Here is a 50,665-nt window from a genome sequence, read left to right on the forward strand (position 1 = left end):
TTACTAATTTAGTGATTATTTTTGTGTATATATAATATAATTGAATATTCAATTATTCAAAAAAATATATAAAACTAGATATCCGTAGAAAAATATATGATGAAAGACATAAATTTATTCATAAAAAATAACAATAGATAGGATAGGATAGTTTATCCTCTATATATCCTAATCGCAAGTTTAAACTCTTCAACTAAAAATTCTATTAAATTTTAAATCTTTTAATTCGACTCTATCCAACCTAACTCGCAAAATAAATTTATTTTTATTCAAACTAAATATTTAGTTATTTTATATTTTATAATATTAAATATTATTTATGTATAACTAGTAAATTAAATTACTGGTAGCACGAAATATCTATGTAGAAGACAAAAATTTGTGCTCAAATTGAATAGAATTTGCTCGACACTTGAATTCGACCTTATCTGCTCTGCAGGTCGAATTGCATTATTGAAACGTATTGGATACCGTAAATACAAATTCTGCCGCCAACCCTACGTATCCCCCGGCTCCTTCTGACCCCATTTGGCATTCTTGCTACCAATAGTTAGATTATGAGGAAAAGAATAAAGAAATGAGAAAATATTTGGTAACAAAAAAAATTCAGTTAAAATCAGTTAGAATTTGTTTTATTTAGTATTTATTAATTATTGCAGTATTTAATGATACATAAAACAAAGTTCTGATTTTTTTTGTTTAGTATTATAAAAAAAAATGGTATATTTCATGTTATGCTGATGCATGCTTGCATATGTGAAAATTAATGACATTCGGTTGTCAATATGTAAGATCGAACGTAGTGGTGTGTACATTGTTAGCAATTATTATACATAGTTTTCAAACCGTATTTGGCTCCGCCGTTTATATATTGTGCCAACTTTCTTGTTTGTGTCACTACTCACTACGTACCAGCATGAACTCATTTTCCTATTAACTAGTATTTTTCGTGTATATATACATGCATATTACTTCGCCCACTTTAATTTCTTCTTTTTTGACCACGTACATATACTTGGAAACATTTAATTTGTTCACAAAACAATATGAAGAACAATCAGACAAGAGACAACAATATTAATATATATCAGAAGCCTTCAATTTAGATGTTTGGAGTTAGCTCATCGTATGCATGCATATATACGGTGGAATTTGTAAGTCACAAATTAATAGGGCTATAAAAAGGTGAAGCACAGGAGGCATTGACTCCTTTGACTTTGGTTCTCAACCTGGCTATATATATATATAACCACTTAACACTACATATATAGTGAGGCTTATACTGTTATACACTTGTGAACATTCTGGAAGAAAATTATTGGTTTGAGGTCTAGGCTTCACTTGCTGCATATTTTATCTTTGGATTTTTGTTATTTTGGATCAATTTTTCATTATTCTGTGCTGTTAATCATCATCATCATCTTCATCATTTATTATTATTAGGAAAGAAATATGCAAAGTGTCAATACTATGTTATTGTTATATGGAATATTTGGGAAATGAAGGAACAAATTAGCTTAGTATTTGATTACTATAAGTCTGTTGTGACAAATGCTAGAACACTTCTAAAGGCTAAAGCTATCATTATTAGCTTAGTATTGGATAAGGCATGGCGTCTGGATTTTCCCTTCTCACCCTAACAAGTTCTTGTGGATTTAAAGGATAGCATGGCTAAGAAGTTGGAAAAAGAAATAACAAGATAGATGAGTGTAAATGCTCTTGAGTTGTGGTTGTATCTTTAGGGAGACCAAGAGAGAGAGATTGAAATTAAATATTGTGTTTGATGATCAAATATTGGAATTAAAATTTTAGTTCCAATACACAATTTCAGTCTATTCATTATATTTAGAAAGTAAGGATACAATACATGGAAGTAAAATTTTTAAGATAGAAACTTTTATATTTTGTATTTTAAAAATATTTTTATTTAATTTTTTAAATTCTAAATCTACTCCTTAATTTTTATATTTATCTTAAACTAAACATGATATTAAGACATAATTCAATTCAATAAATTTTACACCAAAATCAATATAAAAACTTAATTCAATCTCTATTTTTCTGTCTATTATTTTTCGTATTTATCTCTCGGTCTTGTTAAGATAAGTATGTGGATGACCATGTTGGTTTATCTTCTCCATATTGAAGGAACCTCTCTCCAAGACAATTAAAATAAATGAAGGTTGAAATCAAAACCTTCTCATGTGTATAAATAGTAGAAGCAACGTTTGAAATAACACAAGCAAGTAATAAGAAATCAATTCTCTCTTTATGTTGTAATCAAATACTCTTCTCTTTATATTTTTATTACAATTCTTTCTCTTCTTTTATTTTATAAGTATTTTAAATACTCTTTTCTATTACTCTTTACATATAATATTAATATCAATATTAATCATCTTTATTATATTGAGATAGTAATTGTAATACTAAAGTCTTCTATTTATACTTCTTTATTTGATATTTATTTTACAACAGGTCTTAGTTTTTCCTTTCAAATGAAGCCTTAATATCAATGTTAAAGGAGTTAGTTTAATACAAAAATAGTTGAATCTTAAAAGGTAGAAAATGCTCTCTTTTGTTATTTTGAGGATTGATAGTGTAGTTGACTCTATACTCTATAGTATAGGTGTTTTTATTTGTTAGATTTGTGCTAGTTTTTTGACACAAATCGTGGGATAGTTTATAATCTATAACAAGTATAATTAGCCGTCATAAGCATATGATAAAATTGAAATTATAATTTTAAATTATTTTTTTAAAATTAATTTAAATTATAATAATTTGATTAATAAAAAGTAACATGTTATGTATTATTTTTTTTTAATTTAGTGTTAATTGGATTAATTCTAAAATAGTTATTAATTGGTTTTAATAATCTATTTTTTTCAATAAATCAGACATATATACTAAATGTGATCATAAATAATATAGTAATAGTTAAATCCACCAATAAGTATATTAGTTATTATCACATTATAAAACAAATTAAATATAAAAGCTATTGGAACTTATAAATCTATAAAATCGCATTGTCTTTGTTCATGTGCAAGGGTTTACTTATCAAATATGAAATTTATAAATTGGACCTAGCATCACTTGAAAGAATAATGGAAAATAATCAACTTACCTCATCATCCATGAGAACCATTTCTATGTAAGTCGTATTGTTTTTGTCAAATTTAAATGAGACTTTCCATAACCTTATATATTAATTTTGTTATATATATATATATATATATATATATATATATATATATATATATATATATATATATTACGGTAGTTTTTCTTAATATATATATACATATACATAAACAATTCTATACATATACATGAATAAAAAAATATATGAATTATATTTTATTAAACTCTATGTTACCGATTATTAAAAATATTAAAATATATAAACCAAAAATATTTATAAAATGGACCTAACATCACTTGAAAGAATCATGGAAAATAATCAACTTACCTTACTATCTATGAGAACCATTTCTATGTAAGTCGTTTTGTTCTTGTCAAATTTGGATACAACTTTCCATAACCTTAAATAATTCTTGTTAATTATTTTTTTGTTATAATTATTTTGTTTTATATATATGATTATTTTTTATTCTACAATCGTGCAATAATTTTTTATTTTTATATCTATATATATTCTTCAATTCCGACTCCATTCATACGCATATTAACAGTTTTTTTCTAATAGTAATGTTTTAATTTTTCGTTTTCTTTTTTTTCATATATATTTTTTTTAAATAGTGATGTTTTAATATTTCTTTTTCTTTTTTTTTAAATATAATTTTCTTAGTAATTACATTACTAATATAAAATATAAAATGAGAAAGAAAATAAACTTAAAAATTAGAAAAAAAATTTATATTAAAAAAATAAAAATAATATATTAAAAAAATAGTCATAATATATAAATTGAGTCAACAATTTAAATTTCTCTAAAACTAATTTAATCAAATACCAATATTAGAAATAAATTACTTAAATAATATTTGAGTAAAGTATTATTTTCAAGGTTGCGAGAACCGGACCGATCAATGAACCGGTGAGGCAATTGGTTCACTGGTTCAGTGGTTCGACTGGGGTTCAACCGGTTTAATTAAATATAAATAAAATTATTAAAAATAATATATAATTTTCAATATTTAAATTTAATAATTTCTAAATCTAAAAATTTTAATATGGAAATACCAACCCTGAATACATTAAGATGCTCAGTAAAAACACTAATAGAGATAATACATTCATAATAATTAAGACAGGATCTCCATTATTTAGAAACAAATGGTACCAATAAAAATAAAAAACCTTCTAAACTATATTCTCAATAATTACCTAATTCTAGAAATTTCTACCATACCAAAAATGATTTTATGTAGCCAAGGAGAACACAACATATAAAGAGATTAACAAAAAAAAATACTTCAATGCATACCAAGAACACATACCAACAATATATTAAACAAAATTAAGAAGCAATATATTAGAGATGGAAGAACTAGGAATCCCAAATGGGACCAAAGGCTGCAATTCCATTAGCTTTGCATGCATTGACAACATCTCAGATTCCTTGAGGATTGCTTGTGACACTGACGACTTGAGCACTAAAGTTGTTGGCAGCATTGACACTCATCTCAGACACGTTCGGCCTGCCAAGCACAGCAGTGTCATGAACTATAACCTTCTCTTTCGAGTGCCCACTCATCATTTCCTTAATCTCCTTTCCAAAGTTCTGTTCAACACCCTTTGTGACCCAGAGCACGCACACCTCTGCCTTACATAGATTAACAAAAAAAAAATACTTCAATGCAGGAACATGTCCGTGAATGCCATGATTGATTGAATTGGGCGAGGAATTTGTGAATGACATGATTGATTGAATTGGACGAGGAATTTGTCATGACTTCAGAAGCGAATCCAAATCCAAAATCTAGAAATCCAAATTACAAATTATATCCAACAATTATAGCAAAACTCAAAATGATAACAATTCAGAACCCAGAAGATTATATCAATTCATACAGCATTCAAAATAAAAAATTATATTCAGCAAACATATTCATCATGAAGCAGCAAAACATATTCAAGCACAGAACTCATAATCAGAAGGCAGCAAGTTCAGAGGGAAGCGAGATCAGAAAATCAAAATCAAGAAGCATAGAACTCATAAATCATCATCAAAATTCATAAGGAAGCAAGTTCAACCATAGAGCAGGCGAGCTCATAAATCATAATCAGAACCCAGAAGCCCAAAAGGCAGCAAATAAATCAAGAAGACAAGAAGTCAAGAACAGAGTCTTACCGGCGGCGAGTGAAGACGCGGTGTCGGCGACTTTCGGCGACGAGGAGGGGGGCTCCGTGAGCTCGGCAACAACGAGGCGAGCTCAGCTAGAAGCAGAACGCGGTGGTGGTCGCGGCTGCTGTGGATGGCTGTGGGTGGCTCGGTGGTTTCTCGAATCTAGAGATTGGTGGCAATGGTGGGTGCAGAACGCGGTGGTGGTCGCAGCTACTGTGGATGGCTGTGGGTGGCTCGGTGGTTTCTCGAATCTGGAGCTTCGTGTCAATGGTGGGTGCAGAACGCGGTGGTGGTCACGGCTGCTGTGGATTGCTGTGGGTGGCTCGGTGGTTTCTCGAATCTGGAGCTTGGTGGCAATGGGGGGTGAATGGCTGCTGAATGCACTTGGAAAGGGGAAAGGGGAAACTGATTAGGGTTAGTGGGTGCACTGGGTGTTACGCCTTTCTCCTTTTTTTTTAAAAAAAAAAAAATTTCAAAACGACGTCGTTTGGCCTCTCAGGGTGCAAACCATAAAACCGTCAAAAAACCGGACGGTTCTTCCGGTTCACCGGTTAACTGCCGGTTTGACCGGTTTTTTCACCGGTTCTCTGCCAATCGGTTTTTGACGTTACCCGGACCGGCTAGGTGACCGGTTTCCGGTTATTCCAGTTGAACCGGCCGGTCTGGTTCGGTTTTCAGAACCATGATTATTTTTGTCTCCAACGTTTGGGGTAAATTCTATTTGTGTCCCTAACGTTTAAATCGTCCTATTTGTATCCTTAACGTTTGTAAAAGTGATTTAATGTTATCCTGCTGTCAATTACACATCATAAACGCTTTAGTTTGAGTTTTAAAAATCTCTTCTTGAAGTTAGAATACAAATGTCTGGGATAGAATCGATGATCTACTCCAAAAAATAGCTCATCAAATGTTGAAACTAATTCCTACAACATTTACATAATTCACTTTTCTTGGGACATAATTGAATCTAAACACAAATAGTGGGTATAATATTAAAATCGAGCACATCCAAGTGAGACCTAATTGATAATGAATACATCTAAGTAAGAATAATTGAAAAATATAATCTGATTTGTTAGTATAATTGATAGTAGGATAACATTGAATCACTTTTATAAACGTTACGGATACAAATAGGACGATTTAAACGTTAGGGACACAAATAGGACTTACCCCAAACGTTGGGGACAAAAACGATACTTTACTCATAATATTTAATCTATTCTAATCCTTAGACACGTATAGATTAGAGTCATTCTCGTAACGACAACGAATTGAAACAACGTCGTAAGTTCGAACATTTAGAATTCGTGCAAATTCAGACCATTCCTTTGTTCTTTGAAAACCTTCTGTATCCCTGATAGAGTTGAATCGAAATTTCTTTTATGAAAAAAGAGTTACGGAGATGGCTTTGATGTGTTAGAGACCAAAATCTGGAAGTCACTATTTATATTTGAGTGTCAGACCCATTAAACCTGAAAGACCAAATAAAATAGTATCTCTAGTTTTATTCTCATTTAATTCTAAATAAAATGTAATAATGACTTATTTAATTCAGCATTTATGATAATAAATGAGATGACCATTATATAAGTCATTTAATATAAAATAGCTTAATTTACGATTATAATTAATATATGTATTACCCATAAATAGATTAGAAAATAATAATTTCATAACAAAATAATCATTCAATTTGAATTACAATTAATTAATTGATAGAAATTATAATAAATTGTATGATATTTAAAAAATTAAACAAATCAATTAGTTGATATAATTAATTTATTATAATAAAATGAATTTAATGAGTTAAAAGAAATAAATCGAAAAACACCATCAGAAACATGTTACGACAATTTTATCATTAAGTGCAGAAATTTAATTTTTACATAATAGAATAGATATTTACAGATTATTATATTAAACACAGACTAAAAAAATACACTAAACAAAATAAAAGCATCAATGGTAAAATATAACCTAAAAAATCACTTAAATTCAAAAAGAACCTGTGATGAATTATTATAAATCTATATATGAGAAGTAAAAGTAAAATAAACAATTAAAATAAAATAAAGTAAAAAGAGCAATTAAAAAAAGTAAAAGAAGATAGAAAAGATAATGTGTAGAGTTGATAAAAAATATATTGCAATAGAAGATTAATATAATTAATTAATACAAAAGATGAAAGAGAAAAATCAAAATACTATCTTATTAAAAAAATTTCAAAAAAAAATATTTTAAAAAAGAACTTATTAATCAACTTTTATAAAAAATATTACAAAAAAATTAAATTATCTTTAAATAAAATAATAATATCCTTAAGAATTATTAATCAAAATAATATTAATACAATAGAATTAATTCAATAGAATTAAATTTAAACGAATAAATTGATTCAATCAATTATACAAATAATAGCATATTTATAAATATTAATATTAAAAATAGTCTCACTAATGTAAATTATCAATACAATAATTATATGAAAAAATAACTAATTACATAATTGCATAATTTTCAAGATCCTATATAGTTAAATCTAACGGACAAATAAAAAAAATATTTATATGATAATGTCCTAATATTTTTTTGCATACTATAAATCATATTATAAATTTATATACCATATTATAATTTTAAGTCAATTTCTTAAACACATTATAACATAAACCGTTTAAAAAGATACACCAAATTAACGAATATCACATGAGTCACAACATACACTCTAAATTGTCACAATATTTCAAATAAAAAGAACATCAATACAGAAAAATCAATGAATATATATAACTAAAATAAAGAGCAACAAAGAGACACAAAAAAAATAAAATAAAATAAAGAGAATCAATAAAAACATTGACATATAAACCACATATACGAACAATGTATAAATTAATTGTGAATCACAAAAAAAGACAATATACATACATACATATACATATACATATACATATACATATATATATATATATGAATTGAAGTACACGTAATAAAATAGAATATTACAAAACAAAATTATAGTAAGATTATTTAAAAACAACATAAAAATCACACATTTTTTTTTGTTAATCAGAAGGTAAAATAAAAAAAAAGTGTGTGCCTAATAATAAGCAATTAAAATAAAAAAAATATTAAAAAATATAAAAAAATAAAATATATAAATAAAGATAAAAAAAATAAAAATTCAATAAATTACAAAAATTACAAAAATTGTATCTAAACACGAGAGATAGGGGCGAGGGAGGGAGAGAGAGAAAGAGAGAGACAGGAGGGAGGAAGGGAAGGAGAGAGAGAAAAAAAAGCGAATGAGTAAAGAACATTTGATTTTGTATAAATAGAGGGTATTGAAAAAAATAAACTAATTAAATTAATTCATATATTTCGTTATCATATTTATTATTTATTAAATAATTCGATATTTACTCCAATCAAATCAAATAATTAATATAATTAACTAAATTAATTAATTGATATAACTAATTATAATAAATAGTAAAATTTGAATGTCTAATTAAGTTAATTAATTAATATAATTAATTAATTAATTATAATTAATTTGCTTTAACGAATTAAATGAAATAAATCAGAAAATACCTTAAGAGTATGTCGCATCAGTTCTACTATTAAAGGCAAAATTCTGATTTTTATATAATAGAATAAATAGACAATAAAGATATTTTTTTAAATTAGTATAATTGTGTATTATTCATTAAATATTAATTATTTTTTGAGTATTTCTATATATTTTTTTTATAACTGATTTGATATATGAAAAGAATTGCTAAAAAAGTTTAGATTAATTATTTACGAAGTTAAATCTTAAATAATAATTATTGATTAAAGCACGCAATTGAATAAAAAAAATAATAATTAAAATAAATGCATATTTCTTACGAATAACTATAAATATATGATAAATGGTGATTGCTACGGTACAATGATAAATTCATACGTACCGATACGTTTAAAATGTGGACAAATAACAATAATACAAGTGGAATTTATTTTCCACGTCAGCATTTAATTTTTTCTTTTTTAAATATATAATATATCACCACTTTTACTAAAACACCCTTTTAATTAAATAAAAATAAAAAATAAATTTTATTTAATTTTAATGAAAAGACTTAAATATCCTTCATTTATTTAATTAGACAAAAATACCCTTTGAATACCCCTATAACAGCTTCTCCCCTAAACCCTAGCTTCTCCACCACCGCCGCAAGGACTGCCGCCGTCCGTCGCTCTCAGGCACTACCATCGTCGTCTGGTCGTCCGTGCTTCTTCCTCCTTCAAGAATTGCAGCTTCTTCTTCCTCGACCTCGGCGCGTCAGTTCCTGGTATTCATTTGCTCCATCGCGATCCTGCCGCCGTCCGTCGGGCGCTCAGTCACCATCGTCTTCGTCTGGTCGTCGCAGATTCTTCCAACCCACCACCGTCTTCAGAGTTGTGTTCGTTGCCTGGCCTCTGTCTCCATCACAATTCTGCCCCCCTCTTCTCAGACTGCTCAGTAGAAAAACCCATCTCCATTCCAGTTTTCTTCCTTCGAGTTCAGAGAGCAGAAGCTCAACCAAGAACAAAACCTTAGACTTCGACGGTCAGTATGTACTCGAAGCCATGCATCATGTCCCTCCAACTCCTTCCATGGCTGCTGCAAGAGAAGAATCTGAGAATGTTATGTTTGGTGCTTTGGATAATCTCTTTGCTAATACAAAGATTAAGCCTAAGGATATTGGTGTTCTTGTTGTGAATTGCAGTTTGTTTAACCCAACTCCTTCACTTTCTGCAATGATTGTGAACAAGTACAAGCTTAGGGGTAACATTAGAAGCTTCAAGTTCATAGGAACACTTTCTTGCCAAGGACATGCTTCAAGTTCATAGGAACACTTATGCTGTTGTTGTTAACACTGAGAACATTACTCAGAATTGGTACTTTGGGAACAAGAAATCTATGCTGATCCCAAATTGTTTTTTCCGTGTTGGTGGTTCTGCTGTTTTGTTGTCCAACAAAGGCTCTGTTAAGAGAAGAGCAAAGTACAAGCTTGTTCATGTTGTGAGGACTCATAAGGGTGCTGATGATAAAGCTTTCAGGTGTGTGTATCAAGAACAAGATGATGATGGCAAAACTGGTGTTTCTCTCTCAAAGGATCTTATGGCTATTGCTGGTGGGGCTTTGAAGACTAACATCACAACTTTGGGGTCTCTTGTTCTTCCAATAAGTGAACAGCTTCTGTTCTTTGCTACTTTGGTTGAAGCTTCTGAATGCAAAAGTGAAGCCTTATATACCTGATTTCAAGCTTGCATTTGATCATTTCTGCATTCATGCTGATGGGAGAGCTGTGATTAATGAGCTTGAGAAGAATCTTCAGCTTCTGCCTATGCATGTTGAGGAAGAATGAGGAAGGGGAATAGGGTGTGGCAGATTGCATTTGGAAGTGGATTTAAGTGTAACAGGGCAGTGTGGCAGGCACTTAGGCATGTCAAGGCTTCACCCAAGTCTCCTTGGGAAGATTGCATTCATAGGTATCCAGTGCAGGTTGTTACATAGCTTTAATTTCTGCTACTCTCTCTGGTACACATAGCATAAGCCAATAATCAATCCTATTCAAGGAGATAATAGATAATGTCTCAGCTGTTCAATCATCACTTTAGAAGCCTATTTTTGTTGTTATTTTTAATTATTCTAATGCTTCTGTTTTAGTTACTTAATCCTTAAATTAATATTTATGTATTTGTCACTGAATCCTTTATTTCACTTGGTTGCATAAAGACTAATGCTAGATTTATATCAGCAATATAATGACTTTTGCTTTGCCTTGCTATCATGTATGAGATGCTACTAAGTTTGGTTAATCACTGTAGTCATCAAACATTTTGCTAAGTTAGGCATCGTTTTCCCTTCTGGTAATTTTTTGTGTTGTGCCAACTGGAAGAAAACCTGTCTCTGTTCCTGAGGTAACAAGTTCTGGGATATCTTCTTGTGCTAAAATTATTCTTGTTTCCTTCTGGACTATGCTTATGCTTAGAAACAAACTTTGTTCTGCCCTTCCAGTTTTTTTATGTTTTGTTTGTGTTTTTTTTTTTAAAGAAAAAGAGCAGCAGCTTTGTTTTTGGTATGCTTGGAAACCAAAATTTATAGTGTGCCAGTAACTTTGTTTTTGTAAGAAATTGCATCTTCCCAGAATCCTATAAGCTGTTGAAAATGGTTGGACTATTTTAATTATAGTACAGGAATTTTTTGTTATAACTAGTGATGTAAGTTTATCCCATTTTTGCTTTGTTAATTGCCTGTAGCTTCTGGAGAGTAAGATACAGGAGGCGAGATCAAAGGAGGATACTCTGAAAGCAAGAGCTCAATCTGCAAAGTTTGTCCAAACCATTTTCTGATTGACTCGCATTTTATTACAGTCTATTCCTAATCCCTTTTAATCCTGGTTTTTTATTTATGTAATAAATGTAACTCTCTGATTTTGTTCTAGAACAATTCATTTTTCCATTGAATTTCTTGTCATTTGTTGAAAGAAAGTGAAAGAAGTTTTGTGGTCAAATATTAACTGTAAGAATAGTTAGATCTCTTACGAAGAATTCTGGTGTTGGAAAGTTATGGCATTAGCATTTTTTTATTCTTCAGCTATGTTTTGTTACTATTATTTTCATATAAAACACTGAATATTTAGCATCAATGGCCTTGTTACAACGTTTCTACTCATTGATAAAGCTTACATAGACTTCACTTATGCAATTTATAAATTTCATTGTGGATATTAATGTACAAGGAATCAAATCAAGGAATGTTACAAGCAATTGTTAAGTTGTAATCATGATTGCATCCTCTGAAAATGAACAAAGTATATACATGAAAGAAGAAAGAAAACAACAATTGAGTGGTGCAACATGCACATTTCAAAGTATATCAAGAGCATGTACCTCGAAGCAGTGTTGAGTTTTAATTCTTTATATATACAAGTAAGACAGTGAATGATAGATTACAGGTTTCATTTTGTTAGCATATCAACCGTTGAACAGAAAAATTATGATCTTATTGCAATTACTTGCAAGTGAAATTACTATATTAATCTGACTCACAACAATGACACCATTTTGCTTTCCATATAGTCATCAATTTTGTTAGCATATCAACCGTTGACTCCCTAACATTAACTCTAGTGTTGGATAACAAATGAATTTATATTCTAAGATAGGAACAGAGACAATGGGTTAAACAAATCAAAAATCAATTACAAGTGGGAGGGGAAAAATGGTGGCTTGTTTCTATCCAAAACAAGCAACAAAAAATATGCATTATCTACCATGGCATTCATCCTCCTTTTGGCTCTCCATATCTCTCTATCTGTCTACCAAATTACTCTGATAACCACTGAAAATGAAAAACAACCCAATCCCCTTTGAAAAGTGACAAAGTTCAAGGGATATGAATGCAACTTTGACATTAGAAATATACAATATGCACCTTCCAAGAATGATCACCCACCGTTACAACTTTAAAAGGGGTTTCTAATGGCTCTCCATACATCTCATTGAATAATGATCACCCACCGTTCATTGACATGATCAATCCAAGAACAGCCACAACATACTATTAAAAAAAAGGGACTGACTAGGTAGTAAAATGAAGAAATAAATACAATCATTGGATTCCTCCCAATTTAAAACACATATATGCTACTAGTTCACAATCATTGAACCACATAGTTTTAGCACTATGTAACAGATATTATTAACTAAAAGATGTTCTGCCCCTTAAACTTTAATAATAAAGAATAATATATTAGATAATTGTGTTCCTGAACTAGTTCTCACGTAAAGAATAATCACCTAAAAGATAGAAAAAAAAGGAAATGTCATAACATGCTTCCACTCTAGATAGATATGCCTAAAGGCCTTAAAAAATAGCAATGGTATCCTTCCAGCCCTGTTCAAGCAAACAAAAAATAAGACTGATCTTATTGGTTCTCATATCTGATTGGTTCTCATGAGACTGATCTTGCTTGACTATGGTATCCTTCCAGCCCTGTTCAAGCAAACAAAAAATAAGCAGGCTTCCTGGATCTATTACTCTATGAGATCTGTTTATATATAATTGCAAAGGAGATGGTAATTGAGATCTAGTAAAAGCAAATGGAACGATAAATTCGTAGTTAATGGACTATAATTATTCCTGAGTCCAGTGACAAACCTTCCATGCTTTTGCAGCAGAGATCGACGAACGGACTGAGTGGGATGAGCAGTTATGACCAAATCTACAGTTTGCTTCTTCAAAGCATCAAACACTTCCTGTGGGGACTTTTTCAGTTCAGTCACAAGCCTCTTGAAGGTTTCTTCAATGTCAGGTTCAGTGATGGCAGAGTTCTCATCAGCAAAATCGCCCTTCTTTAATAGCTTAATCCTTCTTCGGTAGGCAATTTGAACTTCTTCTGCCAAGTTAGCCAAATTAAGCATGTGGGAAAATGATTTGGCAATGACAATAGAATCCCCAGCATCAAGACCAGTTAGCATATTCCCAAGTTCCTCCAACTTCTCAGTCTTATGCTTCCTTTCATACTCAGCTGAAAGCTCATAACAATCTTGATCCTATTAAGCATCAAATTGTTTAAACTATAGGGCACAACAGGAAAATAACAAAGAAAGAAAAAATTACAGAACAAAGCGGAATATTGGGTTCCTCTTTTTGAGTCAGTGCCAATCCTTAGTATGTAACATGTTTGAGAGTACTTGTGCATATTAAACTTCTCCCCTCTTTTCTAGAGTCAATAGATCAAAATATTACCAGGAAAGAAAAAAAGCCATACAGATTTTGTGCATCATATCAAAGTGGACCTGAATTTATTTACTTAAGAGTTTGCATTTACTTATGGCTCTAAAACAAAATCAAAAAGAGTGAAGCCCCCTGGTTCTAGATTAACGTTTCTGTTGCATTCCAATTGCTACAATTGAAGAAAAACCACTGACATGCAACACACTAAGGCCAAAAGAGTATAAAAGAGTATAAAAGAACTAAATTTCAATCTCCAAAAGAGTATAAATTCATACATAGTCAAATGGAGACATTAAATTATCCGGCAAACAAATACTAACACAATCGTAAACAAAATATAATGTCGTATACTCGTATGTCACTAGACGGCTCATATGCCCACAAGAAAATAATAAAAACAAAAATAATAATAAACCACAGCAATATCACAACAATATCACAACAATACAATCCAATTACAAAATCACAGTAAACCACAGCAACTCACTCCAACCCAGTAATCTCAAGTCTCCAACAGTCAAAATTATTCAACAATTATTCAATTCAGTAACAAGTCCACAGATTAACTAACAACAATTATTCAGCAATTATTCAACCAGTAACAACAGCAAGGTTCACAGATTAACTAACAAGTAACAAGAATTATTCAACAATTATAGTTTAAAAAAATTAATACCTAGAACTAAATGCCAGAACAGAGCAGAGCAGATCAGTAGCAAGAAAGGAACAGGGCACGACCGAAGGGCTGACGCGATGGAACAGAACTGGCACCGTCGAGACAGTGGCTGCGCGACGGAGGCAGAAGGCGAGGCCGGCGACGGTGGCTGGACGTTGAGGAACGGCGACGAGAGATGGCTGCTTCGGTGCTTCCTCCAAGCTGCGTTCGAGTTCTGTTCTGTCTTCTCTGCGTTCTTCAGTGTGTTCGTTCAGAGAACAGAAAAGGCAATAATCAGAAAAGCATATAGTTCCCTTATGTTCGCGAGAGAACAGAAAAGCAATAATCAGAACTACGTTGGTCTAACATTTCAATTATCACATTATGCCAAGTTAGAACCAAAGTAGATGGCATTGGAAAACATGCTAATAAGAAAGAATATAAGAACTTTATATATAATAGCAAATCGTGTTCTTTACTTGCAATAGGCTATCGAGCGGTCCTGGGTGGTCCTGGGTGAGTGGGTGGTCCTGGCCTGCTGGGTGCGATTTGCGAGTTGCGAGGGACTGAGAGTGGTGGTGGGTGCGACTTGCAAGCGTGGTGCCGACCTGCTGGGCGCTGGGCGCTGGCTGTGTGCTGCAGTGCTGGGCTGCTCTGTCCGCGAGGAGGTCCTGGGTGGGAGCAGTGGAAGGGCTGCGCTGGGAGGAAGGTGGCGGTGGCTGCGAGGTGGTGGGAGGAGGTCTCTCACCGGCGATGGGAGTTGCAGAGAGCGAGGCTGTGAGACCTAGGGAGTAGGGAGAGAGGGGCTAGGGTTCGTTTGGGAGTGGGGCTTCGGGGAATGGCCGAATGGGGGTTACTGGGTTAGGTTTAGGTTTCGTTCATTTTGGGGGAAGGGGGGGGGGGGGGGTTTGGTTTTTTTTTTTGGTTTTCTACCTGACCGGTTCGGTTCGGTTCGGTTGGGGTTTTCATTATCAGAATCGGTTTTTAATTTTCGGTTTTTTCGGTTCAGTTGATCGATTTAGTTTGGTCCGAGTCGGTTTTGAACACTACTACTGGTTAGGGTTCCTCTAACCAACGGCACCGTTTTGAGCAAATTTTAGAAAACCAGTCGGGTCTCGGTTCGGTTCGACCGACTGATTCTCGACCGGTTCGACAGTCCAACAACAGTTTCTGAATCTTTCGGTTTTGGTATATGACCGACTCGTTTTTGTACCGGTTCACGGTTCGACCGACCGTTCGAACAGGTTTTCAAAATCTTGGTCCGAACCGCTTTTCCCCTCGATTCACGAATAGACCGGTTTGACCAGTCTATTCGAACCGTTTTCAGAACTTTGCGTTTTTCCCTTATTCCAAAAATTCGGCCAGGTGACGGTTCGGTTTGACCGACCAATTCTTGGCCGGTTCAACTGTTCAATTGTGGTTTTTGAAATTGGGGGTTTTTGGAGGAGAGGGATGGATTGTTAGTGTGGACGATTTGGAAGATAATCCTAACAAGTCGGAATAGGTACCAGTTAAGTTATGGGATTTATGTTATTTCATTCGTTATACGAAAGAGTAGGTCGAGAAACTATATAATATATAATATAAGTATATATTAGTATATAAGTATAACTAAATATAAGTCCTAAAGGTTTACACCATAATAGTGCTAGTTGATGAGAGTTACTTCGGAAACAAAGAAGAATCAAGTCAAATTAATTTACTTGGGTTTGGTTTATTTATTCTAACAATTCCAATAAAACAGAACTGGATCTAATATGAGTTGTCGATTAGAAACCTATACATTTGTCCGAGTTGTTTTTTGTAGCGGTTCATGGTTCAACCGGCCGGTCCGAACCGATTTTTTGTATCACATATGTTTATTTGGGCAAAGTTGACTGCTTAAAAAGAGTAAGTTCCCAATCATTTTAAATTCATATTAGCAAATATTGGCATAAAATAATTTTAATACCTAAAATGACTTTCTCTTGATTAGGTCTTTATCCCTGTATCTGAAATTACTGACGAAGGCCATGAACACTGGTACCTCGTAGTGATTGATCGTGTTAAAAGACAAATAATTTTGCTAGACCCATTACCCACTGAGAAACAGTTCAAGCGAAAGAGGACATCCTTGAAATTGGTAACTATATTTTCCTTTTTTTTGTTAATTATCTACATATATGACTAAAAAAGCAAACTCTAACATAGACATAAACAGGCCATTTATTTGGACGAGGTATTGGAAGATCGTTCATTCTATGACTTTGAGACCACTCCAACTCTGATTTCTTCACAATTTGAATTTGAAGAGCCAGAAGGCCTTCCGACCCTCGAAGCTGGATCGTAAGATCGTATAATTAGTAGTTATTGATATGAAATTTATGCAATTATATAATACTCTAATATAGCTTCCTCGATATGTAGGAGTGATGCGGGTGTGTGGGTTGCAAGTTGGATGATAGCTTGTTTTGAAGATGATCATTTTAACATAAAGGTAATGTTATGCACTAATCTTTTCCTTCGTTCTTTCTTTTATATTTAGGTAGTTAAGCCTAATGTGTAATTATTCAAATTTTATTAGGTGGATGATGGGGTTCGCATGAAGATTGCAGTCTCACTCGTGTTAAAGAATCATAATGTGATCAGAGATAGGGTCAAAGAAAATGCCATTGAAAATCTTAATAAGCTGTATGATAATCACCATCGTGATGATTATGAATTTCCCCAAGATTAGATTTACAACATAGGATATTTATTATTATTTTTGTTTTTATTATTTTCTTGTGGGCATATGAGCCGTCTAGTGACATACGACATTATATTTTGTTTACGTTTGTGTTGGTATTTGTTTGCCGAATTATTTAATGTATCCATTTGACTAGAGATATAAGTATTATTATTTTTAAGGGTGGATTTTCTTGACCATCATTATTACTTCTATGTTTTATGATTTTTCCACTAGTGGTGCTTATTATTATGCCATTTTGACATTATGATTGATTTGATCATAATTAGATAGATTCAGAATCAATACATATTAACCCTGCTTGAGCATTTCCTTTGGATGGTAAATGACTAGTTTTGTTTATCAGTTTATAAGAGTTTGATGAAGCTATTCTGGTTTAAATTCTACTGATGTAATTCAACTTGTGAAATGCCTTTTATTCTGTGGAGTAGGTCCTAAGTTTCCAACATGGCTTAGGAGGCACTTGTGAAATGCCTTTTATTCTGTGGAGTAGGTCTTAAGTTTCCAACATGGCTTAGGAGGCAAAGTTCTCTCAGGGTCTTGACTAGGGGTGTTCAAAACCGATCCGAACCGAACTAAACCGCCAAACCGAACCGAAAAAACTGAAAAATCGAAAACCAAAAAAACTCATTTTGCTGTTTTTTGTGCGGTTCGGTTCGGTTTTTTTTACTCTCAAAACCCTAACCGAACCGAACCGAACCGAACCGGTTCGAAAAAAACCCTAAAAATGCCAACCCCCCCCCCCCCACCCCCGAAATGAACAAAGGTTGCTGCGCGAGTGTGAGAGCGCCCCCCTCCCCCAGCCGTCCCTGACCCTAACCCCCCAAATCCCCAATCCCTAACCTGCGGCTGCGCTCTCTACTCTCTAGTCTCTATCATCAGTCGCTCTCGCTCTCGCCAATCCCAGTCGCTCTCACTCTCTCTTCTCCAAATCCCAGCCGCTCTCGCTCTCTCTTCTCCAAATCGCCAAAGCACGACGCCGTCGCCACCCACAGCACGACGCCGAAGCCTTCCTCTTCGCGGAGACGCCACCCACAGCACGACGCCGTCGCCCACGCACAGCACCACGCCGTCGCCATTGAGACGCCACCACCCAGCGCCAGCAGTGTTTCTGGGTTCTCCCACTCAGCGCCACTATCATCAGTTCAACCCACTCCCAGCACGGCAGCACCTCCGAGTCTCCCAGTCAGCCTTCCTCCCAAGTCAACATGGAGCCCGAGCCACCGATTCAGGTAATTTGCTGTTTATTGCTGTTTACTGGTTGTTTATTGGTGGTTGTTTACTGTCAATATGGAGCCCGAGTCAATATGAACCATTTGCTGTTTACTGGTGGTTGCTGTTTAGTGTTTATTGCTGTTTATGGTTGCTATTTATTGCTGTTTAATTCCTTATAGTTTATAACTTGATGAATTATTTTATTGTTGGTATTGTTGCTGGAATTCTGGTTGCTGTTTATTGTTCATTTTATTGTTGGTAATTTGGTATTGCTATTATTGATTTATTGTTCAGTTTTTGCCGAACCTTTCCAGTTTATTGTTCAGTTTAGGGAAAATTTTTTTATTGCTGGTTCACTGATCATTGATTCATTGTAATTAAGTAATTTGACTGATTACTGTTCAATAATCATTGAATTCATTGTTGCTGGTTGTTGTTAACTTGTTATTGTTTTATTTGTTTTTTATTGTTTAGGGAAATTTTTTGTTTTATTTGTTTTATTGTTTTACTTGTCACTGATCATTGATTTCATTGTTGCTAGTTGTTGTTTTATTGCTGGTTCAGTGATTGTAAGTCAGTTAATATTATGGGATACTGATTTTTATTTAATATTTCTGTGTTTTGCTGCTCCTGCTCCTGCAGTTCATCTTGAAAGTTGGAATCCTATGTGGTCTGTTTCAAGGTCAGATTGATTTTAGTTATGATGTTTCATTATGTGATTTGTTTTTTAATCTATTCATTTAACTTTTGGATTGTGGTTATATGCTTTTACACAAGTAACCTGTATCTGAGAGTAGTTGTAGATGTTGGTTAGTTTTCTATACAGCTTTCTAATGGTCTATACTGAACTTTTTAATTTACGAATGCAGTATACTCACAGGGCTTCTTTCATTCATGGTGAGTGCCTTCTTTCTATTCTAATTAAATTCTTATTCCTTTCATTTCCTATCTTATTTCTTTGTTTGGAAGATAGTTGTCGTGGCTCATCAAATCAGAGTTATGGGGTAAAAAATGCATTTTATTGTTCCTTTATAGCTTTAGTAGCTTGCAGTTGGTACCTTGCCATGTATGAGATTTTCTTGCGATTTTTTTATATCTAATGGACTTCATTCTTTCAGATGGACAACAGCCCAACCACCTCCGCCGAGAAGCAGTGTTTAGCAAAATCTTCCCTTTTTTTCAATTGCAAGAAGTAGGTCTATTGCATCATCTTTTCCCAAGTCACCATAGAATTTAGCAAGGTCTCTACAATTTGTCTCCCATTTTTTTTTATTGTTGTATTTGAATTTCTTTTGTCGATAAATTTCAATAGATCAAGACTTTGTTAGCAATTGTGTATTTGTGTTTGTTGATTTCAATGTTATGACTTTATGAAATAGTATGGTAGTTTTTTTTTTGAATTGACTGAAAAAACCGAACAAACCGAACCAAACCAAACCGATTTTAATTGGTTTGGTTTGGTTCGGATGGTTTCGATAAAAAAACCGAACCAAACCGAACCGCAGTTTGATAAAACGATTGGATCAGATGGCTCTTCTCTCAAAAACCGAACCAAACCGCACCGCGAACACCCCTAGTCTTGACAATGTCCAAATCAGGTATCTCAGACAAGGCTCCAATTTGGTTTTGGAATTGGACTTTGTAGCTCGAATTCCTGGATCTCTCTAACAATGAGATAAGTGGAGATCTATCTAATGTCTTCTTAAATTCCAGCATTATAAATTTGAGTTCTAATCTATTCAAGGGTCTATTGCCAAGTGTGTCTGCAAATGTTGAAGTGCTGAATATAGCCAACAACTCAATCTCTGGACCAATTTCTCCTTTAAAAATATATTTTTTTTTCTTTCAAAGGAACAGCCGATGCAAGCCTTAGATGAATCCTCTCTTAAAACCTGTTAGCATCTGTGTTCTGCTTCCTCTCTCTCCTTGCTCTGCTGCTGCTTCGATCCTCAATTACTATGAATATCTCTATCAACCCTTTTAAAGTTCCAATATACTAAGAAAATAATGAATAAATAAATAAAATCCAATTAAAAAGGATATTATGATATGAGCAAATTAAAATAGAACAAGTGAAAGAATGAGCTTTGCACTTGGTTCATTTTTTAATTTACTGAAGTTTTAGTTTATACATATTGGTGAACTTATTAATTTCTTTGATTTATTAATAAACATGTCAACAAAAAAAAATATCTTAGGAATTTTGAAGGCCAATGCGTGCAAGTTAATGACTATTGGAACTTGGAAGATTTGTTCCTGATACTATGAAAGTAAATTACACAGCAATTTGCACATATTACTGCTCTATTTATTGAGAGACGAGCCCTCTACAAGATTCTACAAAATACATGGGGAGAAAAACAGATACCCATTTACACATACATAAATGAGCAAAAAATTTTCTTCTATTTCCGTGTAACATACAACTACAAGAAAAATAACTGAGCAAGTTTACATTGTAACTGTGTTGAAGTAGCAGTATGAGAGTTGTCTTGTGTGATAATATGAATAACTTGAGTGGCATTGAAATGGCTTGTTAATACTGTATCATCATATATGCTGCTCCAAATGGTAACTGGATCCATGTAGATCCCCAAGTATGAGACGCGACGAGTTTGGAGGCACATTGAGTAACAAGTGACAATTTCGACCAACCGACTTATAGTATATTTCAAGCAGATTGATTGCAGACTTTGGAAGTTCTGAAAGATGCCAAAACCAACCAAGTCTGATTGAGACATCACAGAGGGCAGGTACCCACTCATGACCAGCCGGATCTCCCTCGGCCGCATATCTGTTAGAAACAAAGAAAACATTGAACAATCTGAGACAAGGCATAACAAAGAAAACATTGCCGTTTTGGGACATATATCACCATTCGAGCAACTAATATTGACTCTGGTCCTGAAATCTTCCAAAAGAGAATCCGGATAGTTCCCATTGATGTTTCCATCTCCTTTTGACTCAGGAGCATAAGAAATAATCTTTTCCACTTCATTCAGGCACTTAGAAAATGGTTTAACTTCATTAGACATATCAGAAGCGTTCCCTTCGGTCAGAGTTCTCGCATTTAAGTTTAAAAAATGATACAGGATAACACCAGCCACGTTGTTAATCATGCTTCTTCCCCCAACGACTTGAAGAAGACGCGATAAGATATATAGTGAAGTGATAGCAGATAAATCTGAGCCCTGGGTAAAAGAACATATTGTTTGAATCAGCGCATCATGTGGAAATAAATCATGGATATAAATTCAAGTATAGCAACTAGCAAGATCAGCTGAAGCAGGCAATTACCAAGTGGGAAATTATGATATATATTCAAACATTCACAAGTTAGAGATTTGTTTTATCAATTATCGTCAATTCATATCAAGTATCAACAGACTTTAACACTAGAGTTGATATAGCAATGATATACCACAACAGAGGGAAACAGTAATTAGAGTAAACTAATTAACAGGAAATTCTCAGATCTCACATTATTATTCATTGAAGCTGGTAATGAGAATAGTACAGGAAACACAAGCCCATTCAGGAGATTCTCAGTAACCAATTGATTCAATCAAGGCTCATCAACACTAAGAATGTCTTTCAAGTAGTATAGTTCATCAACAATTTTATCAGATTCAAGAATCAATCCATTTCTTCTTTTTTGAGTGTCCATATCCCTGTTTGAATAAAGGGCTGTATCATTAGAAATCAGAATCAATCAAGCATATATAAATTAATGAAAAATATCTAACAAATGATTATACCCTTTTTCATGGAGAAAAGCATCTAAGGGAATACACATTGTGTGATTCACTAATAAAAGAAAGAGGAGAGAAAATTTAGAACAGAAAAACTTGCAACACAACCTTAGAAAAGACATATAGTATGGAGCCAAGTCTCCCCCATCAAGTTCATACGGATGCAAAATGATGCTATTAATATAACCATTGCTGAAACAATAGTCTGCAAGATGCAAAGTCAGCACAGCATATTGGATTAAGTACCAGTATGAAGCCTAAGACATACCAGTAGATAATATAAAAGTACCAACAGACCATCTGGATTTTGTGTGCCATATTTGACAACATTTCCGCATAGCATAAGATCTCGTGCATCACACTATTGATGGGTCTAAAGATCTTCAATTAAAAAAATTAAAGTTTTCAACTCAAATAACTATTTCATGCCTAACAATGTATGAACAATAGGTAAAACTCTAAAGTCTAATGACCTTAGCCTGAAACATCAAGAAATACTAACAGTCTTACAAATTGCATGTTCATTATCCATGTTTTGAATCATTATGCTGAGATACTGAAGTAACGGTGCCTCAATTCTTGAATTTTCACTGATATCAAGCATACGAACGAATTCCGCAACCACTTGGCGATCCATGAAACAGCTGAACCATTTAATAAAAAAAATTTTCAAAATTCAAAAAATTCAAATAACAATTATGGTGTTTGTTATTTGTCACATATTAAAATTATGGTGTTTGCTACAGGAATCTTTGAACAACGCTTCAAGTATAAGTTTTATTTCCAATACTGTTCATGTGGAAAATCTTTTTCCTTGTTATTTGCAAAATGTACAGCTTTTAAGTACTAAAAGTATCCCTTTTTAGAAACCAAGTCCCACAAAAGTTGTAACCAACATGTAAAAATAAAACACTACTCTTTAACATGAGAACCATAAATATTAATTTAAGGATTAAGTAACTAAAACAGAAGCATTAGAATAATTAAAAATAACAACAAAAATAGGCTTCTAAAGTGATGATTGAACAGCTGAGACATTATCTATTATCTCCTTGAATAGGATTGATTATTGGCTTATGCTATGTGTACCAGAGAGAGTAGCAGAAATTAAAGCTATGTAACAACCTGCACTGGATACCTATGAATGCAATCTTCCCAAGGAGACTTGTGTGAAGCCTTGACATGCCTAAGTGCCTGCCACACTGCCCTGTTACACTTAAATCCACTTCCAAATGCAATCTGCCACACCCTATTCCCCTTCCTCATTCTTCCCTTGGCTTCAGTGTATGCCAGCTCATACCAAATAGAGCTTGAAGAAGTGTTCCCAAATCTGTGAAGTGTCATTCTAGAAGCCTCAACATGCATAGGCAGAAGCTGAAGATTCTTCTCAAGCTCATCAATCACAGCTCTCCCACCAGCATGAATGCAGAAATGATCAAATGCAAGCTTGAAATCAGGTATATAAGGCTTCACTTTTGCATTCAGAAGCTTCTTAACAACCAAAGTAGCAAAGAACAGAAGCTGTTCAATTATTGGAAGAACAAGAGGCCCCAAAGTTGTGATGTTAGTCTTCAAAGCCCCACCAGCAATAGCCATAAGATCCTTTGAGAGAGAAACACCAGTTTTGCCATCATCATCTTGTTCTTGATACACACACCTGAAAGCTTTATCATCAGCACCCTTATGAGTCCTCACACATGAACAAGCTTGTACTTTGCTCTTCTCTTAACAGAGCCTTTGTTGGACAACAAAACAGCAGAACCACCAACACGGAACAAACAATTTGGGATCAGCATAGATTTCTTGTTCCCAAAGTACCAATTCTGAGTAATGTTCTCAGTGCTAACAACAACAGCATAAGTGTTCCTATGAACTTGAAGCATGTCCTTAGCAAGATCAATGGCTATAACTCCTGCACTACAACCCATACCACCCAAATTGAAGCTTCTAATGTTACCCCTACGCTTGTACTTGTTCACAATCATTGCAGAAAGTGAAGGAGTTGGGTTAAACAAACTGCAATTCACAACAAGAACACCAATATCCTTAGGCTTAATCTTTGTATTAGCAGAGAGATTATCCAAAGCACCAAACATAACATTCTCAGCTTCTTCTCTTGCAGCAGCCATGGAAGGAGTTGGAGGGATATGATGCATGGCTTCGGGTACATACTGACCGTCGAAGTCTAAGGTTTCTTTCTTGGTTGAGCTTCTGCTCTCTGAACTCGAAGGAAGGAAACTGGAATGGAGATGGGTTTTTCTACTGAGCAGTCTGAGAAGAGGGGGGCAGAATCGTGACGGAGACAGAGGCCAGGCGACGAACACAACTCAGAAGACGGTGGTGGGTTGGAAGAATCTGCGACGACCAGACAAAGACGATGGTGACTGAGCGCCCGACGGACGGCGGCAAGAGCGCGATGGAGCAGATGAATACCAGGAACTGACGCGCCGAGGTCGAGGAAGAAGAAGCTGCGATTCTTGAAGGAGGAAGAAACACGGACGATCAGACGACGATGGTAGTGCCCGAGAGCGACGGACGGCGGCAGTCCTTGGGGCGGTGGTGGAGAAGCTAGGGTTTAGGGGAGAAGCTGTTAAGATAGGGGTATTCAAAGGGTATTTTTGTCTAATCAAATAAAAGAAGGATGTTTAAGTCTTTTAATTAAAATTAAATAAAATTTATTTTTTATTTTTATTTAATTAAAAGGGTGTTTTAGTAAAAGTGGTGATATATTATATATTTAAAAAAAAAAATTAAATGCTGCGTGGAAAATAAATTCCACTTGTTTAATTATTATTTGTCCACATTTTAAACGTATCGGTACGTATTCCCGTAGCAAACACCTAAATATATTTACATATTTATATACATGTGTCTCTTTATCCGTGCATTATGCAAATTATTAAGCTTGTTTTCTTTCTATTTTTTTTTAAATTAAAGAACAAGATATTTACCATTTTTTATTGATCCCGTCATAATTTTTTTAAAAATATTTTTTAAAATTTTTTTAAATATATCTAAAATATTAATATTTTAATAATTTAATAGTTAATTTTAATTAATATATATTATATATTTTTTATAACGAAGATCAACAATTAAAATTGTTAAAACACTACTGACAGAAACATTTGAAATTCTTCCGATACTTTTTAGTAGGTGGTGTGTGTGAATGTGCTATTAATGACTGTCAAGTTACATACTAGGGACAGTTGAATCCACGAATTGCAGGTTGTGATCTCTAAAAAGTCCAAAGTATATATAATCTTTCAGAAAAAAAAAAAGGAGAAGTCAAAAAAAAAAAAAAAAAACTGAAAAATAATTTACTCTATGGAATTTTTGGTGGCATATTAAATTTTGAGCTTTATTACTCATAGATAGTGTATGCTGGTATGTGACTGTGAGCTGTCTTTGTACAAACACAAGCTTGTAGGACTTGATAATAATTAGAAAGAAAAAAGAGAAAAAAAAAAAAAAACATTACAGATGTCTAATCCAACGGCCACAGATTCTTTACTCTAACTTCTGCATTCATTTCCTTATTAAATGCTCTTTTCAGTTATAGTTTCTGTCTTACAGAAAACGTACATTGGATAGTTATTGAGGTCTCCTTTTATTTTAAATAATGTTCTTAATTTTAGCTCAAAATATGCATAACAATATTTATAAGGTAGTGTTTTTGAAAATTATTTTTGGACCCAAATGCGGATAGCTACCACATAAAAAGTATATGAGCTTGTTGAGTAATTATTAAGATTAGTACAGAAACAACAATCCAAATTTTTTTATTTGCTGTCATCACAAAAAGTGATAAGAATATTGAGATATATAGAAACTTTTTTATTTGATTAAAAATATTCAGATTAAACTAATTAAACTACCAAAACATTATTTAAAATATTTTTACATGATGAGATAAACTTTAAAAGAAACAACCGAAAGTCTTGGGTAACCCTAAAATAATTAGGCACATCTCACAAAATAATCCAATTATAAATAGTTATTTAACTATATACACATCTAAAAAAATTAACCACTAATATAATGATATATTTTTGGTAAAATGTTTGAATATTTTATTGTGACAGATTTAAATATTTTTGTAACATAAGTGAACGTAAAATAATTTGTATAAAATATACACAAATTTATTTATTTTTTTTATCAAAGATAAGGAAACTTGAATCCGCAACCTCTAAATGAATATGAAAAAACGATGCCATTTGAAATATAAAAAATACTATATACTTATAAATTATTTAAATTTATACTTTTAAAAAATATGAGATTTATAATGCATCCTCTCAAATTTAATATATAATGATTATCTAAAGTCTAAATATTTATGAATGGATGACCCACAAGATTTGATGGAATATATATTCAGCTACTATATATTAAGGTTAGAAAACTAAACTCATCCTAAAATTAGTTAAAAAAAAATTCACACTTATAAATTATTCAAATATCATATTATTAAAAGATAGGGTAAAAAACTCAAATAAGTCAAAGGGAGTAAAATTTTACACAAATCTGCCAAACCAAAATCTGTTTTATGAATCCACCAATGTACATTTATATGTAGTTCGAACCAGCCTGATTCGAACTCCATTTCTACATAATTCGAACCAGCATGGTTCGAATTAGTGTATGCGTGTGTTTGTGTATAATTCAAACCAATGTAGAAATGGAGTTCGAATCAAGCTGGTTCGAACTACATATAAATGTGCATTGGTGGATTCATGAAACAGATTTTGGTTTGGCGGATTTGTGTAAAATTTTGCTTCCCTTGGTTTATTATTGTGATTTGCCCTAAAAGATATAAAATTTATAATAGACATTTAAATTCTTTATGGGACAAAAAAAAAAAATATTTGTTCTTAAAATTCATTTTGTCAACGTGATAATATTTTAGATATTATTTTAATAATTTATTGTTAAACACAGTTCATCTCTGTCTTTCATGCCTCGTTGTATTTGTGTCAGAGAAGGACTTTTAATCACTCTATTATTATTATCGATCTTTATCTTAATCTCATGGTATGGTTGGGGGTATTAATTTTATTTCATGTATTTATATACATGAGAGATGTATGATGATACACACAAAACAAGACCAACCAGAGGAAGCCACTTATAGGACTGTGTAAGAAGAAGCTTTCTTTCACTGAGACACTCAGATTCTCCAATGGCTTCAATTGGTGCAGTCAAAATCTTCTTCTTCTCCTACGCTTTCTGCCTCTTCAACTTTCTACCTCCTTCTCAAGGTTTTCTTTACATCATTCTCCATTTCTCCTCAATACTCTTCAATTTTCTCCTTAATTTCTATATCTTCAAGCCAGTTTATTATACACTTCTCTTCATATATATTCAACTGTTTTTAATGTCATTTTTTTTAGTTTGCAAATGGTAATTTCTGGGTTCTGTTCGTTGTCTCAAAATATCAAAATAAAAATCTTGTGTAATACACTATTTCCCTATAATTTTTTAACATAAATTAAATTTTCAACAGTTTTTTTTTTTGACAATACTAAAAAATGACAGTAACAAATAAAATATCAAATATTTTCCAATTCTGGCAGGAAAACAAGAGAAATTGAATGCATATAGGTACCCGTTTATAAGAAAAGCAAGCACATTCCCATCATCAACACCATCAATCTCAGCACCAACAAACAACAATGGGTATGACTACATAATAATCGGTGGTGGAACAGCAGGGTGTCCTTTAGCAACAACATTGTCACAGAAGTTCAGTGTTCTGTTGCTGGAAAGAGGGGGTGTTCCATTCACAAACCCAAATGTGTCATTCTTAGAAAACTTCCACATTACATTGGCAGACACGTCAGCAACCTCAGCTTCACAATACTTCAAGTCAGAGGATGGTGTTTTGAATGCAAGGGCAAGGGTTTTGGGTGGTGGAAGCTCTATCAATGCTGGATTCTACACTAGAGCTAGCTCAAGGTAACTCTCTGTGGCTTCAATTTTATATTATTGGGATTTTGTTAAGCAGAATTTAGGATTTAGAATTTAATTAGAGAGAAAATATATAAATATAGAGATAAATTTTCAAAATAAAAAAAAATTGAATTGGAAGGCAAAATGGTAAATATACAAAAAAAATTTAATTTTAATTAGATTTTGTGGTCAATCCAACACTACCAAAGGTTCTTTTGTATCATTCTCTATTCACAATTTTTTTTCATACTCTTGTTTTTTTTCTTATTTTCAATTTCGTTTTTTTTTTAATCTTGATTATGGATCATTGGACCTTGTTTGATTTCTATTTCTATTTTTTAAAATTTTCTGCTTCTTAAAGATATTGTATTATGACAGTGAGAGTAATAAAATTTTATTATTTTTTTATATTAATAACTTTCTTTTTCGTAAAGATTGAAGACAAAAAAAAAAAAAATTGTCAAAGGAAAATAGAAGAACGGTAGAGCTAAAATTTGGAATATCCCTTTCTTTAAATTTTCCTTTCCTAGAAAATATGTCCCATTGTTGTTGTTTCCCTCTTAGAATACACTATGGTGTGTCATGTATGATGTGGAAGTGTATCATAATTATGTATTTGTTTAATTTATTGTTAAAATTCTTTTTTTAATATTCTTAATTATTTTCTGCAAATCTTCGTATTAATAATTTTATGAATATTATTATACATTTAAGTAGTTTTACTAATGAAGTCCAATTAAGTTGGTCTAACATCAACAAAAATCAATTATAAATAATATTATACTAAATCTTATTATTTAACTTAGTTAAATTTAGTTCATAAAAAAATTTTGATGTGTAATATTACTCTATATTTATAAGTAATTTTTTTTATTTATTGGATTTTGCTTGTAAGTGCACTTCTCATGGATAACAACTAATTAATGGAATTACACGTGAAGGATTTTAATACTGCATAAAGATTCCAACAACTTCTTAAATGTCTATTTTCCCTTCCACAAATGGAAAGTTACTTTTCAAGGGGGAAAAATTTTCAACTGTTGTTAACTTGTTATGTGCTTGTTGGACTTTATATTTTGGTTAAAATCAATTTTAGACTATTTTATCCAGCAAGATATTCATTTTAACCTTTAAATAAGCCTACAATATTTTTCTCCTCTTCTCCTTTCTCTTGAATTATTCTATTTAATTTAAACTTAATAATAAAATATGGAGGTAGTACTATTGACATTCTATGTCTCTTTATTATGACATTATTTAAAAATTTACTATAGTGGAAATTGAAAGAGATTTTAATGCAATTTTTTTTTTCAAAAATACTCATGTTCAAATATGTATCCATAAAAATCAAAATCTGTTACTAAGAGAACTCTATTAGTTCACTGGTATATATAATTATGGTAGAGAAATTAGGGTACAAAATTATCATGTACCAACTTTAAAAAAATGTAAACAAAATAATGTAGCTAGCTATATATAGGCCTAGGCTAGAACATGTTTGAAGAAAATTGGTCTTAACTAAAAAAGCAGTTACATCATTGGATTGAAATTGTTTAAGGCTATTAAGATTGAAATATTGTTCATAGTGACCCTCTCATATTTATAACATTTATGGCTACTACATCTTCTTTTCATGGAATTTCCTCTTCCTCAGTTCTTAATTATCAATTAAATGCTCCTTGTGGTCCTTTATTTTTCTTTATATTTTTGGTGGGAACTCTTTGAGTCTTTGTGGTCCTTTGAAACGCAACCCTATTTTATGTGATGGAAGTGATTATTAGGTGGGGTTATTGTCAGATATATATGGAAAGAGAACAATACTTTCATTTTACAAGGAATCTTCTTTTTTTTGGTAAAAGTAATTAAGGTGCTCAATCCTTAGGTAAATGATTAACTTAATTAGAAAGAATATATAAAAGTGACAAAAAGTTAAAAGCACACAAAAAAGGGTGATAACATAAGTTAGAAGAAAATTTCAAAAAGTAATAAGTAGTGCTAACTTGTTATATATCATCTTATTGTTTGAAATATTTATTTACATCATAATTGCTTTTTGTTCATCCTTCTAATTTTTTTCACAAGTGAAAGAAACTATATCCCACGAGCTATTTAATTTTGTAATATAGTACACACACGCACATGAAAAACATACAAAGGTAAACTTAATCTTCATTTAATGAGAAAAAAAAAAGTTTATGTTCTTGTGAACTTACCAAACTTTTAAATGATCAGAAGAAGAAACTACATTCTTGCTAGTCTTTAAAATGCTACACATGATGATTTTAATTTTTTGAGTACATGATACCCAAATAAAATGCTACACATGATGGTGATGGAGTAATAACAATTACATCACTTTATTTGGTTTTATAGTGGTTGGTAAGACTAAAGAGTAATAATTATTGACACATGCCATTTCCAATTGATGTAGGCCATTCATTTGTGTATCATGTCTCTAGTCTTTTCCGAAGCTAATAATAACCAAGTTTTCTCATATCTATTTTGCGATCTTTGACTGAAATAAATGGCTTAGACGATATACATGAGATTAATAATGTAAGATGTAAAAACTAAGGCTGTTAGTTAACTGTAAAGGGATCAATGGAAGATTATTTTTTACCGCTTCTCTTAGTTTGAAATTTTAGTGCATTATAATGAGTGTTTTTTAAGGCCATGAGGTAACTAAAATTTTGCCAACGTTAAATGACTAAATCATAATTTATATATGGTTAGTGTGTAATCTATTTCTCATATCATCGCAAACAATCTTTTTAATTTTAATATAAACAATTAAAAATTACTACTCAATACTAATTATGTACAGTGGTTAGATTCTGTTTTATTTTATTTTATTGTTTTATATAGTATTTTCCAAATGTCTTTGTTTCTTTTAGATATAGTCTCGTTCAAAATCTGTTAAGATTTGGGAAAAAATACTAAGTTTTGGATATCTTTATCCTTGACCTTATGTCATAAACTCATAATATATGGAATCCTTTTTCTATTTACTTGTAAAGATGAACTTAATGTGAATTTATGTGTGTTTTCTTTATTTTGGCCTGGGGGTTTTGTTTTTTTAGGGGGGTAGTAAAGTAAAAACAATAGATAATACAAATTTACTTATATTAGTTAAGTTAATCCATGTGGGTGACATATTTTGACAGGTTGATAAAAGAAATAAAGTAAAATAGAAGGATTTGGATCTTTTAAATTTTGAAATTTACTTTAAAGGATAAAGTATGATTTATCACCATTTATTTTATAGGTAAGATCAAGAGAAAATATGAGAGAGAAAATATTCAATAATGCGAGATCTTACTTTATTCTCTAAAGTGAAAATTTAAAATTTAGAGGATCCAAATTTAAAACAAAATAGCATTTCTTAAAGTTAAGGCTTTAGTTAAAGACAGTGGATAGGCACAATGCTATAATTGCTTAATTTTAATACTTTTTCTATTATCAATCATCTTCAATTTCTAGAGCTTTAAACAATTTTTGAAAGTTTAAATTTTGTCTAGTATGTGTAACAATTTATTGGTTAATAGAATCTTAAATAGAACTCAAATTAATAATAAATTAATTTTTAATTTATTGGATATTATGAAAAGCAATATATATATATATTTTATTATATTTTTATCTTTACTGTAAAATTTTTTTGGATTCGTGACCGTGACAACAAAATCATGCACCAGTTAGTATTTTTTTAAATATATTTTTTACTTGGTCTATGTTGCAGTGTTGCACTAATTAATTCTAGAGGATTACAGTAGTACCTTCTGTAATTTCAAGGGCTCAGTATCCTTATGGTGTGTGGTTAAGAGCTTGTCACGTGTTTTTATTAATAATAATAATAATTTATTGAAAGCTAATATTATACGGTCAATATCATATTATAATTAACATTTAATATAAAAAAATTATTCAAAACTCTTAAAAATAAAAATATCTAAAACTCAAATAAAAAAATATATGAAATTAAAATTTAATAAAAATTATTAAATTTATTTAGCAACTCATATAATATTAATTTCCTAGCATATTACTCAAAAATTATTTTAAAATTAAAAGTATCTGAAATATGAAAACGAATCTTTAAATTATTAGTGATGAGACAGAAGGAAATGGTAGTTAAACACACACATGTTTATTAACATCTATGTATTAAGACATATTTTTATCATCCTTAAGCTATATGTTTAATAGATGGAATTAATATTACATAAATATAAAGACAGAGAATGAAAAGATATGTTTAAAAATAGAGAGATAACTATAAAATAGTAGTACATTTTAGAATATAAATATCTTATATTGTTTTATCTTTTAAAGTAAAAATAGATCAACAAACACAATTTTTTGTCTTTTAATTTAATTATGTATTTATGCCATATCTCAATAACTAAATACAATTTCAAATAGTATGATTCCAACTTTTAATACCAATTAAACTCACATTTATATGTCAATGAGTTATAGTTCAAATGATATAGTCTCTCTATACTCACAAGTTGCGAATTCGAATCTCCCTATCTTTGATAAAAAAAAAAAACTCGCTTTTATATACTTATTAAATCATATTATATTAAAAATAGAAGTAGTAATATATAAAACGGTAATGCTAGAAAATAATAAAAAAAATTCAGAATTTATCTTATTTAATATTCATTAATATTTTTTATTAATTTTTTTTTAGTTACCAAATATTTCGGTATATGAAATTACTTATACATGAAACAATACCCGTTCATCATCTCTATTGTAATATATATGGTTGCCCTTAATGAACATTTATTATTTATTAGCATGCAATAATATTAGTGTTAATGATGCAGGTTTATAGAGAAAGTTGGGTGGGATCCAAAGCTAGTGAATGAATCATATCCATGGATTGAGAAGCAAATAGTTCACAGGCCAACGTTTTCATCATATCAAAGAGCAGTGAGGGACAGCCTCTTAGATTCAGGGGTGTCACCATTCAATGGATTCACATATGATCATATATATGGAACTAAGCTTGGTGGAACCATTTTTGATAGATTTGGACGCCGTCACACTGCTGCTGAATTGCTTGCTTCTGCCAACCCTCAAAAACTTACTGTTTTGATATATGCAACTGTCCAAAAAATTGTTTTTGATACAAAAGGTAGGTTCATATGACTCATCATCATAATTTTCTCTAAATAATTCTACTTAAATATATTAGATTTTTTATTTTCATAAACACAAACTGATCTTAGAAATTATTTTTTAAATATTTTCAAAATTTTTTTAATTTTTTTAAATTATAAATATAAATGCATAATCTTTTTTATTTATTAAACACAAAATGTATCTTCACAACAATAAAACAAAGACATAGAGACATAAAATTATATTTAACATGAAAAATAATTTTAAAATATATTATATTCTGAGAGACTGAGACCCTAAATTTTTTTATTATTTTTATTAATTTTTTATAATTATATTTTTTATTTTTTCTAGATTTTTCCAAAAAATTAAAATAAATAAAGTAAATTAAACTCTTTATAATTTATTTTATATTTAATTTATTACCAAATAAAATACTAAACGCTAATTTTTATTTTTGTTGTGGTATCATGTTTTTAGTATTTTATTTTATTCTACTTTTGAAAGTAAATACAATCAAAGTGAAGTGCACATTTCTAAGAAAAATTTTAGAGAAACCAAGTCTAAATTATTTAAAATTGTGTTTGTAGTTTTATTTAATTTACAATTAAATTTTTATATTTTTTTAGTCGGTAAGTGTTGTAATCAAGTTTCTATGTTGTATAGAGAGTTTTATATAGCTAGGTCCCTATAATTTAATTTCATTACATGACTAATAATAATGTTAATAATGTATGATAATATAATAATGCTAATAAAACGTTTGCAGGAAAAAGACCAAAAGCAGTAGGTGTAATATTCGAAGATGAAAATGGGAAACGGCATGAAGCAATAATTGGAAATGATAAAGAAAGCGAAGTGATAGTATCAAGTGGTGCAATTGGTACACCTCAATTGCTAATGCTAAGTGGAATTGGACCAAAACCAGAGCTAGAGAAATTGAACATCTCAGTTGTACATGACAACCCTTTTGTTGGTAAAGGAATGGTTGATAATCCAATGAACACAATCTTTGTTCCTTCAAACAGGGAAGTTCATCAGTCACTCATTGAAACTGTTGGTATTACCAAGTTGGGTGTTTATATTGAGGCTAGCAGTGGGTTTAGTCAGTCCCCAAATAGCATTCATTGGCACCATGGCATTGTCTCACCTGAGGTATATGCATTATTATGTTATATTTCACTTAATATAAATCATAAATTTACACATAATGTGAATATATGAATATTGTGGATCACATTCGAACCCTTAGAAGTTAATTAGGCCATGTAACTTCCTGCCATTAACAACATAATTGTGTCCAAAAAGCACAAGCCACTACCTCCATTATTCTTTTTTTTTTTAAGCTGTTTTATATATTTTTATACATTTATAGGTCATTGTATCTCAATACATGATTCATCAAGTTGGATTTAATATATTTAAATTATTTTGCTTTAGAATAATAGTTAAGTTGTGTTATCACGGATTCAAGTTATTGAACTAGCCACTGATATAATTATTAGATTAGTTTACATATATTACATTTTTTAAGTGTGTTTTTTTTCGGACTCTGCGTTAACGCGAAATGCTTGTGCACCGAACTATCTTTTTTATATTTTAATTTTCTTGTTTTAGAAATAAAAAAATATTTTGAAATTTGTGTTGTATTTTAACCTATCTTATTTTTTATAATGTGACAGAATCTCTCTTAATATTAGTTTGAACTTATTTTTACATGATTATTTTTTAGAGTTCAAATTTCTCTATTATAAACACATTGTTATGTCTATTTATTCATATATCTTGGGTCTATATTTTCTCCTCTCCTATCTAAGTTCCATGATCTCAAGAACACCATGCATTAACATTCATTTTTTTTTTCTTTTTTTGTGCCAATTTTTGCATGAACAACCAGATTGGACAACTCTCTACAATCCCTCCAAAGCAAAGATCACAAGAAGCAGTTCAAGCCTTTATCAAGAACAAGAAAGACATACCAGTTGAAGCATTCAGAGGAGGTTTCATATTATCAAAGGTTGCAAATCCTTGGTCAGTAGGTGACCTCAAATTGGTCAACACAAATGTCAATGACAACCCTTCTGTCACCTTCAACTACTTCAGCCACCCCTACGATCTCCATCGCTGCGTCGAAGGGATCAAGCTTGCTACAAAGGTAGTTCAGTCTCAACACTTCACAAACTACACTCTGTGTAACAGAGAAACTACAGAGAAACTTCTTAACCTCAGTGTTAAGGCCAGTGTTAACCTTGTACCAAGACATGCCAATGATACTAAGTCTTTGGAGCAGTTTTGCAAAGATACTGTGATCACAATTTGGCACTACCATGGTGGTTGCCATGTTGGGAAGGTTGTTAGTTCTGATCATAAGGTTCTTGGTGTTGATAAGCTGAGAGTGGTTGATGGATCAACATTTGATGAGTCTCCAGGAACAAATCCTCAAGCTACTGTTATGATGATGGGCAGGTATGTACATAGAGATCATAATACAGAGATATTGAGACTAAGAAAATTTGTCTCCTATTTTGTATGATCAAAATATAGAAAACAACTTTTGTATCTCTGTATTTCTGTCTTGAGACTTTAAATGTGATCATAATAAACATTATGTTGCATTTAAAGATAATGCTAATGATATACTTAGTTAAACTTGGTGCATCATGCATCTAGATGATCCAATGATATAGATCTTAATGTAACTTTTATCAACAATTTTTATTATATCTATATCAGTGGTTTATTTTGGTGAATCATGTACAACCAACTTTAACTTGGTGCATCTAAGACATTTCATGAATCTAAATAGGGAAGTTATGATGCTAATATTTACATGTTGGTATCTACTTGTGTGTGACAGGTACATGGGATTGAAGATTTTGAGAGATAGGTTGGGGAAATTGGCTTGAATATGAGGAGGAAAAGTAAAGTGTGCAGTGTGAAGATGAGAGCAGCTATCTTGCAGATTAGGGAGGGAAAAAAAAGAGTGTTAGTTATAGGATTGGAAGCTAAGCTAAAGTAGTTTATTTGTGTAATGTTTTGTAAAACAGTGGAACTGTTAATCAAGAAGGTCATGGCTTCATGACTTTTTGTGGATGAAAAGGTTATCCTAAATGGAAATTTGCTGAAAATCCATAAATTCTTAAAACAGCTCTTTCTGAAAATGTGGCTGCTTTACAATCACTCATCCTTCATTTTTTTTACAAAATTTACAAACATCATAAATTAAAATGAGTGACTATAAATATTCTCAAAGCACACATTAAATGTGCTAAAAGAACATGCAAGTCTTTCTGGCAAAAATTGCCATTTTTTTTTCAACAAAGTAATAAATACATGTCCACTCTCATCAGAATCTGTACTCAGAATAATGTAGTCAAGATTGAAACAGTTTTAATGGGATCCAGGCCTTAGTTTAGTTGAAAATCCATGCTCACTGGTGCTTCCTCTGGACATGCTTCTCAACTTTTGCCAGAACTTTATTTTCCTTCCACTAGTCAAAGGCCCTGAAGAAGAATGCCTCCTGAAAGACTCAAATTCTTGGCCTGAAGTACTGAGCAAATCTGTTGCTGATAATGCTACCTTTTCCTCGCCGGATTGGTAGCCATACACCGGGGTATGATACCCAGAAAAGTCTTCCCCCTCGTCCGAAACACCGGACAATTTCACTTCCATGTCAGTTAGGAGACTTCCTTCTTGAAAACTCCTTGATCTGACATCACTTGTTTCCTCAAATTCATTGCATACTAGCTTCAAGGCTTGAACTACTTCTCCCATGAATGGTCTTTGAGACACTTCTGGCTGCACACACATGGATGCAATCGCTGCGACTTTTAACATTGTGTCAGCAGGAATGCTAGGCTTTACAACAGGATCTATGATCATCTCTAAGCCCTCCTTACTTGTTAGAAGCGGACGAGCCCAAGTAACAAGGTTTTCTTGGCCTGGTGGTTGTGAAAAATCCACAGGCTTTCTTCCTGTTAGGAGCTCAAGTAGTACTACTCCATAGCTGTATACATCACTCTTTACAAGAAGGTGGCCTGTCATTGCATATTCAGGAGCCAAGTATCTGCAAAATCAACATGTAAATGGGATAAGTTTTCATCTTGAGGAATGGAAAGAAATGTTGAAGTACCTCTTAAGAGTTAAAAATCAAGATTTAGTATTACCCAAATGTTCCCATAACATGGGTGGAGATATGCTTGTTTCCCTCCTCTAATGCCGTTCTAGCCAATCCAAAATCCGAAACTTTTGGTGTAAAGTCATCTTCTAACAAGATGTTGCTGGACTTGAAATCCCTGTGTATGACACATGGATTTGAATCCTCATGAAGATAAGCCAATCCCCTAGCTGCACCAAGCGCAATCTTCATTCTCGAATTCCAATCTAGTGGACTAGTTTCCTTGTCAGCACCTGAGAAGATAGAAAGCATCCAAAAAGCCATTATCAGAACAGAAACACTTATCTTGAATCTTGGATGATGATGATTTAGGAGGATATATCATTATTCAGATTAAAAAGTTGAAGAGTGATGCTTGTTTACCATGCAGGTGAGATTCCACACTCCCATTAGGGACTAGTTCATAGACTAGGCACCGGGTCTTTCTCTCTATGCAGATACCTAACAATGTAACTAAATTTCTATGGTGCAGCCGGCTAAGCATCTCAACTTCTGCCAAGAACTCGCGACCACCACGCTGATCGTCTCTTTTAAGGATCTTCACTGCTACATCCCTCCCATCATTTAGAATTCCCTTGTATACAAGACCAAAGCCACCTTCTCCTAATATTCTTGAAGAATCAAAGTTATTTGTTGCTTTCTCTAACTCATTCAATGAAAATATCTTAGCAGCTCCTGTGTATGTTATTGACCCTGAATTGAAGGACATTGATCCTGAACTTTGCATTTTCCCATGAGCTAATTCTGTAGGAGTACCTGTTTAAGTGTAAATCTAGTTATTTATGTTCACAATGAACAACCAAAGTTGAAGAATTTCATGATACTAAGATTAACTTATAGAAATCAATATTTTTCTTGATCCTGTATCTGAATTGGACTAACCAGATAGTTTTGAAGAGGGTGAAATCAAAACATCTGGACCTTGTTCCGGTTTGATGACACAGGATCTGTACTTCAACAAACAAAGCCAAGCAAGTCCAATGAATATAACAAAAGCAGTAACTGATGACAATACAATTACAACAATCATTCTTCCATTATTACTCTCTCCTTTTGTCTTCCTTGAGACATCTACTCCTAAAGGTTTCATTATTGTTCCATTGTTATCACCACTGATATATGGCCCATTGTCTATACCATTGGACGCGGAAGGTGGCGATGGTGGAAGACCTGCATCAGTGACAGAACCAGAAAATTTTGGAAATGAAGGCAAACATAATACATATAATATACTAATAAACTTGTAAGAATTGTATAACCTGGGTATTGGACATAGAGAACTTCATAAGCACCAAAGAGTGAAGCATGCCTAAGAACCTTCTTGTGCCAGAGTTTCTGATATATGGAGAAAGCAGTGGTGTCATTGAATTTTACTCCTGTTGGTACCAAGTTTATGAGAACATTGGTTTTCTCTAGTTGTAGATTAGCAGCATCAGCTCCTACAATGCGAACTTGGCTGCGATTCAGCGAAAGACCGGCTGCAACTTCCTCAGCAAGCTTTGAAACCAAAGGGAAAAACTTGGATATTGCAATGCCGATTTGGAGTTTTACTTGAAGAGGCAATACACAACCACAAGGCGAACCGGGTGGCGTGTATGTCAAGGGATCAGAGCAAGTCATGGACAAACAATCTACAAGTAGCTAGGACGATCAATATTCAACATCACATAGATTTCTTGAGATGATTAATAAAGAAGTAACAAAAAAAAAGCTTATGAAGTTTCGGGTTAAGTTCAGATTACCCTTATTAGGAGGTGGAGGTGGCAGAACAAAAGAATATGCAGCTGGTGGCTGTGCCTTAGTCTTCTTCAATGATGAACTCAGAGGTGCAATTCTAGGTGAATGAGAGGGCACTGATGAACAATGGATATAACCAACAGTTAGATTCTAATAAAAAAAACCAAAGTACATGAAATGGATAAAGATCCTCGAAAGTAAGGAAGTTGATCTACTTGTAACTTCTATGAGTCCCCCTATCGAGTTACTTTACCAATTTCCTCACTTTAGATGAGCTTGATCTACATAAAATATATTACTAGCTCGCTTTTAAATAAAGATCTCTTTGACTAAATTGGTAATTGAAAAATTCATGGATTTGGCCACAATGGATCTATATAATTAAGTTTCCAATATACCAATTTGGTCAAAACAACATATGTTTTGGAAAAAAATATTTTATACCGTTAAGGTGGCTTGACATAATCGCTGGTGATGGTGCCAGTGAAGGTGCAGGTGCGCGAAAATCCTTGTTCTTTGGTGAAGAGAATGGAGGCTGCAACTTGGAGACTGAAGGACCTATACTTTTAATAGAATTTCACACAAGAAATAAGATTAAATTTTACACTTTAATGTTCAAATATGTAATGATTGAGTAGTACTTTTATGTAAAGCTTTTCAGCCAGAGAATCAAACCTTGATAGCTGTAAGCAGGAGGATGGATTGGATAGGCCGGCGCAGGGGTCAGGTTGCCGGACCTTTTTCTCGAATAGTGATGCTTATAATGTGATATTGGAGAATCCATAGAACTATGTGTCCATTTCCTTCCATGAGTTCTTTGAATTGGCTTAGAAGGTGGCATTGCAATACTTTCAGGAATACTGGAAGATGATTTTGAAGGAGCATGTGCAGTGCTTTTGGAAACTCCAGAAGTTGATTTCAATGGTGGGATTGCAATACTAAACTGAGTACTTGCTCTTGAATGGTGTGGATTGGTGGCTACAAATGGAAACATAAATCCTAATTTAGCATAATTTTGGCATCAACTTTCCTAGAGAGGAACATATCAACTATAAACTAAGTTAACCAAAAATTACTGATTTTATAAACAGTTCTGAGAGGTTTGTTCATCAGAATTTCTACTTTTGGCCCGCGAAAGCAGAGAGAAAATAAATTGTGGATATGACAGGGGATCATGTCTAGAAAGATCCACCAAAATTAACAAAGCAAGATATAACATCTGTAATGATTATTGTAACTACAATTAATAATAATGTAAACCTTATGTATAAACCTCAAATACAAGTTTGTGACTAAATTCTCATTTGTTAAATTTTCATTAACAAAATCCTAAGTAGGAATATAATTCTGAACAATATAACATTTTCATTGTAGAACACCTCAAATTATTGCTCATACCTTCATATTCATGAAGCTGTTGAGTGCTGAGCACTAAATGTAGCTTAATCAGCAGCAGAATCAGCTTCAACCCCATTTCCTTCCAAGTGAAATTGTAGATCAATCATGAATTCTCTTACCCTTCACCACCAATCCAAGAACAACAACAAAAATTGGAACAGAATTTGGTGGAACTAGAAGCAAAAATTGTATTACAGCCATAAGAGAATTAAAAAAAAAAAGTGAGTTTATTATTTCATCCTTTTTTACTTTTCTTTTGCTCAAAACTAAGGCTACAATAAGACTTGGAGACATGAGAGTTGTGAAAGAAGAGGTTTCATTGTTGTGTCTGAGACAAAAATCGAAGATCAGATGAAACCAAAAAGCACAGAAATACACAGGCTCCACTGTTGAAGCAGGAAAAAAACACAGTGAACACTTTCATAAGAAGAGAGTTGGTGGGGTTGGACTTATGGCTTGAATGTTTGTTTGTGCTTATTTGCATCTTGATTGAGAGAGAGAAAGAAGTTAGAAGCAAGTGCATAGGCCTAAAAGTAAGAGAGTGATTGAATTAAAAAATTGATAGTGCTTGACTTTCTTTTCAGTTTTATCCAGGCAATGATTTCACACACACAAGGCATTGTTGGTGGGATATTGGGATTAGATATCTTAATTAATCCACTATTAGTTTGAAAAGTTGAAAGTTAGTTAGTTTTCAACTTTGCATTCAATTAAATTAATATTTCTTAGACCTTTGTTCTTTTCTTTTCTTTTCTTCTCTTTTTCTTTTTTCTTTTATCCCTATATTCTTTAAGCAATAATTGTACATTTTAATGTTTGTATGGGTGGTGCTTTATATCTAAGAGGAATGGTTAATAATTAGTAATGGAAAAGTCTAGGGGCCAGCAACTTTGTTAAATTTTGGCCAGCATGTAACCAGCAAAGAAAAGTGAGCCATTGGATGAAATCTCATATCAATCTCACACCATTAAAACCATCATTGATGGCTATTTGATGACTACAAATCACAAAAGTTGCTGGCCCTAACATTCCTCATTAGTAATTACACATCAAGTTAAATTTGATGCACTAAGAACGTTTTGATGGTGTTGTTAACTATGAAGATTAGTTATATATCACAAGTCATACGCTTAAAAATAAATAAATTACAGTATTACACTACATGATTTGACATGTTTTTATTTTAGACACACACACATATATTGTATAAGTAGGTCCCAAAAAATTAATTTTATATTTATAAATCTTTTGATTAAATGAAAAAGGTTTAATTACTCTAGGTTCTCAATTATACTTTCACTGTTTAATTTTCAATTGATTTTATATAGTTTATAAGGTTTTAATCAAATTTTACGGTGCAATTTTTTTTTCTTTCAATGAATCCTTATTTTTATCGCCCGTCACAATAAAAAGTTAAATTAGAGAATTGAAGTTTTTATGACCATTTATATCCAACAACTTTCATATCTCATACAATAACATCAAGTACAACATTCCAAAATTTCATCGTTAAGGAAAAAAAATTAAATTAAATTCAAAAGTAAATATACATTATATATTTTACTGTGCAAGAGGGAAAAAAATTATGTATAGTTCTGTACTAATATTTTAGCAATGTAGTATAGTTGCCTAGTTGGGGCAGTAAATTTATGAAATATTCAATCTTTATTATGGCGCTTTGTCATGATTGACAAAATTGGAAACTTCGTAAAAAAATTATATAGATGACTAAATTTTTTCAATTATAATAATCTAAATGAAAATTGAGAAGGTTTTGCTTATAAAAAAAGAATAATATAATTGAAAACTGAGTAAAATTATAATAATATAATAGCTACGTAATAATTAAACCAAAGAAAAAAAATAATACCAGAGATTTATTTCTTTACTATTATATTATTTTAAATTACAAGATGACGAACTATACTGTTACAGCCTAAAATGAGCTATGATTGGCGCTCAGAAAAAAGAGTTTCCTAGCAAGCCTAACAAATTCGAATATAAGATAAATAAAAAGGTTACAAATAATTTTTGATAAATTTACACTTTCTAGAATAATGAATAATTACATAATTGAACAAAAATAAAATAAATAAATATAGATGGATCCTGCCTGTGGCATATGGAGCAGATGACGTCTAAGAACCCAACAAAGAATAGATACCCATTGCAGATCATTACTCTTGAATAGAAATGCTCACATAATCAAATATTTATTCTTGAAAAATATTTTTAGAAAACGGAGTGAGTTTTGCAACTCAGTGACTAGACAATACATCTATAATTCACATGAGACCATCTAAACATTATTATGAAAATAATTTTAGTTAGAAAATAATAATTTATATGAATAAGTGAATCAATAAGGGAGTTCTCATACAGAAATCAAATCAAATAGTCCACACTTGGGTAGCTCCACCTCTAAGGGTAGACCTTTCCTCTAGTGTGTCCGTACGGAATAACAGATCCAATGTGTGGCCTACACGTTAGGCTAGCAACGCCCCTGCTAGTTGAAGTCTGAGCCAGATACATCTAGGTTAACGTTATAACCGCCGTTAACTACAGTTTTCTAATGCGAGCCTCCCAAACCAATTCAAAACATATAATTTCAAATACAACCAATCTTTGATCTTTCAAATATATAAAGTATCAAATCAAATAATACTTTCTTATCAAAAATCCTTTTCAGTCATATGAAATGTCAAATATACTTTACAAATTCATAGTATATGAGTGAGTATTCACAATACTTTAATGTTTCAAAAACACATATTCAATAAAATCGAATATTCTAAAATAATACAAAACTTCATCAAACATGTATATAGTCTCATGTGCAGATTAAAAATTCGAATTTCACAAAAATAATATTTAGTTCTAATAAATCCATTATTAAAATCAAATTCAAATCCTTCGTTAATAACTTGTAAGTATAGTCATAAATTCAAGCAGCATATATCAAAATAATTATAGATGTAAAGCCAAATAATTATAAATGTAATGCCTACTCACAACTTAGTCTCAAGGGACTGAAGATACCAAACCCGGAGTACCAAACTAAAGGGTACGAAAGAGCGCAAAATTTGGATGGAGGCAGCAGCAGCTCCAATAGGCAAGCAAAACAGCGAATAGAGGCACAACAGAACAGAAGTGACGAACGGCTAAAGGCAGAGCAACGACGACAACATCAACAACTGTGGTAAAACAGTAGTAGAAATGGAAACAAAACAGAACAACCACTAACCAGGCTAGAACAGTGGAAAAGAACTGACATAGGTGTGAAATGCTTCCTACGACGTTTTCAAAGGGCAAGGATAATGGCGGAACCAGTGGAGGAAGAATGGAGGATAGAGCACGGCCGAATAGGACAATAGCTTTGCGACGACTTCTCCTCCGGCGGCGACACAACAGCTCAGCGATGAGCTCTTTTAGTGACGACGGCAACCACCGCAACAGCCCCAACAGCTAGGGGTGTTCAAAACCGATCCGAACCAAACTAAACCGACCAACCGAACCAAAAAAATCGAAAACCGAATAAACCGAAAACCGAAAAAATTGAAAAAAACATGTTTTGCTGTTTTTTTTGCGGTTCGGTTCGGTTTTCGATTCTGACCATGAAAATCCCAACCGAACCGAACCGAGCCGGTGAGTTGAAAACCCTAAAAAAACCAACCCCATCCCCCCAGACCCCCACCCCTAAACGAATGAAGCTGCTGCGCGATTGTGAGAGCATCCCAGCCGTCCCTGACCCTAACCCCCAAATCCCCAATCCCTAACCTGCGCTCTCTAGTCTCTACTCTCTACTCTCTACTACTCAGTCGCTCTCGCTCTCTCTTCTCCAAATCCCCAATCCCTAACCTGCGCACCCAAATCTCCCCAATCTCTTCGCGGAGACGCCACCCACTGACCCAGAAGGCAGCACAGCACTGACCCAGAAGAGAGAGCACAGCACGACGCCGTCGCCCACTGACTCAACAGGGCAGCACACCACCACGCCGTCGCCATTGAGACGCCACCACCCAGCGCCAGCAGTGTTTCTGGGTTCTCCCACTCAGCGCCACGATCATCAGTTCAACCCACTCCCAGCACCTCCGAGTCTCCCAGTCAGCCTTCCTCCCAAGTCAATATGGAGCCCGAGCCACCGATTCAGGTAATTTGAACCATTTGCTGTTTACTGGTGCATTGTTGATTTGTTGCTACTTGCTGTTTACTGGTGGGTGCATTGTTGATTTGATGAATTATTTTATTGTTGGTTTTGTTGCTGGCTTGCTGCCTTGCTGGTTGCTGTTTATTGTTGGTAATTTGCTTGTTGCTGTTTATTGCTGGATGCTGCCTTGCTGATTTGATGAATTATTTTATTGTTGTTCAGTTTATTGTTAGTAATTTGGTATTACTGGTTATTGAATTATTGTTCAGTGTATTGAGATCAGTGTATTGTTCAGTTTATTGTTGATTTTAATTTGGTATTGCTGGATTGCTGGTTATAGATTTATTTTTCAGTTTATTGCTTGATGCTATTGATTTATTGTTGAATGTTGATAACTTGGTAATTGAAATTGGTGCACCACATGAAACTTTTTAGAATTAGTTTGGTTGTAATTCTGATTGTCTCTGGCCTTTTTTTTAGCTTCTTGATTTACTGAGTCTGGTTAATTATCTAACTTGAATTTGTGATTTGGTGTTCTAATTTATGTTGTTTTAATTTTATTGTTGTTCTAATTTTGACCTGTTTCTAATAATTTATTCTGATGGTAATCAGTGGCTAAGAGAAGGGGGGTTGAATCTTAGCCCCCTTTTCTGCTTGATAAAACTTGCTGGCCTTTGAAACAATTTCTGAAAACTTTTTGTCTTTTTATCTCGTAACTAGCCACGAGACTTTTTCTTTTGTCTCGTCCCCAGCCACGACAATTTTCTTTTTGTCTCGTCAGTCATCACGAGATATTTTTAGTTTTATCTCCTGGGCAGCGGAAACAGAAATGGAGTAGAAGAAAGAGAGAATTACACCAAGATATATCCTAGTTCAGCTGCTAAGTGTAAGGTAGCCTATATCCAGTCTCCATCACAACAATGATGGAATTTTACTATAATCATCCTTGATTACAAAAACCAATTCTCCCTAGGAACAACCCTTCCTATCCGGGACAAGTCCAGAATCTAAACCCAAACTGAACTTGACTTGGTCACTGCCAAGCTTTCAACTGTAAAGTGCTAACCCAACTTACAAGGGGATTCCCACAGAATCATGAAACACAACACAGATGTACAAAGGACCTCTAAGGACATCTATGGCTTTTTCTTTTAATTTTGCACTCTCTGCCCTTTTCCGCTCTATGGCTTTTTCATACAAATCTCACTGTTTGCCTTTTTCCATGAGACTCAAGACATGACAAAATTAAACAGAAAATTACAAAATGAAAAACATTGAAGGAGAAGAAATATGTTAGCTTGGGGAGCTATAGAAACTCTGTGCTTTACACTCTCACTTCTTGAATCAAACCCTGACTATTCACCCTTACTTATAGGGAGAAGCCTTCAAGGTTGAAACCTAACAAACCAAGCCAATCTTCTTCTTCTTCAACTTGAACCGGTTCGGCCAGGGAGAGAGAAGAGATAACTCATGCAAAACCCAACATGCAATTACCTCTAGTCCTTCCTTGGTCACCATTCTTCATCAATCCGAGCCCTTCATCCTTGTCTTGCTCTCCAAGATGAACTTCTGGCCCTTGATGCTTCATGATGATGATAGCTTCATCTGCTCCAATCTCTGCCTCTTCCATCACGTAGCCACTCTAGCTATCTTCTGTAGTGGCTGAGCAGAATCAGAGACAAGCCATCCTCTCCAAGGATCTTCTTCACTGATCGAAATCTTCACTTCTATTTTTGGTATGGAGGAGCCAAGATCTCTTCACAAAATCTTACCACAAGTGAAAGAGGATCTTAGCCACAGCATACTTTTAGTTTGCTTTTTCTTGCCATCCTTGTGATGGTCTTGTTGCTTGTACCATCTTCTTTTTGGTGGCTAGGTGTAGCTTCCATGGTTGCTGGGTAATGACCAAAATAGAAGAAGGAAAAAAGAGAGAGAGAGAAGATAAAGTTTGAAAGAAAAGCAATTAAATGAAATAGAACAAATTAATTAAAGTAAGTTGCTTTTACTTCCCTGAGTTGCATGTAGCAATAAAGCCATCAATCAAATCAATGACAACTTCTCTCTCATAGTTCCCATACGAGTATTAACTTCACTTTAATGAAATTTGAATTCCACCACATGATTAAAACTTGAGGTCCATTGGAGGCAAATAATATTTGCTTTCCCTCAATAGGTTTCGGACCAAGCATGCAAAATTATTTGGGCTTGTATCAATGATAATTAAAACTGGCCCAACTAACAATTTGCTTAAGCCAAATTACTTAATCATTTTAACCAAGGCTGAGTATTTACAATCATATTGGGCTTATAATGATCATGATTGAATTTTGGCCCAATGTTAAATCTGCATAGCAAAAATTAATTTAATCACTATATATGAATTAATATCTTTGTAATTAATTAAATTAATAATGTTTAGTTATCACATATGTTAATTTAGAGTTTTCCAAACTCATAAATCTCTCCCTTGATGACAAACATTATTAAAATTGAAATGAAAAGAATTAAAGATTGAAGTATAGAATATTCCCTTTGAATATTTTACCAAGGGAAGCTTCATACCTGTAACAATTTTTATCAAGCCTAAGGTAACAATGTTATTCAACATATTAATATGCAATGTTGAATGGCTTGATTTATGAGCAGAAATGAATGATAATCAAAACTCATTTGTTATCAATAATTTGATTTTCTGCTCAATCTTACAAAACAAACAACTTGATGTTTCCTGAATATTTTCTAATCAAATCAAGGCAGATTGATCATAGCAAAAGAAAATTTTCTAATCATTCATGATCATCTCAAACCATAATAAACTTCATGTTTCTCAACTTAAAGAAACTGCCAAAAATAAATCCAAAATAGCAATCATTATATCAAGGTAAAACAAATGCATCACAATTATAATAAACCAAGCATTTTACCAAGATAAATATCAAGCAACAATAGCAATCACATGATAAAACAAATGGATTATCAACATGCATTATCAAGCATCAACTGTATCATTTCAACAAGGGTGATCATGAATTCTCAAAAGAATTTCATCCCCTGTTTTCCAGTTTTCAGTTCCCCTGTTTTTCAGTTTCAATTTTCAAAACCAATTCCTCCCCCTTTTGGCATCAAGGGGGCACCTGCAAAAAGAGTTTGACATAGCAAGCAAAATATCCAAAATATTTCTCAAAAGTATCCACAGAGTATCACAGAGTTATAGTACTAACAGTATCCAACCCAACAAAACAGAGTATCTAATTGAGCCTAAACATGCCAATATCAAATACTAAAAGAAACAGATTAATCATCAAATAAATGAAGATCAGATTCCTGAGCTCCTTCCTCAGTAGCATCTCCCAGATCCTCCTCAAGACTCTCCAGCATCAAACTGATTTTATCCTTACATCTTATCCAAGCCTTCTCATTTTCATAGGCTAACTTGCGTCCTGCTTTATGGAATTGTATCATGAGCTCGGACATATTTGAAAATTTTGTGAGAATTTCTTTGGTGGATTCGGTCGCCTTGGAAGATTCGGGCCGACTCTCATAGTCACTCTCCGAAGCCACAGATTTCTTACCCTTGGTTCCTTTAACAGCTCTACCTCCTTTGATCATGGACACTTTGTTCTCTACAGCCTCATTCAGAAGATCAACTTTAAAATATTCAAAGATGCTGGTTAAGAACATACCATAGGGCAGATTTGCCTTTTTGGTGCTCTTTACCGATTCCCACATGTGTCAGATCATAAGATAGCCAAAAGATATAGGAGTAGATGTAACAAGTGAAAAAATGATGAGAGAGTCAGAGAGTGTTACTCTATTATGGGAGCCGCTTTGAGGAGTCAGGATGTGGGTGATAATTCTGTGAAGCAGAGAGTTGGTTGGTCCGAGGGCTTTGTGGGTAGGAGTAGTGCCATCCAAGCCAGAGAGATTCTCACAAATGTGTTGAAGAACAACTTTATAGGTGACTCTGACTTGTGAGTCCCACTTTTCGGCCATGTATGCTCTCGGCCCTTCCTCTTTGTAGCCCAAGGCTGTCCCAATGGTTGCAGTGTCAAGAGTGATGTGAACTCGCTTCAAATATGAATGGATGGTGCCATCAATCAGTCTCATGTTGGCATAGAATTCACGAACTAAGCCAGGGTAAACCGGTTTTTGAATGTGAAGCAATGGAGTCCATTGAAGCAGTTCAAAAAGAGAAGATACATTTATCCCTTTGTTGGTGAGAGAGTCAAGGTTGACAAGATAGGTTGCACAGAGATGACGCTTTTCCAGAACCTCTTTGTGAAATTCATATGAAGCGCAGGAGTTGAATCTCGCAGGATCATAGTGAGAGTGTGTTTTGCTGAATTTGTTCTTGAAATCCAAGGATTCCAGGTTTGATGGTTCCTTGGTGTTGTGCAGAGCGAATCCTTTTGATTTTTGAGCACTCTTCCCACGCGTGGCTTTCTTCGGTGGAGATGGTGGTGGAGACGGAATGGGAGATGTGTGAGATTCTTCCTCTTCCTCCACAGGAACTCTCTCTTTCTTCTTCCTTGAAGAGGTTTTCGTGGCTATGACCTTCCTTCTCATGGTGTCAGTTTGTTTTGAGGGAGGTGAGGGAGAAGATGATGATGTAGAGTGAATATGGATATGGGTATGAGATTGTGGTGTAGATGGTTTTTGAGAGAAGAGAATCCGTTCGCTTTTCCTAGGGGCAGTTTTCTTTTTCATGGTAGTGAAAATGGAGAAGTGGAAGATGAGGGGGTTGAATAGAAACCGAATGGAGTGAGGGAGGAAGAAGGTTAGGGAAGCATTAAATGTGGAGTGGAGAGAGAATAAGAGGGAATTAAATGACCATTAAGTGGCGGTTAATACCTAAAGAGTTTCTCTTTTATTTGAAATAAATTGAAAGGTGGTTTCCTAGAATCAAGGGATTAGGTGAAGGGAAGGATTTGATTTGACAATAACCACTTCCAATAAGATTTGATGGGACATCAAAAAGAGATTATGATTTACATAGAGAGAAATTAACAAAACGGTTAGAGTGGGGTCAAGGAAATTCGATGGGGCCCATGAGAATTAATTTTTGGTGCTATCTCCCCCTTGATCACAGTCCTTCCAACACACTCTTATTTTTATCTCATCCATTCCTACGAGACAAAACTAAGCAGAATCAAAATTTCATCATGCCCAAACTTTTTCTCAAAGTGTAAAATCTGTCTTCACAGAGGGGTTTTGTAAAAATATCAGCAAGTTGATCTTCAGATTTTACAAATTGAATATCAATAGTACCCTTTTGCACATGCTCTCTAATGAAATGATATTTTATCTCAATGTGCTTGGTTCTTGAGTGCAAAACAGGATTTTTTGAGATGTTAATAGCACTCATATTGTCACAAAATAAGGGTATACTATTGATCTTTAATTTGTAATCTTCCAACTGCGTTTTTAACCAAATTAATTGTGAACAACATGCAGATGCGGAAATATATTTGGCTTCAGCTATGGATAGAGCCACTGTGGCTTACTTTTTGCTTGACCACATGTTGAGTGAGCTTCTAAGGAAGCAACACATGCCGGATGTACTCCGTCTATCCACCCTATCTCCCGCATAATCTGCATCACAAAACCCTACTGTACAAAAGTCATCAGATTTAGGATACCACAAGCCATAGTCACTAGTTCCCTTAATGTAT

The 50,665-nt window shown here is 33.1% G+C and overlaps 3 protein-coding genes, 2 long non-coding RNA genes and 2 pseudogenes across 6 annotated transcripts; 3 read left to right on the forward strand and 4 right to left on the reverse strand.

Moving 5' to 3' along the window:
- Positions 1-4,229: 4,229 nt before the first annotated feature.
- LOC140181752 (uncharacterized) lies at positions 4,230-5,743 on the reverse strand. Its single transcript, XR_011876909.1, has 2 exons — positions 5,321-5,743; positions 4,230-4,948 (listed from the first exon to the last, which is right to left on the reverse strand). It is a non-coding gene; the product is annotated as an uncharacterized lncRNA (long non-coding RNA).
- Positions 5,744-8,923: 3,180 nt separating this feature from the next.
- LOC112775471 (3-ketoacyl-CoA synthase 4-like) lies at positions 8,924-11,950 on the forward strand (annotated as a pseudogene).
- A 1,001-nt stretch (positions 11,951-12,951) lies between these two features.
- On the reverse strand, positions 12,952-15,635 carry LOC112775472 (phosphoenolpyruvate carboxylase 2). The gene is made up of 4 exons (XM_072226454.1): positions 15,231-15,635; positions 14,773-15,007; positions 13,518-13,912; positions 12,952-13,352 (listed from the first exon to the last, which is right to left on the reverse strand). Exons 3-4 carry the CDS (start codon positions 13,835-13,837, stop codon positions 13,334-13,336), a joined length of 339 nt encoding a protein of 112 aa, XP_072082555.1. The 5' UTR covers positions 13,838-13,912; positions 14,773-15,007; positions 15,231-15,635; the 3' UTR covers positions 12,952-13,333.
- Positions 15,636-18,227: 2,592 nt separating this feature from the next.
- On the forward strand, positions 18,228-20,070 carry LOC112779200 (uncharacterized). Its single transcript, XR_003190590.2, has 4 exons — positions 18,228-18,711; positions 19,337-19,376; positions 19,564-19,591; positions 19,813-20,070. It is a non-coding gene; the product is annotated as an uncharacterized lncRNA (long non-coding RNA).
- A 910-nt stretch (positions 20,071-20,980) lies between these two features.
- On the reverse strand, positions 20,981-25,142 carry LOC112775277 (3-ketoacyl-CoA synthase 4-like; annotated as a pseudogene).
- A 2,131-nt stretch (positions 25,143-27,273) lies between these two features.
- LOC112777131 (protein HOTHEAD) lies at positions 27,274-36,679 on the forward strand. The gene is made up of 6 exons (XM_025821423.3): positions 27,274-27,710; positions 28,026-28,407; positions 33,237-33,547; positions 34,304-34,689; positions 35,432-36,000; positions 36,392-36,679. Exons 1-6 carry the CDS (start codon positions 27,632-27,634, stop codon positions 36,438-36,440), a joined length of 1,776 nt encoding a protein of 591 aa, XP_025677208.1. The 5' UTR covers positions 27,274-27,631; the 3' UTR covers positions 36,441-36,679.
- On the reverse strand, positions 36,671-41,459 carry LOC112777130 (receptor-like serine/threonine-protein kinase ALE2). Of its 2 annotated transcripts, none has more exons than XM_025821421.3 (9): positions 40,847-41,459; positions 40,124-40,426; positions 39,893-40,006; positions 39,454-39,564; positions 38,971-39,342; positions 38,594-38,881; positions 38,075-38,467; positions 37,701-37,944; positions 36,671-37,600 (listed from the first exon to the last, which is right to left on the reverse strand). In XM_025821421.3, exons 1-9 carry the CDS (start codon positions 40,920-40,922, stop codon positions 36,925-36,927), a joined length of 2,577 nt encoding a protein of 858 aa, XP_025677206.1. In that variant the 5' UTR covers positions 40,923-41,459; the 3' UTR covers positions 36,671-36,924. The 2 variants fall into 2 exon arrangements, with proteins under 2 accessions (XP_025677206.1, XP_025677207.1); XM_025821422.3 differs by having other exon boundaries at positions 39,893-40,011; positions 40,847-41,393.
- Positions 41,460-50,665: the final 9,206 nt, after the last annotated feature.

Source organism: Arachis hypogaea, chromosome 19, assembly GCF_003086295.3.
Source record: "Arachis hypogaea cultivar Tifrunner chromosome 19, arahy.Tifrunner.gnm2.J5K5, whole genome shotgun sequence".
NCBI classification, from domain to species: domain Eukaryota; kingdom Viridiplantae; phylum Streptophyta; class Magnoliopsida; order Fabales; family Fabaceae; genus Arachis; species Arachis hypogaea.

Excerpts from the sequence above, each read along its gene's own strand:
- LOC112777131 (XM_025821423.3), top strand. The coding sequence starts at position 27,632 with ATGGCTTCAATTGGTGCAGTCAAAATCTTCTTCTTCTCCTACGCTTTC. Across the intron at positions 27,711-28,025 it reads CTTTCTACCTCCTTCTCAAG|GAAAACAAGAGAAATTGAAT; the intron begins GTTTTCTTTACA and ends CAATTCTGGCAG. Across the intron at positions 34,690-35,431 it reads ATGGCATTGTCTCACCTGAG|ATTGGACAACTCTCTACAAT; the intron begins GTATATGCATTA and ends ATGAACAACCAG.
- LOC112775472 (XM_072226454.1), bottom strand. The coding sequence starts at position 13,837 with ATGCTAACTGGTCTTGATGCTGGGGATTCTATTGTCATTGCCAAATCA.
- LOC112777130 (XM_025821421.3), bottom strand. The coding sequence starts at position 40,922 with ATGGGGTTGAAGCTGATTCTGCTGCTGATTAAGCTACATTTAGTGCTC. Across the intron at positions 40,007-40,123 it reads TCCTGCTTACAGCTATCAAG|GTCCTTCAGTCTCCAAGTTG; the intron begins GTTTGATTCTCT and ends TTAAAAGTATAG. Across the intron at positions 38,468-38,593 it reads ACCCTCTTCAAAACTATCTG|GTACTCCTACAGAATTAGCT; the intron begins GTTAGTCCAATT and ends ACACTTAAACAG.